This window comes from Sinohyriopsis cumingii, chromosome 2 (assembly GCF_028554795.1).
Source record: "Sinohyriopsis cumingii isolate HCF-2022 chromosome 2, ASM2855479v2, whole genome shotgun sequence".
NCBI lineage: Eukaryota > Metazoa > Mollusca > Bivalvia > Unionida > Unionidae > Sinohyriopsis > Sinohyriopsis cumingii.
The window spans coordinates 123200617-123272705 of NC_142962.1; the positions used below are offsets into that span (position 1 = coordinate 123200617).

The window sequence follows — 72089 nt, forward strand, 5'->3', positions numbered from 1 at the left end:
GATAAATTTGTTCCATAAAACGTAACGAAACAATAAACTCAGAGGTTAAGAAATTGTACGAATGACCTCGTTTCTAGCTGACCTTGTTTCATGCTATAAATCGGAACTTCTTACCATGCATTATTGAAACCTTACAAGCAAATAACACTCTTAAATTCAAAGCCCACACATACTAAGAAAATAACCATGTTGCTAATAATTAAGTTTGTACTTATTCTTAATATGTTATGATGACGCGCACACCAACGGATGGAGCGGTGATATCATTGGCTTAACTGTATTTCCCATCTTAGTGAAATATATATATATATATATATATATATATATATATATATATATATATATATATATATATATATATATATATATATATATTATATTTAGTATCAGTTTATATATATATATATATATATATATATATATATATATATTAACTAATACTAAATATAGAATATTTTTTACTTTTTATCAACCTCTGTGGCCACTGCTTACTTAGCATATTCACACGCATTTTGGTACCATTGTTTTGTTTGCACTTTGCATGTACGTATTTATCACATGATTTGCATTCTTTGACAAATGGTCAAAAGATAACCCCACGACATGTTTTTTTTCTCTGAAAGGTAAAATGATATCGACCCATTATTGTATTTAATTTTTAATCTAAAGTATATATTATATGTTACACCTTATAAAAAAATAAAGGTATGCAGATTATACAGTGTATCATTAGTTTCAATCATAAGGTCAATAAGTACACGAACAAAGTCCAGAATTAAAAAGCTTGTGTGAAATTTCATAGTTATATAAATATCGTCTAATACAGTCAGGCTCGTTTAATGCAGTGAATCCATTTTCCTTTATAATCTACAAACATAGTATGTATATGTCACAAAGTTGTACCAGGATCTTGGCTTCTCCAGACGGTGTACCTTGCAATAATGCTTAGTGGACAGACTCTTTATGTCAAAACGATTCATTGTGTACGAGGATATATTAGACTTGTAATAGTCAAGAGATCACTCAAAACTTAAAAGGGATAAACGGTTGATATTCTAAAGATGATAAACATAACACAAAAAGCTCACATATTGTTTATTCTTTTTAAATAAATGGAATTAAAGTAAACATGAGAAATACGAAAATCTCACTCTTGCTGCACTGCACCTTTAAACAGGAATTTAAAGTTTTTGACAGAATATGTTTCTCAAACTAACCCGAAAGATTTCAAACTAGAGCAACTTACTGCTCTTAAAGTACGTGTTTCTTGCATCTTTGGAAACCTCGGCCAAACATCACGTCACTTCTCTAGTAAATAACACAGCTAGCATGCTAAATTACACAATAGAGCTCACTATTGAGACGTTATGTGTTTAAATCTGCGATGTCTATAGTTGTGTAGATCGTTGTATTACCCTTCAAAAGTGAATATAAATAAATGTTCCTCAGTACTGTGAAAGCTGGCATGGCGGCAGAATTCAGGCGTAAGACCCATCTGCATGTTTAGTAAAACTTGTCTTTTCTAAACCATGTTCATGAAATTTGGGACGCATATGTAACTTCACTCTCACACTCTTTGTTCTCTACATTGAAACCGTCTATCAAAGTCTGGAGAATGAACTTGATTGTTTTCTTGTATATGTGTTCCATATTTGCTGTGTATCGATCCCCCAAAGTATCTTTCACAGCCAGAAGGAAGGGTTCTTCTATTTTCTGAAAGACAGATGCATTCAAAATTAGCCATAAGGGGATAGTTTGCTACCTGTCTCGCCAGGTATATGTTGTCCATATTACCTATCTTACCTATCTTTCTACTCAAGTATATGACATTGCATACTTTTGCATTTCTTTACTTAATACATATACTTCCGGAATTGTTTGTACTGTGTACTTCGATGTTGACCACTGTGCGTGTTCTTCAGAAAATAAATAAAAGAACGTGTCAACTACTTTTTCTAGTTCACGTCCATCCTGATCTATGCTAGCGATAGCAATAGCCGGAGTAGCTAATGGCTATACAAGGTAATTAGGATAGTATTATCCTTTTAAAACAGCGGAATATTATGAGGCTAAGGGATGATAAAAAGAGTAAATATAACATCAATATCATAAAATTTTTCATAGAGATAAATGTGACAAGATGCTTACTTATTAATAGCGCTTTCATCCTCAAGAGGATGATGTCCTCAGAACAGTCCTCAGTAGCAGCATTCGTTTATATTTCACATATAACTTTCTTTTTGCCAAGGACATTATAGTTTAGAAAACGCATGACATCTCTGAATATTTGACTGGAAATTACATTATTTTGCATTTCTGTTGAAATTGGAAGTAGTACGAGATTTGTGAAACAGACATTTATGAATTTTCTTAAACAATATTTAAGTTCTCATTTGGTATTCTTCATTCATATCACAAGGAAAGTTATTGTTTCATTAAAGTGTTCGCATTTTTAATTTAATGGTATTATATATGTATGCTCTGACTTTAGAAGCGATATGGTCGGTTTTACATGACTCAAGTCACATATCCATAGAATTTGTTTGCCACAAAGCGGATTCTTTTTGCAGTTTTTTCTTGATATATCTGTATGTTCAGGTATGTGCATTCGGTTACGTTTTGGTGACGGTTGGTATCAAAGAACGCCAAGTACTTAGGGATAGGCAGAATATTGTAAATTGTTGTAATTGTAAAATTATAGGATTATATATTTTATCAAGGGCACTAGGGCTAATACAAACTGTGCAGAATAGGTTAATAACATATAGGGTTAAATAGGTGAGTGCGAAAGGTGATACATATGTGAATAAAAAGTGCGATAAATAGATGAATAAGAAATCAGGATGATTTTGCCTTGGTGCTTACGACACAACAAAAAAATTTCGTTATTTAGTGCCATTGCAATTGGACAAAAGTACCTTGCCCAAGAATGCATCACTTTAAGCTACAAAGATTGATCCGGACTAATCGCATGTCCAGCATGGAAACCACTGAGCCCTAAAAGCCTCTGTGAATAATGCAAGGCGAAGAATAGGCGAATGGACGTTTCAAAGTAGACCAAACTGTCATATCAAATTTTAGTATCATTTTAGTTGCTAGTTTTCGGCAAAATGACTGTCGAAAAAAACTTCTCAAAGGGTGAAAATTCATTTAGTTAAAAATCAGGGACCTAAACGTTGGGTGATTAGTTCGTTACCCATGCCAAAGTCTAATTTTGCACACACTTTACATAGGTTGAACTGGGGGATTAAGACTTGAGTATCAAAAAGCTGTTTTGAATTATGCTATCAATTTCAGCTAGACATCGTAATCTGTCGCATTCAAATATATAAAGGAATGCATGTAGACATATTATCTGTATTGTCATGGTTGTTCATGAACATTGAACAAGGAAACTCAGCGGACAAAATGAAAAATACCCGTCACAGCTTTGTCTCGCGATTGTTTTCGGTTAGTCTGCATTTATCGTACTTTATGATATTTTAACTAATACCCCTTTGCCTACCTATCTTTTTGGAGAAGACATCTTGTTTTGATACATTGCAGAGTCATTTCATTTTGTGTCCGTGCCCTTTATATACTATGTCATCCAAACAATTAAATTGCTGGGTTTATGAATCAATCACCAGGTACAAAACTAAGTAAGGGCTATCATATTCATCGAGGTCCAGGTAAGTCACATATATTCAATATTCAATACACCCAGACCAGAAAGTAGAATTAGTCTTGTGAATATGTTCTATCTGTCTCATGTATATATATATATATATATATATATATATATATATATATATATATATATATATATGCAATTAGAATTGTTAAAACACATCACGTGATGCAGAAAACTAGCAGGTAATGGTTCAAAACACCATAGGTATAAAACGAATGAATTCATGCGCACTTATTTTGTGTTTCGACTACTTGTAAACACAGCTGGCCCGGCCATATAGGCAGACTAGGCAGGCACCTAGGGAACCAGGCTTCAATCGTTGCCAAATTAGATAGAAGTGATTTTTTTCTCTGGGGTGTAGGTGGGGGTTGGTGTTGGGTAAAGTCAAATTTCGCCAAGGGTGCCCAAAAAACCCCCAGACCGGTTCTGCTTGTAATGTAAATATTTTTACAAATATACAGATATATTACTAGTTTATGGCATTCATCATCGTTTGTATAATTTATTTGTAGTTATAATAACTGAACTTCATATTTTGCAGGGTTCGTTCGTCACGATGCTTGAAAATCGAGTATAATTTGAATAAAGGGCTTCTTTTCGCTACGACAGCGAGAGTAGTAAAGTGGGCCACCCTAGGGACAATGGGAATTAGCATTACAGACCCCCCTGGGCCACTCTAGGGACAATGGAAATTTAACATGGAGAAAAACGCTGGGCCACTCTAGGGACAATGGGAATTTAACATAGAGTTTGGGCTTGTCTAGGGACAAGGGAAATTAACATGAGGAATAGAGTTTGGGCTTGTCTAGGGACAAGGGGAATTGAACATGGGATTTTTTTTTTTTTTTAAAAAATTGAAAAAAGGGGTAGGCAATTGAAAAGTCATTCTCTTTTCGAGAAATATGGCTGGCCCTGAAAAGGGCCTTTGGGTTTATGTTAATGTATTCATTAACATAAAGGGCACCGCATTGGTCTTCTTCTTATCCTTAGGCTGCGTCTCACTGTTGGCCCGTAAATCAGCACTCTTTTCAGGCATCCTTGTCTTTCAACGTAGATCCTACGTATCCACAGACTGGTGTTTGTCCTGTGGACAACGGTCCACTTGGATCGGACATACATGAGCATGTCCGTCCTAAACATCATGGAAGACACAAGGGTGGATGACTCAACTGTGGTCCACATCTTGAAGCGATGAGAACAGGTGAATCAATGCAGTGAACTGCGCTTATTTATAGGTAGAGGTAGGATTGAAACGGATTGAGTTCATTCACCAATCCAAACACGCGTTACAAAATTCAGTCAGCTCGCATCCAATCCGAAGAGAACAGTTTGTGACGTCACGTGGTCTATATAGATTCGTTAGCGCTTGTGTGCAGTCAATCTATGCGACAGTGATTCAACATGACTGAAACTCAGAAAACGATCCATTGGGGTGCACCAGCAGGGGAGACTGCCCAAGGGAACCCGGACTTACTTTCAGAAGAGGTGAATTGGGATTTTGTGGATTTTCTCTCCTCGCAAGAATTTGTTTCGGAACCTTCGTTACCTTCTTCATTACCGCAAGTGGAGAATTTTAGACAGAGACAGAAAGAAGAATTGGAGAAATTTATACAACGACAAAAGGAAGCGGAACAAACTTTTCTCCTACAGCAACAGCAGCAAGAAGAAGAGGTAAGAAAAAAACAACAGCAACAACAGCAAGAAGAAGTAGCAGCAAAGAAACAAGAGGGTGAAAATCAAACGGTCACGGTATTGTTGGACATTTTAGCGGAGTTAAGAAGTCTGAAACAAATGTATCAGACTTCTTTATTACGACCGAAGAGAATACGACCTTCCCGAGCTAAACACGTCAACCCTGTGACTAAGCCTACCGTACCACCCTTAGTGATTTCAGCCCAATCATCATCAACATTACGCAGTCCAGAAGTAGGCCTTGGCCGTGGCAAAGGCTTAAGGCAGTTAAAGTTGATTGGTTAAACTCACCCCTACACCAAAATAAAAAGGCCCTTTTCAGGGCCCCCACATTTCTCGAAAAGAAATACAATTTCAATTTGCCAATAACTCAAAAAAACCCCCACTCATTTTACCCTTATAGTACGTGTCTGTGTATGAGTGCGTGAGTGTAGCTTCTTATTTTAAAATCAAAACTCAAAGACACTTACCTTGTATCATTAATTTATTCTTTTCTCCATTTTTTTACAATCCAATTCACAATTCACAACAGAACACTTTAATTAAAAGTTCATTGACTTCTTCTTTCTCCTTGTTTAGTCTCTCTGTATTTTACATTTCTTCACAGTCTTTTCCTCATTTTCTTCCCTTCTTCTTTTCTTCTCCTGTTTCTTTGCCTCTTGTAAATAGAATTGTCTTCTTTCTTCCTCTTCTTCCTCTGAAGAATCCCTCTCTTCTTCCGAAGAATCCCTCTCTTCTTCTGAAGAATCCTTCTTTTCTTCTGACCCCTCTTGTTTCTTTTTTGGGCAATCTGGAGACCAATGTTCTTTTTCTTTACAATAATAACAGGTATCTTGACTTTTGTCTTTTTTAGCCCCTGTTTTTTTTTTCTTTTTTAACGGTCTGGACACTCTGAAGACCAATGCCCTTTCTTCTGACAGATATAGCAAGTATCCTGACTTTTATCTCGAAAGGAATGAGAGTAGTCCGTAGGCTGGTCTGAAGAGAATTTTCTAATGACCCCTCGCAAAGCTCTGACGAAACGTTCGATTTGGTTAGTCTCTTCCATCGTTGTGCTCGGCTTGAGAGTGAAATGAATAGTGAAAGGACAAGACACACACTCTTTTATATACGCTGGTCTGCCATGACTATAAATTAGTCTATGGTGTTTAAACTTGAGTCATTTGACGTTTTGCACTCAAGATGAAACGATCCTATTCATTCGAGAAGAAAGAAGAAGAAGAAGAAAGTAAGAGGCAGAAACGTGATCTATCGCCTCGTACCAGGGCTGAAATCTTGGCACAAATTCATGCCAGTGATTTTGAAGAGGACATGAGTGAACCAGAATTTGAAACCTCTAAACCAAGTTCACCACCCTTAGTCAACCCTGAAAAATACTATTCCATTCGAGAGACGAAAAAGCGCTCCTCTAGAAAATTTAGAACCACGGCTTACACCTACACGGTGAAGTTTAAAGATTTCAAGGCCGACGTACCATTGGAGAAAGCAGAAGGGTTTATCACCGAGATGTGGGATTCTTTGCTCACCGCACTCAAGCGACAATGTCAACCCAAAGAAGACGATCGCTTGACACTATCCATAGATCACGACGGTTTGAAATCCCCTGTTTGGATCGAGTTTTGCAGACCCGCAGAACTAACCCCTTCCAAAGTCATGGACAAGATTCAACACGTACAACAATCTAATGACCAGTTTGACATCACCGATGGTAAAGCCACACTAAAAATGGCCCACGTCTCTCCTCCTCAAGGGACTGGACGCAAAAAGATGTTATTGGTGGACGACCTTCGCAACACCAAAACAAGTCTCGTCCGAATTAACAACCCTCAAGACCAGATGTGTTTAGCCGAGCCATCGTGGTGGGACGAACCTATGCCAACAAGAACGACACGGTAGAATGGAAAAGAACCTGGGAGAACATTCGAAAATCGAACCGAACGAAACAACGAAACGAAGCAGAACTCCTGTTGCAACAAGCTGGCCTGTCCAAAGACACACCCTGTGGCATTCCTGAGATGCAAAAATTGCAAGATGCCCTAGCTCCACGCTACACCTTGAAAGTTCACCCTCAAGAAGTGCGTGGGCCTCTGTTGTTTCGAGGCCAAGATTTTAAGGATGGAAAATACATTCATGTCTATTATCACGATGACCATTTCGATACCATTACCAGTATCACCGGATTCCTGGGATACAGATATTACTGTGAGAAATGTGATCGTGGTTATAATAATCGAGAGCAACACAAGCATTGTGGAATGAAATGCCCAGGATGTTTGGCCTCTCCACCCTGTCTGAGCGAAGGACCAGTGCCTTGTTCAACTTGTCTGCGCACGTTTGTGAGTCCTACCTGTTACCAACAGCATTTGAAAACACAAGGTTCACAGAAGAAATGTGCTTGTCAACTCCTGAGGTTGTGCCCTACGTGTGGACAAGGCATACTTACCAATAATGCCAAGGCACACGTATGTCGAGGAAAGAAAAAATGTCACATTTGTCACCACATCGTGGACTTGGAACACCAATGCTACGTGCAAAAATACCAACCCCCACCAGAGAAAGAGGACGGTCACAAGAAGAAAGACAATTTCATCTTTTTCGATTTCGAATGCATGCAAGAGACCGGCATTCACATTCCTAATTTTTGCGTGGCTCATCGAGCGTACGAGAAGTGCATTCAAGAACCTATCTTCAGTCATTGTCCTCACTGCAGCAAGATTCCGGGAGGGCTTGAAAAAATCTTTCGGGGACCGAACACGTTAGCCGATTTTGCCCAATGGGTCTTAGACCCCATCGACAAGACGTGGAGCCAAGAGGACATCGAACTTTACGGAGATTGTCATTGTCATGCCACGGTGATGGCTCACAATTTCTCCGGATACGATGGACAGTTTCCTCTCAGATACTATACGGAACAAGGCACCGAGCGTCCTAAAGTGACTTTGAACGGAGCCAAAATCATTTTCATGCAAGTGGGACAAGTGCAGTTTAAAGATTCGATGAGCTATTTGGCCATGCCTTTGAGTCGAATGCCTAAAACGTTTGGAATGACAGAAATGGCTAAAGGGTACTTTCCACACTTTTTCAATACGGAAGCCAATCAACACGCCGTTCTACCCCATTTGCCTGAGGCTCACTATTACGTCCCCGACAACATGCGTACCGAACAACGAGAAGCTTTCTACGCTTGGTACCAGGCTCACGCCTCGGACCCTTTCGACTTTCAGGAAGAAATGCTAAAGTATTGTCGTTCCGACGTGGACATTTTACGACGTTGCTGTGGAAAATTTCGAGAACTGTTCATGGAACACAGAGGGGTCGATCCTTTGAAAGAAGCTTGCACCATTGCCAAAGCGTGTTCCTTAGTGTACCGCCAACGATTCATGCCTGAAAACACCGTGGCTGTCATCAGCCCTCAAACGACCCACTATGTCAAACGTCAATACTCGGTCAAAGCCCTACGCTGGTTACATTACTTGTGCGACAAGGAAGACAAATGGATTCAGCATGACCGCAACGGAGGGGGTGAAAAGACCATCGGAACGTATTCGGTCGATGGCTGGGACTTAGAAAACCCCAAGATCGTGTACGAGTTTAACGGCTGCTTATTTCACGGATGTCCCGTCTGTTACCCTGACCATAGCACTAAAAATCAGCTTTTACAATGAACCATGGAAGACTTGTACCAGGACACTTGTCAGCGGCGCCTAAAGTTAGAAAAGATAGGATACCAAGTGGTGGAAATGTGGGAACACGAGTACGATCACCGTATGAAAACCGATCCCGAGTTTAAACGCCTCGTGGAAAGTTACCAGTTCATGGACCCGCTGAACCCGAGGGATAGTTTGTACGGAGGAAGGACCAATGCCACCTGTTTGCTGTACCAAGCCGACGAAGAGAAAGGAGAAGAAATCAAATACTTGGACGTGTGTTCGCTGTATCCCTACGTGTGCAAATATTGTCGCTTTCCTGTAGGGCACCCGCAATTGCTGACGGAACACATCGACCTGGTCAACATTCGACAATACGAAGGCTTGATCAAGTGCAAAGTTTTGCCTCCCACGAACCTATACCATCCCGTCTTACCTCACCATTGTCAAGGCAAACTGATGTTTCCCTTGTGCCGTACTTGTGCCGAAACGTGCAACCAAGATCAGCCTTGTCAGCACACCCAGGAAGAACGTGCCTTGACGGGAACCTGGGTCAGCGTAGAATTGTTCAAAGCTATGGACATGGGATACCAACTGTTAGAAGTGTACGAAATTTGCCACTTTCCCAAGACACAACAATACCACAAGGGTGACCCTACTCAGAAAGACATTTTCGCAGACTACGTGGATGCCTTTTTGAAACTGAAGCAAGAAGCCAGCGGCTATCCTTCCTGGTGTCACACTCCCGAAGACCAAATAAAATTCAAAGAGAAATACTATGAACAAGAAGGCATCACTTTAGACCACATCGAGAAAAACGAAGGCAGGAGATCGTTTGCCAAAGTGATGTTAAATTGCTTGTGGGGTAAAATGGCACAACGAACGTGTTTACCCAAGACGGAATATTTGACAGAACCTTCCCGCTACTTTCAGATGATTCACGACAAAACCAAATACATGAAACACGTGGACGTATTTCGAGAGGATTTGATCTTGGTCAATTAGGAAGAAGATCTGGACTTTGTACAAGACGACCCTTTTGGAAATGTCATCATTGCGGCTTACGTGACAGCCCATGCTCGCTTAAAATTGTACGAAGCTTTAGAACTGTTAGAAGAACGCGTCCTGTACTTTGACACGGACAGTTGCATTTACATCCATCACCCGATTCAACATCACCCTAACATCGAAGGAGACCGTTTAGGACCCTGGACAGACGAGCATCCCGACGACAAGATTCTAAGTTTCGTCAGTGGCGGTCCCAAAAATTATGGCTACGAATACCGGGACAAACAAGGAGAAGTGCACACGGAGTGCAAAGTGAAAGGACTGACTCTGAATCATCGTACCAGTCGTTTAGTCAACTTTGGGGTATTGAAAGAAGCCTTACAATCGGGAGAGGATGGAAACTTTAAAGTGACCATTCACCAACCGAACAAGATTGTACGTTTACCCACTCACCACATCGTCAGTCGGCCCTTGGAAAAAGTCTATCAAATCGTGTACCAGAAGCGAGTGCGACTTCCCAATCATTTCACCTTACCGTATGGACACGTCGGTATTGGTCTGTATATAAAAAGGAACCCTAGGCAAGATCGATAGTTCATTGTGACTACCAAGACCAAGCGAACAAGATGAATACTTTCAGAGAAACACAGAACAAGTTGTTTAGGAAGGCACAATTCAAGTGTGAGGCTTCGGAAGTGGAATGCTATTGTGAGCCTTGCGATTGGTACGATGCTGTACGTTGTGACCTTAGTGATGCCGTAAAGCATCATGGGAACTTTAGTGTCCCTACCCCTATCATGGAAAGTGATGCTGTGCGTGTCAAACCTGAGGGATGCGAAAGTGATGCCGCTCGTCCTCTTGGACATTTTACTGGGTTTCGTTTTAAAGGGGAATGTTCACCTTCACGTCTACCCCCCTACGGATGTCATCCAGCCCTGAGCAAACTCCTACCCATGTCACTCAACCCTCATCGAAACGAACCTGTGAAAGACGAATATTCGTTCCCTGTGCGTTTGTCGGAATACTGCGACTTTGAAAATCGGCTTCAATCGTTCAAAGGAAAATGGCCTAAGTATCTGGGAGGACCGACCCCCGAAGAATTAGCCAGAGCCGGATTTTTCTACTTGGGCGAAGGAGATAAAGTCAAGTGCTTCAGTTGCGGTGTGTCACTTCACCACTGGGAACCGCAAGATTCGGCCTACGTAGAACATGCTCGATGGTCACCGAATTGTCATTACTTACCCTTAGTGGGACCGAGACATTGAAGTAACTTACCAAGTCGTTGACGAAGAAGAAACCAGATTGGTTAGGAGTCAAATGTTGGACATCACCGAGACCAGTATTTAAACTTCATTTCAAAAACGATATTGAATCATTACCTAAAGAACTGCAAGAGAAGATTTACAAGGAAGTTTGGCAGGGACTTGCCAGAGTGAAATCTCAGTGGGTCACTGTAGAACTTTTGTGTCGAGAAATTCATAAGAGGAAAGTGAAAAAAGTCAACCAGTGTGTTAGATTTCTTTGGGTCAAGGGTGCATTCATCCTATTATATCGCTTTAGACCGTTTACACCAAAAGAGTTCAGTGACATTCTTGGACGTTACCCTGCATGGCAGTGGTCAGAAATTACTCACTATGTGGATTACTTTTGCTCTAGGAGAAGATTGTGAATTGTACGGACTGACCTATTCATGAATACTTTACAAGAGAACATTCGTGCTTTGCCTGTGGAATTGAGAGAATGCATTTACCGAGAGCTGGTCAAAATACAAGTGAAACGTAAAGAACAGTTGCATCCATTACGTCACCAGATCTTTAACCACTGGTACCTGAATGGTATAAGAGGACTGATTCGTCAGAAATTTTTTCAGTGGCCAGACCTTGTTGAACACTTTCAGTTTGTGAATGATGATGAACCAGACGTTCGTAATTTTGGATACTTCGAGATTCACTTACTGCAACGTATTGAGGAAGACGAGTTAAAGGATTACCAACATTTGTTACATGGAATCTGCTTAGAAAAAGACGAAACATCTAGACAAACTCTGACGTTTCAGTTACAGTATGTAACATTTAAATTCCCTACTGGAGAACGAACATGTCTAGTTAGAAATTACCTTTATTGCTTCCGAAACAAAGAGACTATAAAATCAAGTTGCCATGCCACGGATTATGTCACATATTATTGAACAGATTCCGTGGAAGGAACTCAATGACCATATTCAAACAGTGGATCATTACCATCGATTATTACAAGAACTGTATCCATTCAATTTGGGACGACAAGTGGTGTGTGTCTTAGTGACTTGTTTTCTGGGATTTCGTTTACCAGCCGATTCTTTGTGGACTCTTTACGATCAGTACTTACCACCTCAATGGCCTTAAATGGTCACGAAAAACTCCTTTTGCTCAAAGCCTTGCGTTTTCATCTGGATACTTCTCGACCTCAACAGGAAACAAAGATTCGTCAACTTTTCGCTACCCAAGACGTGTATGACGATGTGTGTGTAGCTTGTGACTTACATCCCCATTGGACAGATGTCCGTGCCTGGAAAGAATGGGGTTTTGAGGCTTGGACCCAAGAAGTGGCCCAGTATGCACGAGAGTTGTTCAAGGAAAAAAGTTACTTTTCAACCCGTGTTAGTGACGGTGCCAAAAGAACCCGTCACCCAGGACGGGACTGTCGTGGACAGGCCTGAAAGACCCTTTTGGGAGGACACTTGTGTGACCTTACCCCCTACTATAGAACTGGTTAGAACATTACCCAAAACATGTTGTTGTACAGACACTTGTTTTTATTCCACGTTAATGGTTATCATGTGCCTTTTATTCTTGTACTTAAGCCTTTGGCTTTTATGTATTTTTGTCTTTCGTATTCATGTTTGAAAAAAAAAATTCAATAAACGTGTTCTGAAAAAGTATATAAACTCTTGTCTTGTTTGTTTTTCGTGTCACAAGTGACATTTCTCACACAATGGCTACCTCTGCTGTCTCTGCTCCCTCTTCCTCTACTGTCAAAGTCATCGACGAACACTCGTGCCAGTTGGGAGGCTTTGTATCTTCGCCATCCCTTTAACATGCTCATTGCTGGACCTAGCGGTTCAGGCAAAACCGAATTCGTCAAACGTTTGATCGAACATAAACATCATTTGATCGATCGGCCACCTCAACGGATCGTGTGGTGTTACAAAGAGTGGCAATCGGCGTACAACCTCTTGCGAGAAAGTCAAGGCGATTCCATCGTGTTTGTGGAAGGCATTCCTAAAGAAGACGACAGCATCGTCTCTGACTCCCGTCAAATCCATTTGGTCATTTTCGACGACATGTTAGGAGAAGACGAAGAAGAAATTAAACTGTGGTTCACGCGCAAAGGGCATCACCGTAATGCCAGTGTCGTTTACATCACCCAAAATTTGTTTCAACAAAGTAAAGCCCATCGCACCATCAGTCTCAATGCGCATTACGTGGTCTTGTTTAAAAGCCCTCGAGATAAATCGCAAGTGCAAGTCTTAGCCAAACAGTTAGGAACGCCTTGGCTGACTCAGGCGTACGACGATGCCACTCAAACGCCACACGCCTATTTACTCGTCGATTTGAAACCTACGACTCTCGAGGATTTGCGATTTCGTACCCACTTGTTTCACCACTGGTGCCAAGACGGAGGGCCTGTCCTGTACACGTCTCCGTCCTCGACTTCATTTCACTCCCCATAAAAAAAATCTATATAAACCTCAGACCCTTTTTCGTCTGTCTCACACAGTGTGAACATGACGTCCCTTCAGTCGCATCTTCCCGTCAAATTGATTCGTACCTTGTATGGCATCAGTCGAGAAAAAAATCCACAAACACGAGCTCGTGTCTTAGAAGCTAGTCTCAAAGAAGTCTTACGATGGTTCACGGTGACGGCACGTCAATTACTCCAAGGAATCATTCAGATTCCTCATCAAACCAAACGCTTTTTCGATCGAAACAAAGTCGCTTTGGTCCAACTGGCCGATCCCCGCATCGACACTCAAACCAAAAAACAAATCATTTTGAAACCTGGAGGGAGCGGTACTCTAGGAGGGGTCATCATTCGCTCTCTCTTGAGATGGGATCCTAATGCCCCCAAAGTTATACCCAAGAAAAAAGTCCAACGAAGCCCCAAGAAGAAAAAGAAACAGACCAGGTCCCCAAGGAGAACTTCTCCAGTGGCAGGACCCTCCTCTGACCAGACACCACCCCGGAAAAAGAATAGAAGCCCCCAGAAAAAGAAACAGAGAAAAAGTCCCCAGAAAAAGAAAAGTACACAGAAGAAAACTAATCGCAAGAGAGGCACTTCGGCCAGGACGCAACCTTACACTCGCAAACCACTATCTGCCACGGCAGTGACTGCGTCTCCGGCTGACTCACGTTTGTCCACTTCTCCGTTGATGACACCAGGAACTGAAGAGTACTTGGAGACGTTGATCACACCAAGAACTTCTCCGTTGATGACCCCCAAAAGAACTTCCCCAGTGGCAGGACCCTCCAATTTAGTGGCAGTGGCTGCTGCTCACAAAGTACCTTCTCCCAAAATCAAAGTCCATGAAAGATCGGGCATGTTACAAAGTTTACTAGATTTGTCCAAGCAAGAACTGGCTCGATTTAGTCCGTTGCGTACCCCTGCACGACGTGTCATGCCTGTCCTCAAACTGATACGACGTAAAGACAATCAGTGGCGACGCGTTCCAGTATAAAAAAGGCCTGTGACCAAGTAGGGTATCAGTGTTTTTTGGTGCTCCTGAAGACTCAAAGATGTCACCCTCCAGAAAACCCCAAGGAAAGAAAAGGAAAGGACTACCACCACGTTTAGCCAAACATGGGGACATGTTATCTGTCCTGTCCAAAGCTTCTCCACCCCTACGAAAAAAACTCATTCAAACGGCCTCCAAAGAGGTCATCGATACCGTGTGCGAATGTTGTTTGAACGTTTTGAAAGGCACGATCCCTTTGTCCAAACACCAGAAACAATGCTTAGGCAAACATCATCACGTTCTTCGCCAAATGGTTCAAAAGAAAATTCCCATTCGTCAAAAGAAGAAGATGTTGGTCCAACGTGGAGGCATTTTACCCCTCTTGTTAGGTCCCTTACTGAAAGGAGTCTTGGGAACCATGTTGGGAGGACTGGTGGGAGCAAGATAAAAAGGCCCTCGGAAGTCCCAAGATCTCAGAATCGACCGCTGACAACCCCATGGAAGGACGAAAACTAGCTTTAGTGCCTTACAAACGATGGATGGAATACCATCGGTGGCAAGAACAACGCACCCCGCATTTACCTGCCAATCCCAATTTGAGCGAGATGTCCCAGTTACAACACGAATTGCAGTCCTTGATGGATCGCCAAGATTTGTCCGAAACAGAAAAATCACAAAAGTACGGTCAACTCTTGCAACGACTGCAACTCTTTCACCAGAAAGCTTTAGACGAAACATCTCTACCCACTCTGAAAGATTTTAAGACCTTGATGAAAAGTCCAGCACCATCACCAGTACCAGTACCAGTACCAGTACCACCAGTACCAGTGACCAAGACAGAAAAAGGAGAAGAAGAAGAAGGGTTTCAAACTCCACCAGAAAAAGTACGCAAGTTAACAACACCACCTACCTCCAGAATTGGATGGATTAAAAAGATGATGGCCACCCCTTCTTCATCACAAGAGAAAAAGAAAGTGAAGAAAGAAGTGAAACAAGAACCGATATCCCCCGCTCAGACATCCTCCTCTTCAACACCTATTGCCGGTCGCACACGCAAAGCATTGCAATCCAAGAAAATACCCCAAGAGAAAAAGAGTAGCATCCTCCAAGAGTGGGTGCCTTATTAACACACCAACCAACACAAAAAAAATGGAAAAAGTCTTAGCCAGCATTTACTACGATCCCTCGCATCCTGCAGGTTACGCAGGAGTTCAAAAATTGTATCGTGCTGCCAAAACGCGACTGAAAAGTCTCCGTTTACCTCAAGTGCAACGATGGTTACAAGAATAAGCTACCTACACTTTACACAAACCCATTCGACGCAAGTTTGCCAGAAGTCGCACCCGAGTGGAAGGCATCGATCATCAATGGCAAGCCGATTTAGCCGATGTCTCTCATTTGGCCAGCTACAATCGTGGCTACAAATATTTGTTTTGTGTCATCGACGTCTTTTCCAAATTTGCCTGGGTCGTGCCCTTGACTTCCAAATCCAGCAGCGAGTTAGTGCGAGCCCTGCAACGAGTGTTGAAACAAAGCGGTCGTCACCCTCTTCGATGGCAAACGGACAAAGGCACCGAATTTCTGAACCAAGCTTTGCAAAAAGAATTAAAGAAACGTGACATTCATTTTTTTACCACCGAGAATCCCGAAACCAAAGCCAGCATCGTGGAACGTTTTCAACGCACTTTGAAAGAACGCATGTGGAAATATTTTACGCATCACCACACTCTGAAGTACATCGACATCTTACCGCACCTGGTGCAAGCGTACAACCAATCTTACCATCGAAGCATCGGACGTGCCCCGCAAGACGTGACTCCCGACAACGAAGTGCTGGTGTTTGAGCGTCTGTTTGGTACGTCCCCGACGAGGGCTGTCCCCAAGAAAAGTGGAATGTTGGCCGTAGGAGATTGGGTGCGCATTGGCAAAACCAAACGCACTTTCGACAAAGGTTACTTACCAAACTGGACGACCGAATTGTTTCGCGTCACTGGACGAGTGCATGGCCGTCATCCTGCCGTCTATAAATTGGAAGACATGAACGGAGAAGTGCTCAAAGGAACGTTTTATTTGCCCGAGTTACAACGTGTCACCAAACAAGAAGACGACGTGTACGACATCGAAAGCATTCTCGAACGCAGAACCCGTAAAGTGGGCAAACGACGTGTCAAAGAAGTCAAAGTACGTTGGAAAGGATATCCACCCAGTTTCGATTCTTGGATCGACGCTTCGCAAGTCATCGACTATAAAAAGAAGTGACCATCATGCCCTTTCACACAGCAGACGCAGCTACGTCGACCACTCCTTCTTCACCCAGTTCTTCTGTGCAAGATTTACAAAAACAACCCTTGTGGGTGTGGTGTGGAGAACGTGTGCCTAAAACGCAAATCGTCTTTTTCTGCCAAATCTTCGTGGTGTATTGTGTCATCGGGGCAGCCATTGCGAATTTGAGTTTGCAACAAGGAGACAAACAATTGTGGACCATTTTATTGAGCAGTTGCATCGGTTACCTGCTTCCTAATCCCTCCCTGATATTCTCTTCCAACGGGAACCTTGTGTCCAGTGCCAGTGCCAGTCACCACTCCAACCACAATCAGAACCCCATTTTAGACGGAGACACACCTCTGACGTCCAGTAACCCCTCGGACAGCCACAGAACTCTGGAATTATGAGTCACCAAAACCAATTTTACTTAACCTTACCCAGTGACAGTTCCATGGAGGTGTTTCCCAACAACACGTTGTGCTGTTACACGGCCAAATTACCTCAGGCCATCCCCTTAGATCACGAAGCCCATTGGGAAGTGGCTTTAGTAGAAATCATTCACCCGACCCAAGTCCTCAATATCCTTCCCTATCAAAATTTTTTTGATGTGGAAGTTCATGACGAACAATTGCAACAGTGGATGGATAGCAATGTCAAATATGACAAGAAAACCCGTACGCAAAAGTACACCACCTATCACTTGTTCATTCCCCCAGGCTATTATTTTAGTGGTCAACATTTGGTCAGCACCATAGCCTCCAGGTTTAATGTCGTGTTTCTGAAAGCTTTGGAGCATGTCAACAAAAGTGTCAGCATGGAGTACCACAAAGTAGCTCGTCGCTTCTCGATGAAATTTGAACGGAGTAAAATCATGTCCATTTTGTTTTGTCCTGAATTGTTTGACATGTTGGGCGGAGACATGGACATGAGAATGGCCATGATGAAGAAAAACGAATTACCCATCGTTTACGACAACGAGTCTTTTAGCAAGTTACTTCGTACCCCGGTAGAACTGAACCAAGGACTGAATTTGATGTTTGTGTACTCCGATGTGGTGGAGTACAACGTGGTGGGACACACCTCCGTGCCGTTACTGCGTGTCATTCCTTTCAAAGTGGATTCTGCCACGAACGCTGACGAGGAAGGTGGAAACACTTACCACGTTCACCGCGAATTTGTCCATCCTCACTGTTTGCCTGTCAGTAAGTCTTATTTGGACACGGTCAACATTGCTATAAAAGGAGATCTGGGACAAAATATTCCATTCACCAAAGGAAAAGTCACGGTGAAACTCCATTTTCGAAAACGGTTCTCTCACGATTCGTAAGTCATGTATCCAGTGTACCGAGGGGTTGCTCGACAGCGAGGACACGGTTTAGGAGACATGTTAAAATCGGCCTTTCGTTCGGTGGCCCCGGTGTTGAAACCGATGGTGACACGCGGATTGCACGCCTTGAAAGATGCGGCACAGACGCAAGGCAAAGAATTTCTCCAAAATGTCATCATCGACAAACAAAACGCTAAAGAAGCCTTCATGAGGGCAGGCAAAAATGTCTTGCTGCAAACGGGCAAAGACATTTTGGGTCGCCGAGAAACACCTATAAATGCCCTGCACGCTACCGAGTCAGGTATTCAGCAAGGACAAGGCAGAAAGAGACGACGAAGAAAACACCCTTTCACCAGACTTCAAGCTAGAAAGGCCAAGAAAAGAAGAACCGTTCGAGACTTAGACGTTTTCGATTATTGAGAAAGAACAAAAAAAAATGATGCACAGAGAGTCTTGCGCTTGTTCCAAGTCGGAACTGGATGTGTTTGCCATGCCCCCCACCATGATGACCATGCAAGAATCCCAGTGGGTGGAATTTCACCCCGTCTCCTCTTTGACGGATTCCGCTCCCATCGAGGTTGAAATCAAAGGACAGCCCGAAGATTACATCGATCTGAATAGCAGTTACTTGTACCTGAAAGTCAAAATTCTAGATAAGACTGGAGGTGCTATAGACGATGAAGAAGTAGCTCCCGTCAACAATTTCATGCATTCCTTGTTCAGTGGAGTGGACTTGTACTTGAATAACAAACTGGTCAGTAGCAGCATGGATACTTACCCTTATCGTGCCTACCTGGAAAATCTCTTGACGTACGGAATAGATGCCAAGAACACTCATCTCAATGCCTGTGTGGTATGGGAAGCTGACGAACCTACCAAGTTTGAAATATTGGAAACTGATGAAAAGAAAGACAACAATGATGGATTTGTAGAACGAAGAAAGAGAATCACTGGAGTCGACACAAGTTTAGAACTGATGGATCGTTTGCATTTGGACATGTGGTTGCAAGAAAAGTATTTGCTGAACGGGGTGGATGTCCGCCTGAGACTGAATCGTAGCAGTACCGCTTTCCATTTATTGGCTGATAGTGACGGTTACAAAACCAAAATCCAAGAAGCCGGACTCTACGTACGCCGTGTGGAAGTGTTACCTAAAGTGGGAAACGACATCAGTCAGACGTTGAGCAGAACGACCGCCAAGTATCCTATACGACGCGTGGAAGTGAAAACCTTCACCATTCCCAAGGGACAGCGATCCATGATCGAAGATCATCTGTTCCAAGGACAGTTACCAAAACGTTTGATCGTTGGTATCGTCGAGAATACAGCCTTCAACGGAGCTGCCGAAAAAAATCCTTTCTACTTTCAACACTTTGGCGTGTCCAAAATCGAAGTCAGTCGCGATGGCAAAACCTTGTGTACCCGACCTTTTGAACCTGACTTTACCAAGAAGAATTACTTGACATCGTACTTGTCCTTGTACGAAGCCACCGGACAGTTAGGAACCAATACCAGTCACGGTATTACGTACGAGGATTATGCAGGAAGCTACGCTTTGTGGGCTTTTGATATCACTCCAGACCAAGGCAGCGACGAGGGACATTTCCACCCTATAAAATCCGGCCAGATTCGTGTGGAAATTCAGTTTAAAGACCGAGACCCTGATGAAACGGTGAACGTCATCCTGTATGCAGAATTCGATAATACCATAGAAATCAACAGTTTGAGAGAAGTTATTCTAGATTACTAGAAGCCATGGAAGACTGTTATCCCTCTTTACCTAGTGGAGAAACTTTGGACATGAAATGTGAGGAGACCGTGGAAAAAGAAGAAGTGTTCATGATGAAGTCAAGATGGCCAGAACAAGAAGCCCATTTAGTCTCCTGTTTTGCCAAACACTTGGTGGAAAATATGACGGAATTGATCAAGAAAAATTGTTATGGATGTCAAAACGATCATCCCAGTCAAATTCAACACGATAAATGCCTGATGCTGAGTCAAGAAGAAAAATTGGACGACTATCTGGACGAAGCTTGGAGTCTCATCTCGGACAAAGACGTGTTGCACCAGTGGTATAAAGACTTGCGTGAACATTCTTGTCCACCATTAACCACTCAAGAGATCCATCGTATCGAAGCTCTCCTGAATCAGAGTGAGGAAACAGAACGAATAACCGTTTATTCGTCAGACATTTTCAAGCAAAAAGTCAGGATCGAATTGACGACTTATTATTACCTGTGAAGAAGAAAACAACACAAAACAATGGATACCTGGGAACTTTATTACCTTTTGAACTACAGTTCGTATACGGCTTCTTGGAATCCTGTCGTCTGTGCTAAAGATGAACTCCCTCGTCGCGAACCTAAAGACCATCAAGCTTACGTGATCAACACGGACGACTGTCATCTCCCAGGAACCCACTGTGTAACCGTCTACTTTCCTCAAGAAGGATGTGTGCAAAATTTCGATTCCTACGGATTGCCCCCTTTGGAAGACGATATCGTTGACTTTATGAGAAGAAATGCTCAAACCACCCGATTCAATAACGTGAAATTACAAGGCACAGATTCCTTGGTGTGTGGACAATATTGTGTGTATTTTCTGCATCATCGCAGCCTGGGCTATTCCTTAGAACATTTAGTAACTCATTTTGATCCTCGTTCTTCTGCTAGAAACGATGTGAAAGTAGATCGATGGTTTTGTGACCATTATGCTTATCTTTTGTCTCAAGCTAGGAAACGTAGTGTCCATCAATGGCCTAATGATTTCCAACAGTGGAAATCACAATTTCATTCACAACGTTGTCAGCCCTGTTTAAAGTAGATTGTCAATTGAGAAAAAAAATGTTTGTGATTTGAAACAATTGTTTGATGTTATATTGTTGGATTATTGTTAAAAATGTTAGAGTTGTTGTTTAGTGTTAAGTGATTTTTGAATAAAAAATGTTGTGTTTTGAAAAAAATGCCTTTGTCTTTTGTTTAGCTAGAAGAATGTTGGATTGATGCTCTTTGACTTCTCTCTATCCCTCCCATAACACTATTTGAACGTTGCGGCTCGAAAACCGTGTGGGGATGTTTTCCTTCCCGTCCGCGCTTTGACTTTAAGAACCGGGGTTGTTTCCAGTCTAACCATCCATTGTCGACTCATTCTCCTAAGAAGATGTGTTCCAAACTAGCTAAGCTCAACGAAGCCTACGTGAATTTGCATAGGGTCAGACACAGTCTGATACCGAAGCCAGAAGAAATAGAGAATGTGAGAATGTTAAAAATCACTGAAGACCTGATAGAAGAACTCTTCAGAGAAGAAATGAACAGGGAAAAAGAAGAATGGACAGAGAATGCAGACTTCAGAGACAGCAGCAACAACAACAACAACAACAACAGCAGCAACCTGAAGCTGACAGAGGCTTTGTCGATTGTCGTATCGACACCAAAGAGTTCTTCTTCTCTTTCCGAAGAAGCAGACCTATCGCCAGAAAGTCTATCTTCAGAGGACATCGCATTCTTAGAAACTAAAAAAGAATGCCATAGCAAACACAAAAAAACAGCCCTTTTCAGCGCTACCCAATACTCTAGAAAAGAAATAACGATCGATTTGCCAATGTGTGTAGGTAGAGTAGTGTGAAAATAAACACTAACTCTTTTTAAAAAATGTGAGGGTATGTGTTTGTGTGTTTGTGTTTGTAAGTGGTTAAGTAAGTTGGTATGGATAGTAGATTAAAATGATGTCTTTTTTGGTGTTTGAGGTGTATATTTGGAGTTAGATTGGATTGCTTTGCGTATGTGGATAGTCTATTGAAGTGATTTATAAAAAATTTTAAAATAGTGATGGGTAGCATAAAAAAGTGAGTGAGTGTTTCTTTTAGGTCCGCGCGTTGTTTTTTTTTGGACATGATCTAGGTAAGATCAATTTTATGTTTTCTAGGGGATGTTTTCCTTCACGTCCGCGCTTTCACTATAAATTGAAACTCGTTCGGCAGTCTAGCTACCCTTGTTGATTGATCAACACCAAAAATGAACACGAGACTGTCTAAACTGTTGGAACTTCATGTGCATCTGGAATATGCCAGGCGCATATTAAATGAACTGGCCGCGGAAGCCATTGTGGAAGAGGGAAGGATAAAAGAGGAGGGGGAAAGAAGAAACAAAGAAGAGGAGGAGAGAAGATATAAAGAAGAAGAGGAAAGAAGATACAAAGAGGAGGAGAGAAGATACAAAGAAGAGGAGGAAGAAAAGGAGAGAAGAAGAAAAAATTTCAGAATCCCAGAAACCGAAAATTGGGATTCTGAAGCCACATATCCTGCCTCTGCTCTCTCCCCCCAAAAGGTAAAAAGTAACTGGGGGACAAGATGTGTATGTGGCGCCAGGCCTGGAAGGTGTCACCATTAACCAGGTGTCCATGAAGTTCCAAAAAACAGCCCTTTTCAGGGCTACCCAATACTCTAGAAAAGAAATAACGATCCATTTGCCAATGTGTGTAGGTAGAGTAGTGTGAATATAAACACTAACTCTTTTTTCATTGTGTGAGGGTATGTGTTTGTGTGTTAGTGTTTGTAAGAGCTCAGGTATGTTTGTGTGAATAGTAGATTATGGGTTTATTTATTGTTTCTTAGCGTATGTGGAGAGTATAGTTTCGGTTTTATTATATGAAATGAGAAAGTAGGGGATGTTTTCCTTCACGTCCGCGCGTTGTTGGGTCATGATCTAGGTAAGATCAATTTTATGTTTTAGGGGGATGTTTTCCTTCACGTACGCGCTTTCACTATAAGAACCCACAGTATTCGTCGTTCAAACCATTCTACAAAGAAGATGGCTTCTAACCAAATTGACAAAATGCAAACATTGCAAGACGTTTTGGACAATTTAGGAATGATGGAGCAGATGTTAATAAGACTCGTTGAAGACCACTCTTCCTATAGTCCCCATCGTGTAATGATGGAAATTAATAACTTAAGAAAGGTAAAGGATATGATAAGTGGTGTCATGAAAGAAATAAAGGAGGAGAAGGAGGATGAAGAGGAAAGGATAAGAATACGCAAATGGAACGAAAAAATTGAAGAAGAAGAAGAAAATGAGAAGAGGAAGAAAGAAGAGGAGGAAGAGAAGAAAGAAGAGGAGAAAAAAAAAAAGAAGAGAAAGAGTGTAGGAGAGAAAATAAGAAGTTGGTTGAGAAAAAGAAGAAATTAGAAGCAGAAGAAGAAGAAGAAAAACCAAAGGCCCTTTTCAGGGCCAGCCATATTTCTCGAAAAGAGAATGACTTTTCAATTGCCTCCCCCTTTTTTCAAATTTTTTTTAAAAAAAAGAAAAAATCCCATGTTCAATTCCCTTTGTCCCTAGACAAGCCCAAACTCTATTCCTCATGTTAATTTCCCTTGTCCCTAGACAAGCCCAAACTCTGTGTTAAATTCCCATTGTCCCTAGAGTGGTCCAGCGTTTTTCTCCATGTTAAATTTCCATTGTCCCTAGAGTGGCCCGGGGCGGGGGGTTTGTAATGCTAATTCCCATTGTCCCTAGGGTGGCCCACTTAACTACTAGCGAGTGTAGTAAATGATTTATCTGCAGGCTCCACTACTTCCTGAATCCTGAAATATATTGAGTTCAAATCCTAAATAAATATATTGAAAAATGAGCGTGTCTGTTCTTATACCGATTTTGTTCCCATTCAAAAAGAAATCAGTAATATGTCTAGGTCTTTCACATCTTCATTTGCATCATAATTGATAGGGCGATGCATGCAATTTCATTACATCTATATTCAATACATATCACATAAATATATTTGCAGGACTGACAAAATTCGTTGATATGGCAATATATAAACAAACCATTTATATCAATACATAATACCTATAAAGAAAACAACGCTTGTCCTGCTCAGGTACAAATTTTAGCACAATGTTTCTGAATCACGTTAGTTACGCGGTTGAATTTAAACATATGTTGAAATGGCACAGCTATTATTTGCAAAACGAAACAAAATAGGAGTTCCGGAAGTCTTGTAATTTTTAGACATAGAGAAACCTTTCAAGTCATTTATGTTCTACCAATGCTTTACATGCCCTACAGTAAAGGTAATGTCAACTCATCCACCTCCACCAATTTCATCTCATGTTCCTCAGACTCAATCCATTCAGCCCAAATACACTGTCACACTTGACGACAGTATGAAGAGAGAGAGAGAGAGAGAGAGAGAGAGAGAGAGAGAGAGAGAGAGAGCATGTGTGCTTAGTTTAGATAGGACAAAATTAACAACTGTCGATATACTCAGTATAATTATATCAACGTGGAATGTCAATACCCTCGCTAAAGTCAATGTGTAACACAGCTGATTAACTTAATCAAATATGGTAATTTTGCAGTGCCATGACTGTATAATTTATTATCTCCGTGTATTTAATGAAGATTTCAATTAGCACGACAGAAGGACCATACTGTATAAAACTGAATTTTGTGACCTAGTTTTGCTCTGCTGGTAAATACTGCCCCTGTATTTTAGTGTTGTCTTTCTAGTATAAGAGTGTATTATTTTTGTGCCAAATTATTGACACTGACATCAAGTCAGTTCAACGTAAAGAGGTCATCGAGAATACATATGGTATGTGTCTGCAGAAATAAGACACAATATCCCCACACTTTATGCGGCAACTGAACGAATATTTAAAATCTACTTGCAATGCAAGAGTAGTTTTTATAGTCAATGATTTTTTTTTGTTTCGGCGAACACAACAAACACATAATCAGTATCGTACGTTGATCGGGGAAAATTGTATCATCACTTTTGCGCACGTGACATCTGTATATCGCATTTGAATTTTCGAATTTCTTGAGATCCGTTGATTTTAAGTATACATTTGAGGAGATGAAACAATGTTCCGGATATACGTTCTACACTAACTAATGTTTGAGCGAGGGGTGGGGGGTGGGGGGTGCGGGGTAGGAGTGTAAATACGAGATTCAAACATTAACTTTAACATTAGTAAAAATACATTTTTTTAAAAAAAATTTACCATTTCCATGATAGTAGATTATTAAGTTATTTTTAAATGAAATCATCAAAACATCAACCAGTTGCAACTTGTCAGTCATTGTATCCACCCCTAACCCGTGTCAGCTAATGTTCAAGTCTCGCCTGCAAAACGTGGGTATGTGAGAAAACTTACCGGTATCTTTCTGTGGATCAGTGGATCTTCCTGAAGTTTTCTTGGGCTCATCACCAAATATACTGGCCGGAATATATAATGTGCACGAAAACGGATAAAAACCCCACACAAAGGAACCAATGCTAGTTTCAGAGCCATCCCTACATTTACTTTTTCTTTGTATCCATGCAAAGCATTGATCTCTACTCTTTTCTTTTGCTTTTATTGACGCAATTTACTTTGAGGTTTTCTTGTTTAGCTATATTAATGCTAATTCCATATTTTAGTCTATATTATTTTACAATAAATGAACGAGTCTTTCAATGCCGTCAGAACTTCTGGTAATATTCCAATGCCCGAACATTCGACCGTTTTATTCTGATTTGAAGTCCGTGCAAAGGTAGTTCGCGTGACTAAGACGAGTTACTGACTACCTCTAATGTTCAGCTCATTTGGATATTCTCTTCACCATACACAAGTCTGCTATTCTGCTTTTAATGCTGTCTAAACCGTTATTGCATATCGGCCCTCCGGTCTTTTGAAAACAACTAGGTATGCAAAGCTGATTATAATCAGAGGCATACACATTGACGATGAGCATCCTGACAGTTTCTGCTAAACGCGACCACCCAAACTGTCATTTGGAACAAGGCACACTGAGACAAAATCAACTTGTAAATTACAAATATACATACTAACAGAAATCGTGATTTGCATTCTGCTTAAGAGTATATGTTTTGGAACAATTTCTTGAGATTCAATGGGTCAACTTCTAAACACCATATACAATCAAACGTACATCTGCCAGTATGCCCAAATATGGATGCTTAAGACGTCATTCGGATTCTATGTATTCAATTGATGGACTTTTGCCTTAAAATATATCATGAAATATTTCACTCGTGACAATACATTGTTTCCACTTTACCCGTGAAATAATTCCATACATCTACTCGAAAGACGTAGATATTCCTAGTCTGTCTATATATATATATATATATATATATATATATATATATATATATATATATATATATATATATATATATATATATATATATACTGTAATTTAAAAGTGAACATTATGAATCATAATTACTTCATATGCTGACAAATACGAAAACTTTTGATTCTTGAATTCATGTCATTTACTATAAAAGAACTAACACGCAATCTGAAGAAGGCGAGTACATTCATATAAAGGGATAGACGAAGTATTATACATGGTATAATTATCGAGTATATTATCAACAGCTGGAGCTGCTGTAGTTATCACCTAGTTTAGCAGCTGATTATGCCATTTTAGAACGTGTACATTATGCTGAATATTTAATAATTCTTTGAAACGTTATGGTGCAGACCTCAATATTTTATTCAGAAGTTTAAAATTTTAAAATTCAAATTGCTTGAATTTCGCATGACCTTTGGACTATTTCTTGACCGTAAGGTCATATATGGATGCCTCCAATACAGTTTCGATATGTACTTGGTTCTATAACTCACGTAACACTGACATTCTAATTCAAGATATATTTCCTTCTTTATCCAGTAATAAAAACTACATAACATGCAGATTCGTTCATCTTCCTGTTTGAACATCGTGTCCATTAGATGAATTTTGCTATTTCGTTAACACAGTTCTATAATTCTTAAGAGCAATGCATACGTGACATCCTTCAGATACTAATGATTTGCAGGATGAATATGTATCCTTCCTCTACTGGAATACTTTACCAAGAAATATAATTTTAAGCACAATTATCTTTCAAGCGTTGTATTACTTTGTAGGAACACGTCAACTAAACGTACACTTTGTTGCAAACGTTGGTGTACGAAAACGTTGGTGTACGAAAACGTTGGTGTACGAAAATGAAAAATATTTGAATTCGATGAGAATTTAAACGATACTTACCCAAAATATTTGAGGATCAAAAACTTTCAGTCGGCGATGGGAGCGCCCGACTGACCGTAACAGGTGGATAACAGCATCCGTGTCATCTAGTGAAGATATTGCCTCATCCAGTGTGAACATAACTTGAGCCACGTGACCTTCCAAGTTTTTATTTGACCTGAGTTCCAATACATCGTACTGCCCACCAATCATTTTCAAGAACATCTGATGAATTTCATTGTTTGTTTCGAACAATCTAAAACAGAAAAAGATTTGATAAAATTTACATCTTTTAACCATTTCAAGTAGATAGATTGAATGTTTTGACTGCCCACTTCCACACTAGTTTCACACTAATTAAATCAGCTCTTCTAAGTATACATTATTAACTCTTCATTCGCCTTTATGTAGCAAAATGTATTATTTGATCGGGAAGAATGAGGTAAATATCCTGCAAATGGAACTTACAATGTACGCATGTGAGAGAAATATCATCAGTTTCACACGTCATGTATTTGTCACCCCTTTATCTTCGAAAATACGGAAGACATAACGATCTCGTTTCTGTCCAACCGTCATTTTGTCCGTCCATCAGTCAAAGTTTCGTTTCCGTTTTATAACTTCAAATACGTTTCTCGAGCAAGGGATGACATTACCTCTTAATGGTGTGTAGTATGATGGCCGAGAAATCTTATTATGTACACATTTTGCTCAGATGTGTACATAACGATTCTACATTTTAAAGTGTGCAGGTACAAATTTCGCGTACTTTAATATGTAGATCTGTCACGTACACATTTGAGCAAAATGTGTACATGTAAAGTTTTCTCCTGCTTTAATATGTAGAGCCGTCAAGTACAATGTGTACATATAGAAATTCATGCTAGTTTGATTTTGTATTCTGTATGCCGCTATCGTCCATCTTAGTGTCGAGTACTTCGCTGTTGGGCCTATCTTCAAGTATAAAGTCAGTATGTTTAGCTGACACTTTCCATTCCTCTCGATAATTGTTAAGCCCTTTAAAATTAAGGGATAAATCTTTGAATACTTTTACATGCACCCTAGAAATAGTGTTTGATATCGTATTGTGCATCCTATCTTCAAGGTAAATGACACAATTCGATATTTCATACTTCATTACATTTTCCCTTCCGTTCTATAACCATAAAGCCATTTCAGATCACATAACGATTCCTGGTAATATTTATAGTTGGTCGCTGACAGGTGTGTCGCATGACACATTGGAGTTGTATTTTCTAGATCAAGGTCACGGTCCAAAATTTTACATTTTCCATCACACTTTCCACTCCACTATATACGATTTAGAAGCAGATTGAATTTAATGTTTCACAAGTCATAGCGAAAGTTAATTATTATGAACTTGTTTTACCTGAACACCATAGTAATGGGACGGAATCTCAACAAATCTGAGTGTTCTCTCGTTTTTTCGTGCTTAAATATTTTGAGAGTAAACGAAATTAATTGAATGTGATCAATGCTGGTAACATACCAGAACTAAATCGGAACAAGCCGACTTTCGTACATTTAATTCGAGACTTGGACTCAAGTCTCAATAATGAAAATCTAGAAATCAGTTTTATGTAAACCAAAGTTCTGAAACTTGTGACAAAACAAAGTTTGAAAATTGCTCAGAGGACAAAATTTGGAAATTGTCAAGCTATGTTTAAGAATGAGAAACTGGGAATATCCTACTATGACCATGCAACCTTGGCCATAACACTGGAAAGTTTCAAATCTTTTATGTACATCTATAAATTTTAAATTCTGCTTTAATTAATCTGAACGTTACCTGAACGTTATGTGTATATTTCAATGGTTTGTATCCTTTTTTATCATGGAGAATCAAACACACGCGGCTAACGTGAACAATCTGCAGCCTGTTGTATTATCCTTGGCCTCTTTCTTGACAAATAGTGTAGGCTGCTTCCGATTGCATAGATACAGCAAACTATATTTTTCACTTGTTACTTCACTGAATGACTCCCCTCATTGACTTGTCTACCATTTGTAGCCATAGCAAGCGACGTATATTGATAAACATTAAACATACTCAATTGATGCTAAGATTAGAAGTTTGTAATAATTAAATGAGCGGATTATTAAACTCTGGAAAATACTAGCACGAGGTACGTTGTTAAGATTGATTTATTCCGCTTCAGCATACACAATGTTTTGCCAAGAAGATATTAAGAGTCTTCATTGATCGTGCGATACATTTAATTTATAAGTATCGCAGTCATTGCATCTTTGAAAACTCATCACAATACCAATTATTCTTGTGCTACGGTTCTATGTTGAAAACTACTGTCAGCCTTTGCGTTCTACTCTTTTATCTCTTTAACCTGCTGCCAACTCTTGAGTTCTACTTGTTTTATCTCTTTAACCTACTGCCAACTCTTGAAATCTGCTGTTTCAGCTGTTTAACCACTGCTAAATGATTTGCTCATATGAAACAATGTATCTATATCTTCAACATATTCGCATAGATTTGTACACTACAAATATCGTAATTTCTATGTCTGCTTCAAATATCAAATAAAACGCTTCAGCCTTTTAAATTTTGGATTGATCCCTACAATATTTCGGCGAATTTAGAGAAAGAATCTATATAAACTTTTTCAAGAAGCATTCTACTTTCTATATAAGAACATGGTCTTTCATTTTCTGAATCTCATCCTATTTTAAATATTGAAAACTTTAGTTACATTGACGAAATGTAACGGCAAATATATTTTCCAACTATCAGAATATGATAAATTCAAGGACTAGTGCCTTCATATGCACGTGTTAATGAATGCATTACTGTCGATCTGTCTTCATGTATGTATTATGTATGCACGTATAATAAGACTTGACTTCAATTAGACGAAAGGTCTATGAGGATACGGTCTGTACATAAGTAGTACGATGCATGAACATGGCAACAATTGAAATCAATGAAAACATAGGCACATATGAATGGACAATCATACGTTTTCAATCAAGAGAGTGACGTCATGAGCATTATTACCTTCCCATACATTCATATATACATACAGACAAATAAACACACAGCACATATTTATCTACTAAATCCTCAAACAAAAGGAAGCTATGGTATAGATGGATAATATTGTATGAAAAGGTATTTTTGAAGATAAAGACGATGATAATCTAATTATAATAAATAGACGATGATAATCTAATTATAATAAATAGGGATGGATGGGTAAGAAGATTTGCGGGGTATCCCGCAGAGTAGCTTTTTTACCGTTTGGGGTTCACCACTCCCATTGTGTTCGAGTTACCCTCCCTCCCTCGCTCCCTCCACCCTCTCTCTGTCTCTCTCTCATGCTCATCTTTCAACGATAAAATAACCTTTTTTATTTTCTTATCGACCCCAGAACGATTGCGGTGGTGAACTCGACCCGGCAAGACAAATTTCCCAGTACCCATTCATCCTCAATATCAATAAACTATCTTTCCTCACCTTAAGAACATCAAAATTCCGGTTTGTTCCATGTTCCGAGCTATTCCCTTCCAGGATTTTGTGATATTAAAACGCTGACGTGCAGTCAAAGGAATCATTGAGTCCGACTTATGCAGTTCTTTGATATTAAATGATGAATCGTTTGGAAGTTTCGTCTTTTCCTTGGAACTTGTATATTCATCCCCTTTGGAGAGAAAAACATTCGGGGCGGAAATTGTACAACCCATCTAAAAGAACCGAAATGGAAGTATCTCACAAAATATTTGGAAGTGTGTAGTGCTTAATCTACACTGAGCGCCATCAAGAGTAATCGTATCAAGTCCACTTGCAAACTAAGCCAACAGAGCACACGAGTTCCCTTTATATTACGTGTCAAGATATTATTCGTTGCCGTGGTAACTGCGCGATACTTCGTAGATTTAATACAATGTTTGGGCAATAATTCTTGAGCGATTTTGAAGCGACAAAGGCACAGCGAAATTAGTACAAAAGATACATGCTTGTACACAATAAACACTTAAAAGTAATTTAAAATTAAATTAAAGCTTAGAGTACAATCGATTTTATAGTACAATCGATTTTATAGTACAATCGATTTTTGTTATTACGCAGCTTTTGGAAATCGACTACACTCAAATGGATTTAGTAGTATAATATTTCAGAGCTCTGGGACACTTCATGTTTTGAAACATTTTGGTTCAATTTTAAACCCTTTATGAGGAACAAGAATATACAAAGGCCACTAGACATAAATATTGCATAGAACCCTCTACGAACCGCATTATATTCTCCATAGTTGTATTGTAAACCATAGGCTACATAAGTCATAGGCTTTCGAAATTTTACGACTCACGGGACACTTAACCTTTGTCGGTTCTGGGCTACTTAACATTTTGACTCTCCGTCTGGGTAAAGCTTTCTTATTATTTTACCTTTTGCCAAAGTCATGGACCAGCTAAGTCAAGGGTCTTCACAAAACTGTGATATTGGTCATTCAAACCGTACGAGTCCTTAGGCACACTCGACCTCTGGTTCAGGGTTCTGGGTCACTGGTCTTGAAATAACCTTCACCAGCAACCGAATTTTAAATGATTCATTTGTATAACATACTTATTCCAACAATTTTATTAGCAACAAAACTTTTTTCTCTTTTTTTTTCAAAATGCCTACATTAACGTCTACATAATCTATTCCAGGGATAGAAAGAGTTAAAGGACGGGTTTCCTACAGACGAGATACCGCATTTCGTTGCAGAACGTTTATCTTTCCGCTATCGAACTGTTGTGTTCCATGCTTTGCATACACGATATAACGTGCCATGCTCATCACGCTTAAGCAGTGTAGGATTTTGCCTGTTTTGTATTTTTACATATATGAGACTGTCAGTCATGGAGCTGTTTCCATTTCTGCGGAGGTATTATTACCTGTATTTATAAGGAAAGCTTTAGGCAGTAATGCAATACTTAATTATATATGCCAAACATATAGACGAATACAGGTTCAAGCCATCAACTTTTGTTGCATAAAAGAGTGATTGACCAATCTCAATCAGATATACTTTCTAAAATTTCTAGCTTGTATGAGGATCGAAGACACATTTCGTCTTAGATAAATAAGTATGTTCTTTATTAATAATAATATCTACGTCACATCCCCCGTAAAATAGTTGTATACGATTTATTTTCTGAGGTTTACAAACACGTGTACTACCAATGTACTTATTACATGAGAGCATTATAGTTGAAAAACTATAGAATTTGTTTTTCTAGACTTGAACATATCCCCAATATTCCATGTACAGAGTTCAAGGTGAAACAATATTGTGTCTAGAAAAAATATCAATTAGTACGTTGCATATTACGATATTCACTCGCTGGAATTCTTCTGTACGGCAGGAGTAGAGCTTCTTAGTTATAATACTTATATAAGTACATGTCATAAGCTAACAAAAACAGCATTAATGTAGTATGTTTAGTGTACAAAAGGGGTGTTTACTTGCATAGTAAATAACTCAAGGTTAATAGTGGAGAGTTGTGTATACACCGATCAATAAACTGCAACCACAATAGTGTACATTTTGGGTCATACGCGAAATGACTCTTTTACTATAATTTTGTGTATGGTAGTTTTTCGTTGTCAGAACAGCAAATTTGAACGCCAAACAAATTAAATCCATTCATTATGTGCACTAAGAAAGAACAGTATTGAAGGAAAATCCACCGAATATTAATCAATTGTTGCGCGAAATCAAAATTGATACGATTTAGATAGCCAAATTAGGCGATTACAATCATTCAACTGGAAAAGGTCCAGAACTTCTACAGTGTAATGTAATGCATAAATAGCCAAACTATATTCCTCTAATTATTTATAATTTATCTGAATACGATTCCAATCTGATTATCAAAACCCTAATAATAAAATGATCCCAATCAAAAAGTATCAATAGTATCAAATAATAATGCCAAATATATATCGTGTTAAATATATTTTGTACTTGATAGATATAAGAATGAATGCCTATATGAGGTATTTGTAAAAGATAATGTCCGATTTCTAGACTGGTACTGGTTTGTCGGTAAATTGCTAAAATCTAAATGATTATAGAATCACAGGCACAGTAAACGACAAAGTAGATTTAGAAGCACCAACATATTTTTACAACTGTTTTGGCATCATAAATAATTGTAATGTTTGATGGTTAATGTTCAATACAAAAGAACTTGATAGAATAATTAATAGCTAAAATCTTCAGTATTTTAATTAATAATTATTGAAAAGTAAATGTATATTATTCAAATATCGTAATTCTAAGTTGTATCTTCATTGACATAAATACTTTTGTAAAAAAAGTGCAAGCAAAACTAGAACAAATGTCTTGAGAAAATAGTGTGCCAATAATTTTAGACCTCAGTGTATTCTACACATTAGTATCACTGTTCCAGATGGATATGTTTTCAATTGATTTATGACTTTTTATCCTAAGGTAATTTGATTAGCCGTGTCAATCCGGCTTCCATCAAAATCATTCATACGTGACATCACTAGTTAAAATACACGGATGACGGATAACAACTGAAAGTTTATTCTTAGATTTACGTCAAACTTTTGATACTGTTAACTATACAGTAGCAGCATAGAGTGGTATTTGATGGTTTACATCCTCTCTCAATAGTAGATAACAAACATTGCAGTAACACAGGGGTCAATTATATGCCCTCTCTTTTTCATATTATATATGAAACATTTTCGAAAGAGTCTGAGATATATTCAATGTCGGTGTATGCAGATGATACTTCGCAATATATTATAGAAACATTGATTATCTTTGCTGGGACCAAATTAAAGGAGGATTAGCAATGTGGTATGAAACGGATGTATCACTATAAATGTAGCTTTACTATGCAGGAAACACAGTTAGTGATAATCTGTTCAGCACAACAAACATCCTAACATAGAAAATGTACTGAGAAGTAAATGGTACAACAATTGAAACTGCTAAATGAGCCAAACGCGCAGGTATCTAGATTCATGACATTTTATCCAAGTATATAAAATATAGGAATTTTAGAAAGTGTTGGATCATTTGATTCAACAATTGTGGAACACAGCTGGTTTCTATATTTTATCTACTGCTGTCTGCTACAGAAAAGATCATATGTTATTAACACTCTGAGATGGATGCCAATGAAAGATTGCATTATTGTTAGAAATTCTCTTCTTACTTATATGGTCTTAAATTCTTTAGTGCCAGAGTATCATAATGATTTTAGGTTTCTAATTAACATTAACACTGGAAGTACACGCCCGAGTGAAAACGGTAATTTAGTTCTGAGAAAGTATTTTAGAAAATTCCTAGCTTACGCTGGCACAGTTTTATAGAATAGTTTGCACCATGTTATTAAACCAAAGCACCCAATTGTTTTCAATCCTGATTTATAACCGCGCAATATTTGTATGTGTTAGCTGAGATTCATGTATGGGATCAAATATTTTAACCTTGTATGCTTTGTAGTAGCTCCTATTATATTTATTTGATGCAGAAGCTGGGCATATTACAGGTTATATACTACTTTCATGCATATGTGACATATAATTGTGTTAATTGCAGGGCAGTTGTGAAAAGTAGTTGTTAGCTAATTATGTCAACAAAGTATCTTCTTATTTATTTATTTATTTATTCATTTATTATTATTATTAGTTGTAGTAGTAGTAGTAGTAGCGTAAACAGCAGCAATAGTAGAGGTAGATATGAATAGACCTAAAAGCCATACACTTAACCTAACATATGTTTAAGACCAAACACAACTATTGAAAAGACTTTCACATGAAAATAAATATTTTAATCTTCAAAAAGGATATTTCCTTTGAAAGCGGTACAATCATAGATTGAGATGTATTATTAGTTTAAAGAACTCAAAACTATAATCAGCTAAACTACAAAAAGAGAAAGAAAAATATAGTGATAAATGAAAGTTGTGATGACCAATGCAGATTTTCTGTGTATGCGAGTTGAAACTAAAAATATCAATTAAGTATATGAAACAATAGCAAAAGTGTTACGTTACAGACAAGTACAAATTGATAACATATATGGAATACCGTTAAATTGCATGAACTTTGTAAGATTTTTAAAAAAAGAGATGAATGGCGTACAAATACAGCATTTGTCTAGCCTTATCAGAACGTAATTTGCTTTTCGAACTTGTAAAGCAATAAAACATTTACAAAGTTATTAAAAATGCATCACAAAAAACATCTAATGTAAGATATTCATGAAAAGTTCTTATTTAACCAGACATTCATAAAAAATGATCATATCGTCACTCGATATGTACTGACACGATAAATAAAATCTCTATTTAATCATATGATTATAAACGTCATTTATTTCATAGCAGAAGTATTTAACCGTATGGTTATTATTCTCTTGATATTTGAACGAGCTAATGTAATAACATTCTACCTTGGTAAAATCAATTGGATATTCCAGGTTCATTGACTGTATATTTCTTTCCTTTTCTTTTAACCTTTTGGCAATCGTATCTCAAAAAAGTTAGGTTCTACATCATTTTCATTTTCCATTTTTAATAGACTCGGCATGCTTTGGCTTATTCTTTATGTCATCTCTCTGTCTATTGATTTGTGAAAGACTATTATTGACAGACATCAGCTTATGCCGCACCAACTTTAAAGTCCTCAGCTAATTTTCTAATATCTTCATAATTATGTTTCTTCTCCTAGTCCATTTGTTTTAAGTTTCAGAATATTGAACTTGTGATTGTAATACATTATTAGCTTCAAGAGACTTCTATATTTTCTCAACTTCGAGTGAAACTTAAGCATGTACTCTTTGTTTAATTTTTTGCAAGTATTACTGTACGTTTCCGTTTAGTCTTGTGTATGATTCTGTTCTAACAGTTTGTAAATCTTTTCAAGCGGTTGATTTAGTAATTAGTCTCTTGGTAGCAAATCAATATAACCTGAAATAATGTTCTTGTTATGATCGACTTCGTTTTTTGGTTCTGATAGTTAAGTTGATTTTTATGTGGTACTTTGATAAACAGACATTATTTATTAACGTCTTCCCTCATTGATTTAATATCTTTAAACAATTATTATTCTCCAAAGTCTTCATCAGACAGTTCCTTTGAATCTGCAAAATTTGTAATACAAACGTTGTAAATCTTTGCTATGGAATTGACATACTGGGTCATCATTAATCTCCGAAATTCCATCTTAAATCGTTTGGTAATCTAAACGCCATTTAATACATTTATTAGTCGTTAAAATGAAAATAATTTGCCAGATATTTTCTGAATATATACTTAATGTCGATTTCAAAGATATTAATTTCATGTTTTCGTCTTTAATGTTGGTATTTATTCAGTTTATAAAATGTTTTTATCAAACATTAACGTATTATGAGATTAAACATTCGTGTAATACATTCATTTTTTTAGCGAGGGACTCTAACAGTTAGAATAGAGTATAAGCCGTTACAAGAACGCCTTTTAGTGCTTTGTTGAATAACGACAACATGTTAGGTTTTCCGTTTCAAAACCCACAAAATGTATCGTATTCGGTGATGTATTTATGGAGCTCATGCTGCTAAATTATAGTACCAGTCCTGCATTTCCTTACAAGATAAACCACAGCAAACAACATATTGATAAAAAAGTGCTTTTGCAGGGTCTTTGTTGGGTAGCAGGAATATACTCGTACCTGATGTAGTCCAGGTACGCTAACACCAAAGGTTACCTTGTTTAAATGGAGATAGTGCTGCTTCCCTGTTAAGTATTTGATCTTTCACCCAATGAATAGTTCACGTTTGTATATTTTCCTCTACACCAATTCTAATTTAGGCCAATAAATATTTCGTTAATAAGGACAGTGTACGGTCTCTACCCTGAACATCCCTTTCATCATGAAAATCAGTAAAGACAATATCCCTGTAAACTAAAGGACGGACTATTCAGGGTTTACTTTGCTTTAATGTTGCTCCTCTTTTACTATGCGTAGTCTATTTTCGAATCTTCCATTTATATTGCATGTTCATCACTGCGTGAATTTCATTCTGATGTGCTATCTTTGCTGAGTAATTCATCTGTTCATCCAGTGGTCTATCCAGACCATCATCCGCAATTTTCTCTTATTGCCAATGTAAACTTCACAAACTTAATTCTGACTTGGGCTATATGTTTAGTCATTTCACCGAATGGAATCCATTCTTTTCCATAATGGCATATCAATTCACCAAGGACTCTTAATCGGAGATCGCATTGGTCAGATGTATAACTTTGAGAGCCCTAGAAAATAATTCTGACATTTGATGAGTCATGATAGGTCATCTGTATCAGCATTTGACTTACCACAATGGTAATAATAAGTTAAGGAAGCTATCCATTGCCGACTTGTGACAACTAATTCTTCTGTGCTTAGGACGGATATTGGTCTATTAAACTAAAATCCTCCGGTACTAGTCACATTAAATTTCATTGTATACGTAGTATATAGTACTGCACCCAAACATGAAACTTCAAAATGAATGAAATGGCATAATTTGTAAGATTATGTGGACCATATCGACTGTTTTATGAAGTCTATCTCCATGGAATGCTAGCGTCCATTGACTTGACCCCATCTGTGGTGCTTTATTTAAAACTGTCAAATAGGAGTCAAAACTATATTTCAAAAACTTTATGAAAAATCCTGCGAACCTTACAATTGACCTAATTTCCTTGCAATTCTTCAGGAGTGGCCATTTTCTTAGGGCTGCAGTCTTCTCGTGATCGGTAATCAGTTCCTGTTCCATTGCTTGATACAATATGACCGAGCTACTGCACACAAGAGCAGAACAATATGCATATGCAAATCATGAGATTTAGACTATACTGTTTAGCTCGTTATATACAACTTATAAACCTTTACTATAATATCATCAAGATAGATGGAACAGTCTGATGCAATGCTGAGATCTCTGGTACGGCGTTCAATCAGTCTTTGAAAAGTACATAGCACATTAGTGAGTACAAATGTCATGCGATCGCAACATTAAAATCCCATGTTCTTATATTTATCGTCCTCTTTAACTAAGACTTGCCAGTAACCAGATCTAATTTAGTGAAGTAACTTAATTCAGACAGTGTGTCCATCGTTTCCGTAGTTCTCGGTAGGATGACGTGTCTGTCATGGTTCTTGCATTCAGTTTTCGGATATATATGCAAATCTTTAGGCTGCCATATTAGTTCCACACTCAAACAATGTTGGATGAGAACAGATATTATGACTTCCTTATGGCTCATGCTTTCAGTGTTTCCTGGAGATGATTCGTGACATTTTCAGAGGTCAAAGGTATTAGTTTATTTGATTTCTTACTCTACTAAAGTATTTCATCTCAGATACGTTTTGCCTTTGGAAAATAACGATTCCCATTTTCGAGCTTGTGGTTGTTTTAGCATCCCGATGTTACTGAAGTAGTAAGGAAGCTACTATCAACAGCTATACCTAACTGTTTCAACAGTCTTTCTGTTTCTTCTCTCTACAGCTTTTTGATGGCCGATGTTGCCTAACTTGTTTTGCTTTTGGTTGAATGGGTTTCGCTTTTTTATTTTAATGATTACCTGAGCAACAGACCATAAATAAATAATTGGAGGCGAATGTTTTTAAGTTCATTGTTGACATTCAACCGTCCATTATTTGCAAGTTTTGTGATCTTCACCAGATCTGTATAGCATTTTACCATTACCTCCAATGTTAAATCACATAACTGGTAAATTAATATACTATGGCTTAGCTCAACATTCATCTCGGTATCGTATTTTGAATGTTGCTAGGTGTCTATCTGATTGAATAACGTGTTCGAGTGAGGTACTCGCCAGCTTATGGTAACGTTTCCTGCATGTGGATGTATTGTCTATAACTTCAGCTTTCATATGTCACACTGTGGACACGGGTGGCCGATTGGATTAAAAAGCGCTTGCCTTTACCGTTCACTGCTCTATAAATTTCGTCTATGTGGATATATGAGAAAGCTTGCCAGCAGATTTCTGTGGTTCTTCTTGGGGTTTTCCGAGCTGTTCCTCCACCAGTTATACTGGCTCCCATAAATGGCTTATCATGTGCTGAAAATTGGAGTCCACAACAATAGCAATACATTCCACAAGGATGACCATGCATACTATATTTAGTTTAATTAAGCCTCCGGTGCTGTCAATCCGATTGAACTCTCCAGCTTTCATTGATAAAGATAAGAAAACACAAATTTCTCGTTAATAGATAAGTCCTACAAACAAATAATATGGCCAAAATCTCATGAACAGATGTCGTGTATATGTGGAAAACAGAGGGTAATTGATGATATTTAGAGACCAATACCACACAGAAACAAATTAAACATACTTCACTGTTGAAAAGCGCATTTTACACAAAAATTAAATTATACCCATTTGAAATGATCTCCAAAAGGGATGAACTTTTAAACAGCAGCCAGAAGATAAAGTAGGTGGCATGGTTAAAGCCATAGCACGTTTGTCCTTGTATATAGAGGCAAGATGGCTTATGAATAAAAATCACTCAAGCAAATATTTTATTGTCGGTTTAATACTTATAGTACCGTTTACCTTCTTTCAAAAAGATTATTTACAATATTAAGGAATATATCATATTTTGCTCGCAAGATGTATTTCGTGTTTGAAGTGGGAACAAATGCATGGAAGAAAGAAATTTAAAGGGAAGTACTAAACATTAACACCCATTGATGGAAAATATTTACGTATCCCTGTATATTTTTTGTATGACACAAAATCAGGTATCGTTTTTGTCCATAGGTCATCAGGTTATATTTACGTAGATGAAATAAACTTTATTATCGGAGCTGTAAGGTGTAGATTATGTTTTTGTTTTATGTGTGAGGTGGAAGGGTGTTGTTGGTTGTACTGCTAAGAGCAGACCTTTTGGACATTAACTGTTGCATGAATGAAGTGAAAGAAATTATTAACTGTCATCCAATGTCATTGAAACAAAAACATAGTGAAGAATACATATCGTATTTCTAAATAAATAACTTATCATTAAACGAAAAATGAACCGGACAATAACATAATAATGGGCGATGCGCGGATATCGTGTACGTCATTAATGATAAAATGTCCGGACTTGAGGTTTCTATTTTCATGCTTCGTACTAAAACATTTACTTGCATCAACATTATTTGAATTGTTTAGATCGGTTACAATAGCGTATCTTGTTGATGTGCATCAGAGATACAGTATTTGAATTGGTCGCGCCAAGTCCCTGAATGTTTATATTATGTGCACTTTTGGACTGTTGAATTTTCTTGCAGGACTCTAAAAATTGTTTTGTTATTACTTCCGTAAACAACATTCCTATTGCGGATCTCTGTAACTGTTTCATATTCTGCTTTCTCTACAAATTAATGGACGTTTATTCAGAAATATCACATGTACTTTTGACAAGTAAATGGTGCAAAGATTGATTAAAAAATGTGCACATGCTGCAATTAATATATGATAAGTCTTTCGGCCCAGAATTCATTAAAGCTTCGAAGCTGACAATATGTAATACATTGTTATCAAAATACTGCTTTTTACAGCATGCATGAATTAAAAGGTTTGCGAACAGGCAATTTATGATTCACGAACATCGTGAGTTACTTTCAATCAATATTGAAAAAGTTTATATAATTTCCAGACGTGTTACTGTCATTGCAGTATGAAATTTGATTTGCCAGTTCGAATGCGAGGAATTCATATGAATTTTAAAATGAAGATTCTTTAATCATCAGTGCTGTTCACCAGACTATATTGCAGTAAGATTTACAAAGACAATATTGATTAACTGAATAACACGTATGCTTTCCATTAATTCATTTTCTTTCTGAATTTTATTTTCAGACATCAGTGCCAGCCTTCATTTTTGTTTGCCCACTCGAATCGTCTGGGGCCCAGGATTAAGCTCCACTGTACCATTCACAAAAAGTCAAAGTGACAAGGCGAAGAAAATTCTCATCGTCAGCGCAAAATACAAACTTACCAATTATCAACGTCAGCATCTTATCTTTCTCTGTCATACATTATGCACATACACCAATTCTTATTCTCCAAAGAGAAAGTCTTTGCAAATTTTTGTATTCACGTCAATCTAACCAAACGTGAATTTCAAATTTTCAAGATGAAGAAGTGAAAAATAAAATCCAAATTTACCGAAATGTGATCTGAGCGTTGTAGATGCATAACATTCATGTAATTTTTGAAGTTATGAAATTAATATCTTTCAGCAAATAAAAAACCAGTTAACACAAATTGGGAATTCTGCATGTAATAAATGATACAGAAATGGGGTACAGCATGTGTACTATATACACCAACCAGAAAACTACAGTTTCTTAGTTTCCTTCAATTTCCGAACCCATCGAGTTGGATTACAACTTTCAAGCACAAATTGTGATATTTTATTTGACGACTTAGGAACTGCAGCATACAAACTCATTGTGATTTCAATATTAAAAGATAGATATGTAACAGTGTGGGATTTGAAGGTGGTTTTTGTAATGCATAACAATTTTATAATTGATGCATGTGATTTTGCACGGAATTACATCAGTGTCCAGTTTGGGTATGCTAGTACTTAAATCCATCTGTTATGGACTTGAGTTGTTCTTATTAACGTCCCGTTAGATAAATATGTCAGGTTTAACAGGACAAGCGTGATTAATGGATTTGTTTATTGAAATGCTAAGTATTGAGATGAGGTAATTGCAGGGTATTTTTCTTGCTGAAACATTTGTGATAAGTTGAAACTTTGCAGAGATCTGAATATTAAGGGAAGCGGAAATATACGTGAACCTTTCCAACCCTGGACGGGTGTGTGTTAATAATGTCGGTTAGATAAACCTGAAATCTGTTTGGGTACGTTAATGGTTTGGGGAGTGCTTCCCAGACCACGTATCGCGTTTTATATATGTCTTATATGTCTTACACCGCAAAATGAGGCAATCTAAGTTTTTATACCAGCCAGCGAAATATCTTCACTGTAGGAGAAAGCGAAAACAATCGCAAAGATTGCACAAGGGATGGACACAAGGGGGTGTAAGGGGACATTCTACTGACGGTAAATGAGGAGCGAACCCAAACGTTAAGGTACTGTGTCATACTTTCATCTATAATTGTTCTTGATATGAGTCTTAGGATAAGCACTTGAAATGATTTGTCTTAAATGATGTATGAAGCATGTATGTTAAGAATGATTATTATTAGGTTTGTGTGATGTTTTATGCGGAGGTATCATTAGTTAGCAATTGTTTAATTAAACTAAGACGTGAGTTGTGTTTGATCTATTTATTAACTTAAATGTGATTTCTTTTAATTAATGAATGGGTTGTAATACCATTTGAGTAGCAATATGGACTAGACGATTACTTATTGACCAGCCATATGTGTGGAAGTGTCAAACATTAGTTAAGATGTGATTCATAGTTCACTCTATCAGGCTTAAGTGTCATTAAGCGAGTGCAGGTCACGATATCGATCAGTTACTAATGCTAACTAGCTCTGTTGGGGAAATACATTAAAATGTTTGTATACTATTTTAATTCTTTATGGAAAGAGAGACAATTGAGTGTATGCAGTGAATATTAACAAATACGGCACTGTTATATTCAACGCAAGGTTATGAACTAAAACCACTAAGAAGTAGGGCTCTGTTGTGAAATGTGTTACTGGCTTTCGGAAGTGTAACGGAGAGTGCAATGTATATTTAGTTCAGGATGTGAGAGAAAAAATGAAAGTATTCATCCGCATTTATTCCCTTTTATAAGGAAAATAGCTTCCACGACTGATATAACAGTGAACGACGGAACGTAAGAGCGGACGACCAGGATAATAGACTGGACGACCAAGAGAGAGGCCACTTAAGAAGTGACCCAAGAGTAAACCAAAGGGAACTGGAGTGTCCTTGTGCTAGTCAACTCCAACCGTCAAATTAGGTTGATTCAGGAGAGTGACCAGCAGCCATTTATGAGCTTATGCAGACATGCAGGACGTCTAAAGGTCGAATCACGCACTCAATTTAGTTACGACATTCGCGGTACCTATGTAAAGGAAACTTGTAACTCCATTTTAGAACTCTGATTTAATTTAAGTTCTGATAAAGGTGCGTCCAACAATTGGGCTTTTACAATTTTATTATTTTATCTAATTATATAAATTGTTGTGTTCTGTATACGGTGGCTCGTATCGTTCTATTATATATCTATGTTCAGATCTCAATTTATTGCATTCAATAATTTCACATTTTAATGTTCACTTAATCCGTAGTAAATCATCTTCTGGACATTCATGACCACTAAAAATAAATAATCCACCACAATATATTGTTTGGCTTGCAAGACGTGTTTGGTGTTTTGACCATGATGGAAACGTCATGTAAGGATGAGGAAAGCAGGAGAACAAGTTGCGTGGAAGAAGGAATGCCAGACTGAAGAATAAAGATGGAGTCATTGAGGGAAAATGTTTATATCTATGTTTAATGAACTTAGTTTGCTTTTGCTGCGATAGGGTGTCGAGGTTTTTGATGTGCTGTTAAAGAACAGACTTTCTCGGTAATAACTATGAATAAATCAAATCGAAGACATATATACAAACATGATCACGACTTTCATGATAGTGCCTTCGCGTAAGCTATTCATTAACCAAAAGAATCTGTTCATAATATGAGTTGTGAAGATATTGAAAACAATGTTTTCATTCTTATAATTCTCATTCAAAGAATTAAATCAAACAAAATTATTGTATATGTTTATGTTGGTAATGAGTGTGTAACTTGTCACATTTATTATTCTCATGGTCCACAATGACAGAACTTAAAATATGTTAGCTGTAATTTTCATCCGTAATTGAGTTTCCGATTGTCACTCTGAAAACATTTTGTATCCTACATTCTCTAATTGTGTCGTAAAACAAGTTGCTTCACTTCCTCTGCTGCAATGTGAAATGTTTGATTTGTTGATTCAATTATTAACTTCTATGATCATTCTGGAAGTAAGACCATTTGACGGTTGTGGAGAAACATTTAAGTTATAACAATTGTTTGCAGAGCTTTAAGGAAATACTCGAAAGAGTAATGAAACAATGACTCTTGTCTCCATATAACTTCAACGACTACTACTAAGTTGTTATTGTTGTTTTATTATTATTATTTATTATTACTATTATTATTATTATTATCATTATTATTATCATTATTATTATTATTAATATTTATTGTTATTATTATTATTTTTTATTTTTATTATTATTATTATTATTTTATTATTATTATTATTATCATTATTGTATTTGCATTGCAAATCTGGATATCTTTTATATTTAGAGGATAATGCGAATTTACAATCTGAAACCTCTGAGCATACAATTCTTTACAAGTTTCCGGTATATTGTTTTATATTTTAAAATATAACTCCTTTGCTTTTGTAACGATAATTTTCGACAGTGTTGTACATATCATTCTGCCATAGGAACTGAGAAATCATGAGAATATTCCGTAGATGCGATAAGATCTGAGAAATTAAAAGAAATCCGAATATTGCAATTAGATCTGAGAATTCATTAGAAAATTCCACTATTTCATTTGAACTGAAAATTCATGAGAAAATTCAACTATTACCATTAGAACTGAGCATTCATGAGAAATTTAAATTATTTTCATTTGAAACGATAATTCATGGGAAAATGCCACGATTGCCATTACAACTGACAATTCATGAGAAACTTCCACTATTGCCAACATAAGTGACACTTCACGAGAAAATTCCATTATTGTTATTGGAACTGAGAATTCATAAGAAAATTGGACTATTGTCATTGGAACTGAGAATTCATGAGAAGATTCCCCTATTGCCATTAGAACTGAGAATTGATGAGAAATTTCCATTATTGTTATTGTAACTAACAATTCATAAGAAAATTCAATTATTGGCATTGGAACCGAGAATTCATGAAAAGATTTCACTATTGCCATTGGACCTGAGAATCCAGGAGAAGATTCCACTATTGTCATTAGAGCTGACAATTTAGGAAAAGATTCCATTATTGTCATTGGAACTGAGAATTCATGAGAAAATTCCATTATTGTCATTGGAGCTGTCAATTGATATGAAAATTCAACGATATTCATTGGAACTGAGAATTCATGAGAATATTCCATTATTGTCATTAGAACTGAGAATTCACGTGAAATGTCCAATATTGTCATTGGAAGTTACTATTCACGCGAAAATTCGAATATTGCAAATAGAACTGAGAATTCACGAAAAAATTCCATTATTGTCATTGAAATCGAGAATTCATGAGAATGTTCCACTATTGATATTGGAGCTGAGAATTCATGAGAAGATTCCACTATTGCCATTACAAGAGGGAATTTATGAAAACATTCCACTATCTCATTTAAAGTGAGATTCACGAGAACATTCCACTATTGTTATTAGAACTGAGAATTCATGAGAAAAGTTTACTATTACCATTACAACTGATAATTCATTAGAAAATTCCATTATTGCCATTGGAACTGAGAATTCATATGAAAATTTGACCATTGCTATTGGAACTGAGCATTCATCAGAAAATGTCACTATTGACATTGGAACTGACAATTCATAAGAAGATTCAACTATTGATATTAGAACGGAGAATTCATGACGAAAGAATCCACTATTGCCAATAGAACTGAGAATTCACGAGAAATTTCCATTATTGTGATTGCAACTGAGAATTCATGAGAAAATTCCATTATTGTCATAGGAAGTGAGAATTCATAAACAAATCGACCATTGTCATTGGAACTGAGAATTCATGAGAAAATTCCACTATTGTTATTAGAACTGAGAATTCAAGAGAAAATTCGATTAATGTCATTGGAACTGAGAATTCATAAACAAAATTCCACTATTGTCATTGGAACTGAGAATTCATCAGAAAATTCTATTTCATTTGAAGTGAGAATTCATGAGAACATTCCACTATTGTTATTAGAACTGTGAATTCATCATACAATTTAATTAATGACATTACAGCTGATAATTCATGATAAACTTCCATTATGGCCATTGGAACTGAGAATGCATTTGAATTCATATGGAAATTCGACTATTATCATTGGAACTGAAAATTCATGAGACAATTCCCCTATTGACATTAGAACTGAGAATGCATGAGAAGATTCCCCTATTGACATTAAAAATGAGAATCCGTGAGAAACTTATACTATTTCATTTGAAGTGAGAATTCATGAGAACATTCCATTATTGTTATTAGAACTGAGAATTCATCATACAATTCAATTATTGACATTACACCTGTTAATTCATGAGAAACTTCCCCTACTGACATTGAAACTGAGAATTCATGAGAAGATTCCACTATTGCCATTAGAACTGAGAATTCATGAGAACTTTTAATTATTGACATTACAACGGATAATTCATGAGAAACTTCCATTATTGCCATGGAACTGAGAATGCATTAGAATTCATATGAAACGTCGACTATTGTCATTAGAACTGAAAATTCATGAGAAAATTACCCTATTTACATTAAAACTGAGAATGTATGAGAACTCATTGGGACTTAACATTCATGAGAAAATTCGATTATTGTCATTGGAACTGAGAATTCATCAGAAAATTCCACTACTGACATTGGAACTGAAACTTCATGAGAAGATTCCACTATTACCATTACAACTGAGAATTCATGAGAAAATTGCACTATTTCATTTGAACTCAGACTTCATGAGAACATTCTACTATTGTCATTAGAACTGAAAATTCATGAGAAATTTCTACTATTACCATTACAAATGAGAATTCATGAGAAAATTCCATTATTGACATTGGAAATAATAATTCATAAGAAAATTCGAATATTGTCATTGAAACTGAGAATTCATGAGAAGATTCCACTATTGCCATTAGAGCTGAGAATTCATGAGGAAAATCCAACATTGCCATTAAAACTGAGAATTCATGAGAAAATTCGACTACTGTCATTGGAACTGAGAATTCATGAGAACTTTCCACTATTGACATTACAACTGAGAATTCATGAGAAGATTCCACTATTGACATTGCAACTGAGAATTCATGAGAAGATTCCGCTTTTGCAATTATAGCTGAGGAATCATGAGAAAATTCTACAATTTAATTGGAACTGAGAAGTCATGAGAAACATCCACTACTATAATTGGAACTGAGCGATCGTAAGAACATTCTGATATTGCCATTATATACATGTCTCTACCGCTTGCTATATTACCTTTGCGTTTATTTGTCTTGAACGCCGTAGGGATTTACAAAGCTTGTCCTTATTTCTAACTTCGAATAAAAATGTTTTTGTACCTATAAGTATGCCACTCGTGTCACATTTGTTTGCCTGATGGTATTAGGAGCAAAAGAATTTTCTTTCAAACAGTTTTGCTTCTGCCGTATCCCCTTTTATTTTCTTTCTAGTTGTTTCAACACTATCAATTTCCTGTACCATTTCGTGAAATCTATTCAAAGATATATACAAAAATGTATATCTTTTTTTAAATTTATGCTGAAGAATATAAATTTAATAAAGCAACTTGCACTTCAGAAGAACTTGACTAACCTCCACTGTATGCCGATCAGACATAAAAGTACAATTTCAACTTGTATAGTGTGTCAGCAAAAATCTTCTAAAACTAAATCATCCTCGATCGAGAACAGACATGTGTGCTCAGGTTTGATAATATTAACTTTTCAACCTACTTTACTCGTCCTTCCTTCCTCTGACAGTAAAAGATAAGCAAACATGGAACTTTCCTTCCTAAAGAATGGGGTTTATAAGTAGGAGTGTTTATATTTTCATTTAGAATTAGTTTTTTAAGTTTCCAGGCATATTGACGAGGATAGAGTTTAAAAATGCGATGTGATGTCTCGTCTATGAAGTGAGAAAATCTAATTTAATGTAAAGTTTCAAATATGAAGCCCCTAAACCAAATTAATGAACACACACGCAGATCCAAGCTGACTGAAATATTTGAACTTGCCCTTGGAACATAAACATTTTGACACAACTAAGCATGACATTTAAACTTCTAAGCCAATCCATCATTCCTTGTCAACATTGATTGTCTGAATGGCCAAGTTCTTGTAGTTAATTTTTACGAGCACATTTACGCTTAATACTTGTGTTCAAGGATACCTTCAGACATAATGTCACACACAATCACAGTCCGTGAGAATATACTATTCAATATCACTTATCCATAAATGCGTGGATGTTGACCATTTAATCCCAGAATTCTTGTGGTGCTACATTGCGAGCAAGCTAGTTTTTCATAAGAACATGTTCGAAACAACGAGTGAAACAAAAGAGCAGAAGGGGAGAAACTATCAACAAGAAACTTTGATTCGACACTGAGAATGCTTCTAGCCATATAAAGTACATTGTCTCACTTTCCTATAACGTCTCCAAACAAACCAAAACGTCTACTATCCACAGTATTTCGTTTCTACATTCTGTGAAGTTTTATCGCTGAATCCGTTTTTCTTCCACCAATCCCTGGCCTAATGAGCTGATGTCTTGCTATTTCCATGGTATTTGGACTGGACCTGATGACAGCTGCACAACTTGGATGCAGATGTTCAATCTTCCATCTGACTTAATTTGGGTAAAATGGGCATTTACAAAACAAGTGATTAGGATAATTGCAGATAAAGCACGACCTGATTTAAAGATGACGATTTTCTGTCTTCATTTTACATATGAAATCATTGTTCTTTTTTAATTTGATCCAGCTTTCCATAATTGGTTTCTAAGTATTTTCGATAGAAGGGTACGCAAGTCCATTTTTGTTTCAATGTAAAATTTATTTTATTACAGTTTTGTGGGAGAGATAAGTGGCATTTATAAAGAATTATTATACAATGATTATAAGCACCATACGTTCAATAGCAATCATGTCATACATCTACTTAAAATAACTCTAGACTAATATCTTGATCTACTTTTTTTCTAGTGTAAAGAGTAATATTGGTTAGATGATGAAGAATGTACGATTTGGAATTAATTTGGAATATAAACAGCGACAAGTTTTCTACTTTGAAATTTCTAGTGTTAAATTTAATATTGGTTAGATGATAATGTTTGGTTTGACTAGATTTTGACTATAAGGGCAAACTTTATCTACCTGGATGTTTATACATTGTAGCTCTGAAAGCTCTCTGCATCCGTATTTATAGACTCATGTTTACATTCCATAATCTCAGCTAGCCAATCTATGCTTGTTCCTCTTAGGGTTAGCTACGGCGACAACCAAGTCAACATTTTAAACCACTCAGAAAAATGCATTTGAAAGCAAAATGAATGCTGAATTAAGTTTCCATGCCATATTTCCTGGTGTGTGTATTTAGTCCTAATCCCATGTTTCATTCATACTTGTGGTTTATACAAATGAACAAAACGGACAAGTGAATTAAGGGCATAAATAGTCTCTAAATAGTCATATATACTATATTGGACATTAAAATAAAATAACAAATTGTGTACAGTAATGATCAGTAACATCAGTTCTATAATAAAACTCCCACAAAAATGTGATTCGTCCGCTGAGTACACTCATTCTATCACAATCGTGCGTCATTTAGCTTCTGAAACAAATCTCCACCGAATTGTTGAAATCACTAATGTATAGCCTAAAGACGTATTTCTCGTTTTGATCTACCATTTTTCATAAATGTAAAAGAATCCATTTAGTGATGACCTTCCGGGTCTTGAAGACTTCATGCCATTAATCGAATTTCTCAATACTGATCACAATGGTATGGAAATAAGAAATCAGGAATAAGTTCTTATATTTATACTTAGTATAAGCACCGAGAACTCATCCATAGAAAATACAGACGGCAATCTAAGCAATGGATCGGGTTGGGGTTGGGGAAGTAATAAGTTCATGAATGAAAAATTCAATTCAAACCTTGTAGGCATTATCAGTTACTAATATGAACGAGATGATCAAAGCATTATTATCTTAGATGAAGCATTTCTTCACTCAACCCCAACATTTAGCGTACATCAATATTGATACACTGAATGGATAATGATTATTTTACCCGTAATGCTATGCAAATACTGCAAAATATTTCACCGCCATGGCTGGAAATATTATATGTAAAACAAGCACTCATATGCAATCTTAAGTTATTGTCTCATTATTTAGCTTCTCTTAAACAACGCTGTGTCTATCGAATGAATGAAGAAAAGGTGGAAGGTAGCTGTGAAGAAAGTTATAGAAACAAGGACGACAGAAAGATCAAATAAGGACAGAAACTTCTGGAAAATAAATATTGACGGCAGTAAATAGAGCGAAGAAGATAGCAGGATACCAAGAATAATGAAACGTAATAAAACTAATGCCACATCAATTGACAAGGAGTGGAACCTGGATAATTAAGAAAAGTCAATCGGAATTATATCTACCCATAATCATCTTTAGATACATGCGATAAGAAAAGCTGTAATGTACGTAAGTCCAAGCTACACGTGTCCACACACTTCTTAATGTTAAATCGTCATTGTTGTTATATTTGATCGATTGAGAAAACATCCATACTTAATTAGTTATCGATAATGACTAGTTCGTTTCTGTGATCCAGAACAAAAATTACAGAACAGCATAAACTGATCCATGTAATTTTACTTAAGAACTTAGACAATCTTCCAGTTAATTAACATGTATTTGTACAATGATATGATACAGGAGCTAAATTTGATACTACAATGTCGGAGTTATGGAATGTCGTTTCCGTGTGGTAATCGCTCTTTATATATTTTTACACGTGACATGGTTAGCTGGACATTTTAACATTTTGTATTTATCATAATGGCAAATGATCAAAATCACAATCTGCATTTTAAGAACTTTCAGTGAAAGAACTTGTTATTTGTTTTGAAAATTTCGAATATTGAATTTCATATTTATATTGTTGTACAGATACATAAACACACACGGATATGTATGCTACTTCTGACAGAGAGAACTAATCAAATAAATATATTCTCAACTGACTATTGTTAGTGTTGACGTTTTCAAATGACCCTTTAATATTAAAAGATTTATTGTTTATGCAGAATTCATCTCTTCAAAGAGGGTCAATTCACACTTGTAGCTAGAGGTTTGATTTATAGCGAAAACCTCCTGCTGAGCAAGATGACCATTGTTCTATGTTTTAGATCGGTTAGGCCAGTTCCGTGTTCTGCAATTTTTGATCAACTTTGAAACAACCTGGTTACGCTCCGTTGACTGGTCGCTTTCTCAGCAGGGAGAGTTTACAATGATTGCTATGAATCTTGTTTAAAATAGACATACTTTTGTTGATGGCAGAAGATATAAAACACTTATGAAATATATGCAAACAAATCGGTCACATGCATTAACTAGCAATATCTGTATAAAGTTTACGTTCAATGTTTATATTATTTACAGAATAAAATAACCCAATAAGTATCATTGCAGAAGACTCATTGTTTCAGTCTAAAAGCGTCAATTTGAGAAAATGGAAAATATAGTTAAACTTCGAGTGGTATTAAAATAGTTTAAAAATGAAAGGCTTTATTCCCTGACCCTTTTAAGTAATTCAGCTATCGAATCATCTCTCTTGAACGTTTTTAAAAACTAATTTCCCAGGTGAATCCTATCGTTGTAATCGAATAAACAGTTACCTTTTGGAATCAACTACATAAACATGTTCGTGCAGAGATGTTTCCGTTTGAGATTGACATCAAAAACTCTTTAAGATATCTTAAAGATTTTATTGTTGATATTTTACCAGAACTTCTTTTTTTGAAGTCATTTATTTTCATGATGTGAATCACTCAAATGCATCTAGCTGGGCATTAATATATACCTGATGGGCAAAGTAAACAAGGAAACAAATCAATTAAAATATAAATTTGAGGGTTTTCTGAATCAAGCAGAATGACAACTTGTTTGCAAGTTTCCTTTTGCAGCAAGCTAATTTATTTTTGACATACATAAATGTGTTATTGGAACAAAAAAGTCATAACCATGCCTACAAATTATGCAATTTAAATAAAAGGAAATTTAAAAAAAGAATTTTTGTCATTTTCTTTCCTTCCTTTCATTCTTCAATTTACGGTTCAATTGGATGATTTTAATTTGTTTATTTTTGAATGCTTACTTGGTTAATGCATAATGTTTTCGTACTTAAGACGATAATTTTTTTAAATCTGAGATCAAGCTTGTATTTAGTTTTCTTCTTATCATATGTCTTTTAAGAGAAATGAAGTGTTTGCAGGCAGTTTGTCATTCATTGTTAACGTCTATTATTATCCGAGCGATCATGATGAAGCACGAGTCAGACATGTGTTGCACCTAAGTATTTCACTTCAAATGACATATGTATTTGTACCATCATTCCTAGACTTTAAAGGTCAAAGTAAACATAAAAATTTCATCAACACAGTTTCTCGCGCAGCTATGTCTGTAAGAGTGACAAATGCAAGTAAAATTTTAAGTTCCGTATTTTGAAATAGGAAAAAGAAATCGTATTTCCAGAAAATTGATGTAGGTTCTGTCACGTTGTGGGAGAATTTGCTGTTGCTCAGGTTCATGTATACACATATTTTCTTACAGGTCATGAAATCACCTAGATTTGTTAATACGTATTACTTAAGGTTTCGACTATAGACACGATTTGGACTCTGCCTCTTAGTTGTGTAGCCGTTACGCAACTTGTTTGTAGCTAAATTTAAAAGAAAGTCTACGTCCGAGACAGGACGCATTTATTTGCTTTGCACTCAGTCAGCGATGTCCCGACCAGGAATTCAGAGCGGCAGCTATGTGAGAAATTATCCCAGGACAGTTTTCAAGGAGATCGGGCCGTAGCCAATCTGAACCAAGAGATTCAAATTTATAGCGTAGTTTCCCGCGCAATTTAGACGTAATTTAGGCTACATCCATTTTGAAAAATTAGCATAGATGTGAATCTAGTAAGAAAAATATCGCAATGAATTAAAGAGCCGTTAGATGTACTCTGAGAGCATTAGTTGTGTAATCGTAAAAGGGCGTGATGGAATTCTTGTAAAATTCTTATTTGGATTTTGAAAAAAAGGCTTCGGAGGTAGCAATCTTCGCTCGAATTCACCTCACTGTCCTAACTAGGGTTGTAGGATTGGTGCATTATTACGTACTTTTTACGCTAGAAATGAAATCTTCAGTGCTTAGCAAATTATTAACATGCAAGATTAACTTATATAGATTGTTGGATTGTGTAATTTATTATGTTGCATCGTAATGCATGAATTAATTCATTTATAGTTGTGTTAGAATTTGTACTTGCTATGCTAGTGTATATACATATATAATGACCGTTCATTGGTTTGATCGTTGGTCGTTGGTTTGAACCTGACCGAGTCATGCCAAAGACTTATAAAAATGATATTAACAGCTGTCTCGCTTGGCGCTCAGCATTAAGAGGTCAGCGTTAGGATTGGTCGGCCAGGTGTCAGGATAATATGACTGGGTGGAATGTCACGCTACATGTCTGCGTCATGATGCCCCGGTGTTAGACATCACTATAAACTGCCTCACTGCAGACGTCGTAACGATATTAATGAAACTGATAAAGCTACTTTAATAAAATTCAGAATCCAAATATACTATGAATTATGCAGAGTTAGTCATTGCTGGTCTTGTGCACATGTAATTAGGTATTTATCGTCATTATTCGTAGTGTAAGAAATGGCATATAATTGTTTTCGATGATGAGAGTTTACTAAACTCGAGAAGCTAACAATTAGGGATGTGTATATATGTATCGAAAGTCGTTGATAATATTGCTTCTGTTATAGCACAATTATTGTAGTGCCAAGCATGCATGAAATGTTAAGATGTGAGTGTGAGTTGACCTGATAACCCTAGTAGAGTTAACAAAATAAAGCTATGTACATCTGATCCAATTAGGAAGGGTCGCCCAGTTCCATTTAATGCGCGAGACACAGTGAATGACTATTTTAGAAAAATACTCGACTTGGTGATGGTTGAACCGTCTAACTCAGTCTCGATATTCATTTCAGAAATAGACGGTTCTAATTTGACTTTCGTCAATTAAACAAGGTGAAAGGATTTGATTCCGAACCGATGCCGGACATTGAGAATCTTCTTCCGAAATTCTCAGGTCACTGATATATGTCGAAATGTGATTTGTTAGAAAGGTACGGGCAGGTACCGACTGTCGAAATGTCCCGCAAATTGACGGCATTTGCTACACAGAAAAGGCTGTACCAATTCAAGGTGATGTCATTCGGATTGGTAGGAGCCAGCGCCACATGTTGTCGCTTGATGTGCAGATTGTTAAAGGGATTGGTATGCGTTGATAGCTTTGTGGATGACATTTTTGTGTACACAGATACTTGTGAGGGACATCAATCCGTTTTGGCTGAAGGTTTTATAAGACTCCGTGAAGCAAACCTCAGCCAGGTATTTACAATCTCACCCCAGATAAGTAAAAGCGGTTATGAAATCACCTCAACCAAATAACAAATCACAAGAAGTTGTTTTCTAGGGAACAGAAGTACTCAGTGATTGAGATAGAATGATTAGATGTAGCATGGGTGATTGCTAAGTGTCATGCATAACTTTTCGGTTGAGATTTTTGTTGAATTTAAAGAAAGCTAAAGTCACTAATGCTCGGTGGATGCTTTCGCTAACAATTCAACCCGATCTTTTTCGAGCTAAGGCAATTAGCAGGGTCGAAAACGTAGGTGCTGATTATTTGAGTAGGATGTAAAAAGAACATCCAGATTACTGTATAACCAGTTTAGATATTGTAAAGCAACATCATTAGCTATTTTGTTTTATTATGTAAAACCTAGAAACAATTGTGTACATTTGTATCTTAGGACGGAGGTATTGTAACATAATAAGGTAAGAAAAAACTTGGTTTAACCTTAGAACGATTTGACCATTTTCGTGGCATATTCATACAGCCTTACCTAGGGTGGATAATTGTGTTTTTTTTTCTAGTTAAGCGAGGCACAAAGAGCACGACATGCGCGGTATGTTGTTCTTACTAATATTCATCCTACTGTAGATGTAAGGCAAGTTCTTTTCTAACTGACATATTGTTCTTTTGGGATCATGTCAATGCGTGTACATTCTCCATTTTGCTCTACAGCCATTTGGGTACTTGTTACAAGTTTATGTGGTTAGATATGTGAAGCATATTCAGATTTAGTGTCGTAGCGTGCAATGTTCCCTTTCCCACTACGCGGATTTGGAACTTTAGAAATGTCACAAGTTGCTATTAAGAGTTTACTTTTGTAGCAGGCGTCTATAGATTTTAATTCCTTACCGGGTATGACCAATTTGGTTTTATTTTAGTTTTGTGTGGGTGTATCAGGTTGTCGGTCTGGCTGTGTCTATGTCTGTATGGGGATTGAAGCAAGTGCGACCATCAAAGCAATAGAAGGACAGAAGTACTAATTTGTAAACTTATGCGCATGGTTGATCCATGAAGTGTTGTGTGGCTAATACAGGTGTCTAGGTTCAAATGCGTGGTTTTGGGAGACGTTTAAACAGACTCAGAGATGCAAAACCATGGTAAGCAACCTAATTAAGTTAGCATCTAGTGGCAGACGTTACACTATATATGTGTAATTGATAATGCATATATAAAATTTTGTCATAAAAGACATGCGTAGATTTATTGTATTATTTTACTCCTAGTGCGTCTGAGACACCAACAACTAGCTGAAAAAGTTAAAAGTAACATTTCCTCACAACATTCTAATTACAATGCAATGTTTTCTCTTTAAACTAATAGCATACGCTAGTCCATGTCAAGTGAAATATTGCGCTGGTTGTCTTATAATAATTAATCATACATTCCTGAATTCTTCAAAGATGTCATAAAATATTAAATTATCTCTTCTTGCCTAGTTGCCATGGAAGACACCAATAGATTTCATTTTGATATGCTTTACATCTTCAACATATTGGTAATTATTATCTCTGATGCCTGATCTTCAGAAACGTGAATGCAATTTCTCAGCTGGTAGTTATGTAGTTCCCTTCAACCGTGAAAAGCCACCCATGTACTTGTAGGTATAAACGTATGTTGGTTCTATGTAACTAAAACAGAAAATATATCTACGGTATATTTGTCGCTTTGATTATTTACATATATAAATCTGACAGGTATCCTTGTCGGAACATCCAAATCATCCTTGTCAAATCTATTAAATATAAAGTCCTTACTAATCCAAATGCATGATATTTTCATAACCTTTTCATAGGGTGTTCCAAAAAGGTCTTGATAGTTTAAATGAGATACAGTGCCAGACAAATTATGGAAACATAATGGCATGTATGTTGCATATCCGCAATTTAAATTACACTCATTATGTGTAGGACGTCTTCATTCACTATTGAAATCCTGTCAATCTCTTACCTTGTTGGTGGTGGAGATAATGTCCTGCATAACTTTTGTGTTCATTCTTGCTTCACGTATATGCGTTTCACATATATGACACATTTTTGTACATATCATATGCATCTTAGCTTCTTTAATGAATAAAAGTAAGCACATTTCCTGCTGATTAAATGTCTTTGATGTGGTTCTGCATCCTCCAAGAGTAAATGCAAATCCCATTTTTCCTTGAAAAATCTGGGGCTTTCTGTCATAAACGAATTCTTTCATATCTTTCTGCTTAATTACAATTTTACAAGAGGAGAATCGTTCAAAACTTTCTTTCTCCTAATGTTCGTTAACTTTATGAGTAGTGAATGGGGTGAGATTAGCGTCAATGGGAATTAGCATTAAAAACACCCCTGGGTCAGATTAGCGTTAAGGGAAATTTAACATGGAGAAAAATCGTGGGTCAGATTAGCGTCAAGGGAAATTAACATGGAGAAAAATCGTGGGACGGTTTAGCGTCATGGGAATTTAAACAGGGTGGGACTTTATAGCGTCAAGGGAAATTGAACATGGGATTTTTTTTTTAAAATTTTTTTTAAAAAAAAGGGGTAGGCAACTGAAAGGCTATCTCTTTTCGAGAAATATGGCTGGCCCTGAAAAGGGCCTTTGGTTTTCTTCTTCTTCTTCTTCTTCTGCTTCTAATTTCTTCTTTTTCTCAACCAACTTCTTATTTTCTCTCCTACACTCTTTTTCTTCTTTTTTTCTTCTCCTCCTCTTCTTTCTTCTCTTCCTCCTCCTCTTCTTTCTTCCTCTTTTCATTTTCTACTTCTTTTTCAATTTTTTCGTTCCATTTGCGTATTCTTATCCTTTCCTCTTCATCCTCCTTCTCCTCCTTTATTTCCTTCATCACACTACTTATCATATCCTTTGCTTTTCTTAAATTGTTAATTTCCATTTTTACTCTATGCGGACTATAAGAATAGTGGTCTTCATTGAGTCGTACTAGCATTTGTTCTATCATTCCCAAATTGTCAAGGACGTCTTGCAATGTTTGGAATTTATCTAGGTGGTTCGAAGCCATCTTCTTTGTAGAATGGTTTGAACGACGAATACTGTGGGTTCTTATAGTGAAAGCGCGGACGTGAAGGAAACATCCCCCTAAAACAAAATTGATCTTACCTATATCATGACCTAACAACGCGCGGACGTGAAGGAAAACATCCCCACACTTTTCTCATTTCATATAATAAAACCCAAACTATACTCTCCACATACTCTAAGAAACCCATAATCTACTATTCACACAAACATACCTGAGCTCTTACAAACACAAACACACAAACACACAAACACATACCCTCACATTTTTTTCAAAAAGAGTTAGTGTTTATAATCACACTACTCTACCTACACACATTGGCAAATTGATTGTTATTTCTTTTCTAGAGTATTGGGGTAGCCCTGAAAAGGACTGTTTTTGGAACTTCAGAGGCACCTGGCTAATGGTGGCACCTTCCGGGTCTGGCACCACAGACACAACGCCTACTCCAATCATTGGTCCAATTGACTGAAGTTGTTGTTGGAAGAGCTGACGGGGGGGGGGGGGTGAGTGGCTTCACTATCCCACTCCTCCGTTTGCGGAATAGTGAACACTTCTTCTTCTTCCCTTTGTCTTCTTTCTCTTCTATTCCTCATTCGAGGATGAACAATTGGTCTCTTTACCTCTAATTGTGGTTGTAACTGTGGTGCAGTCATTGCCTGTGGAGGTTCCATCACCCAGGGCTTCACCTCACATTTCTCTATCATGAACACGTGAGACCTTATCCCTCTCTTTTTTTCTTCCTCTTCTTTCAGTTTTCTTTCTTCTTCCTCTTGTTCTATCCTGGCTTCTTCCACAAGGGCCTCTGCAGCCAGCTCATTCAGGAGGCATCTGGCATACTCCAGATGCATCTGAAGTTCCATCAATTTACTCAGTCTGCTGCTCATTTTTCTAGTGTTGAGCAATCAACAAGGGTAGCTAGACTGTCCAGTGAGTTTCAATTTATACTGAAAGCGCGGACGTGAAGGAAAACATCCCCCCTGAAAAACATAAAAATGATCTTACCTAGATCATGCCCAAAAGAAACAACGCGCGGACCTAAAAGAAACACTCACTCACGTTTTTATGCTACCCATCACTATTTTAAAATTTTTTATAAATCACTTCAATAGACTATCCAAATATGCAAAGCAATCCAATCTATCTTCAAATATACACCTCAAACACCAAAAAAAGACAATAATGTCTTTTTTTGGTGTTTGAGGTGTAAAATAATTTAATCTACTATCCATACCAACTTACGTAAACTCTTACAAACACAAACACACAAACACTTACCCTCACATTTTAAAAAAAAGAGTTAGTGTTTATTTTCACACTACTCTACCTACACACATTGGCAAATCGATCGTTATTTCTTTTCTAGAGTATTGGGGTAGCCCTGAAAAGGGCTGGTTTTTTTTGTTTGCTATGGCATTCTTTTTTTTAGTTTCTAAGAATGCGATGTCCTCTGATTATAGACTTTCTGGCAATAGGTCTGCTTCTTCGGAAAGAGAAGAAGAACTCTTTGGTGTCGATACGGCAATCGACAAAGCCTCTGTCACCTTCAGGTTGCTGCTGCTGCTGTTGTTGTTGTTGCTGCTGCTGCTGTCTCTGAAGTCTGTACTTCTCTGTCCATTCTTCTTTTTCCCTGTTCATTTCTTCTCTGAAGAGTTCTTCTATCAGGTCTTCAGTGATTTTTAACATTCTCACATTCTCTATCTCTTCTGGCTTCGGTATCAGACTGTGTCTGACCCTATGCAAATTCACGTAGGCTTCGTTGAGCTTAGCTAGTCTGGAGCACATCTTCTTAGAAGGATGAGTCGACAATGGATGGTTAGACTGGAAACAACCCCGGTTCTTAAAGTCAAAGCGCGGACGTGATTGAAAACATCCCCCACACGGTTTTCGAGCCGCAACGTTCAGTGAGTGTCATGAGAGGGATAGTAAGAAATGAAAGAGCATCAATCCAACATTCTTTATAGCTAAACAAAAGACAAAGGCATTTTTTTTTCAAAACACAACATTTTTTATTCAAAAATCACTTAACACTAAACAACAACTCTAACATTTTTAACAATAATCCAACACTATAACATCAAACAATTTTTTCAAAACATCAAACATTTTTCTTCAAATACAATCTACTTTAAACAGGGCTGACAACGCTGTGAGTTAAATTGTGATTTCCACTGTTGGAAATCATTAGGCCATTGATGGACACTACGTTTCCTAGCTTGAGACAAAAGATAAGCATAATGGTCACAAAACCATTGATCTACTTTCACATCATTTCTAGAAGAAGAACGAGGATCAAAATGAGTTACTAAATGTTCTAAGGAATAGCCCAGACTGCGATGATGCAGAAAATACACACAGTACTGTCCACACACCAAGAAATCTGTGCCTTGTAATTTCACATTATTGAATCGGGTGGTCTGAGCATTTCTTCTCATAAAGTCAATGATATCGTCTTCCAAAGGGGGCAATCCATACGAATCGAAATATTCCACACATCCTTCTTGAGGAAAGTAGACGGCTACCCAGTGGGTTCCTGGGAGATGACTGTCGTCCGTGTTGATCACGTAAGCTTGATGGTCTTGAGGTTTGCGATGAGGGAGTTCATCTTTAGCACAGACGACAGGATTCCAAGAAGCCGTATACGAACTGTGGTTCAAAAGGTAATAAAGTTCCCAGGTATCCATTGATTTGTGTGTGTTTTTTTCTTCTTTACAGGTAATAATACGTCGTCAATTCGATTCTGACTTTTTGCTTGAAAATGTCTGACGAATAAACGGTTATTCCTTCTGTTTCTTCACTCTGATTCAGGAGAGTTTCGATACGATGGATCTCTTGTGTGGTTAATGGTGGACAAGAATGTTCACGCAAGTCTTTATACCACTGGTGCAACACGTCTTTGTCCGAGATGAGACTCCAAGCTTCGTCCAGATATTCGTCCAATTTTTCTTCTTGAATTTGACTGGGATGATCGTTTTGACATCCATAGCAATTTTTCTTGACCAATTCTGTTATTTTTTCAGCCAAGTGTTTGGCAAAACAGGAGACTAAATGGACTTCTTGTTCTGGTAATCTTGACTTCATCATGATCACTTCTTCTTCTTCCACAGTCTCCTCACATTCCATGTCCAAAGTTTCTCCACTAGGTAAAGATAGATAACAGTCTTCCATGGCTTCTAATAGTCTAGAATGACTTCTCTCAAACTGTTGATTTCTATCGTATTGTCAAATTCTGCATACAGGATGACGTTCAACGTTGGATCAGCAGGGTCTCGGTTTGCAAACTGAATTTCCACACGAATCTGGCCTGATTTTACAGGGTGGAAATGTTCCTCGTCGCTGCCTTGTTCTGGAGTGAAATCGAAAGCCCACAAAGCATAGCCTCCTGCATAATCGTCGTACGTAATCCCGTGACTGGTGCTGGTCCCTAACTGTCCCGTGGCTTCGTACAGGGACAAGTACGATCTCAAGTAATTGTTCTGGGCAAAGTTAGGCTCAAAGGGTCGGGTACACAAGGTCTTGCCGTCGCGACTGACTTCGATCTTGGACACGCTAGAGTGTCGAAACTCAAAAGGATTTTCGTTGTGAAGTCCATTGAAAGCTGAATTCCTGACGATACCAACGATCAAACGCTTGGGTAACTGTCCTTGGAACAGATGATCTTCGATCATGGATCGCTGTCCAACAGGAATGGTGAACGTTTCCACTACCACGCGTCGTATGGGATACTTGGCGGTCGTTCTGCTCAACGTCTGACTGATGTCGTTTCCCACTTTAGGTAACACTTCCACACGACGCACGTAAAGTCGGGCTTCTTGGATAACAGTTTTGTATTCGTTGGCATGGGCCATCAAATGGAAAGCGGCAGTGCTACGATTCAGTCTCAGGCGGATATCCACGCCGTTCAGCAAATACTTTTCTTGTAACCACATGTCCAAATGCAAACGATCCATCAGTTCTAAACTTCGCCCTTGCAGAATTTTAGTTCTACGTGTGTTAAACCCCACATTGTGATCATTGTCATCTTCTGTCAGGGCTGTGTCGTTAAACGTGTTTGCACCGGCCGTGTCAGGTTTCCATACTACGCAAGCATCCAGATGAGTATTCTTGGCTTCTTTTCCGTACGTCAAGAGATTTTGCAGGTAGGCACGATACGGGTAAGTATCCATGCTGCTGCTGACCAGTTTGTTATTCAAGTACAAGTCCACTTCACTGAACAAGTAATGCATGAAATTGTTAACAGGAGCTACCCTATCATTGGCTCCGGGATTGCTGTTGTCCGTTTTGCTCACTTTGACTGTCAAGTACAGGTAACTGCTATTCAGATCGATGTAATCTTCGGGTTGTCCTTTGATTTCAAACTCGATGGGAGCGGAATCCGTCAAAGAGGAGACGGGGTGAAATTCCACCCATTGGGATTCTTGCATCGTCATCATGGTGGGGGGCATGGCAAACAGATCCAGTTCCGACTTGGAACAAGCGCAAGACTCTCGGTGCATCATTTTTTTTGTTCTTTCTCAATAATCGAAAACGTCTAAGTCTCGAACGGTTCTTCTTTTTTTGGCCTTTCTCGCTTGAAGTCTGGTGAAAGGGTGTTTTCTTCGTCGTCTCTTTCTGCCTTGTCCTTGCTGAATGCCTGATTCGGTAGCGTGCAGGGCATTTATAGGTGTGTCTCGTCGACCCAAAATGTCTTTGCCCGTTTGCAGCAAGACATTTTTGCCTGCCCTCATGAAGGCTTCTTTAGGGTTTTGTTTGTCGATGATGACATTTTGGAGAAATTCTTTGCCTTGTGTCAGTGCCGCATCTTTCAAGGCGTGCAATCTGCGTGTCACCCTCGGTTTCAATACCGGAGCCACCGAACGAAAGGCCGATTTTAACATGTCTCCTAAACCGTGTCCTCGCTGTCGTGCAACCCCTCGGTACACTGGATACATGACTTACGAGTCGTGAGAGAACCGTTTTCGAAAATGGAGTTTCACCGTGACTTTTCCTTTGGTGAATGGAATATTTTGTCCCGAATCTCCTTTTATAGCAATGTTGACCGTGTCCAAATACGACTTGCTGACAGGCAAATAGTGAGGATGGACAAATTCGCGGTGAACGTGGTAAGTGTTTCCACCTTCCTCGTCATCGGACGTGGCAGAGTCCACTTTGAAAGGAATGACACGCAGTAACGGCACGCAGGTGTGTCCCACTACGTTGTACTCCACCACATCAGAGTACACAAAGATCAAATTCAGTCCTTGGTTCAGTTCTACCGGGGTACGAAAATACATAGCAAAAGTCTCGTTGTCGTAAATGCCTGATGATTCGGGTTGTCCTTTTCGTTCTACTTTCTTCCTCAGCTCCATGTCACCGCCCAACATGTCAAACAATTCAGGACAAAATACAATGGACAGGATTTTACTCCGCTCAAATTTCATCAAGAAGCGACGAGCTACTTTGTGGTACTCCATGGTGACACTTTTGTTCCTGACAATCTCAAAAGCTTTCCCAAACACTCCATTAAACCTGGAGGCTATGGCGCTGACCAAATGATGACCACTAAAATAATAGCCTGGGAGAATGGACAAGTGGTAGGTCGTGGTTTTCGTTTTGTCATCATAGGTTTTAATGTCAGATATGGTGGCTCTCTTATCCAACTCCTGTTGCAATGGCTCGTCAAGAACTTCCACCGTAAAAAAATTCTGATTGGAAAGGACATTGAGGACTTGGGTCGGGTGAATAATTTCTGCTAAAGCCACTTCCCAGTGGGCTTCATGATCTAAGGGGATGGCCTGAGGTAATTTGGCCGTGTAACAGCACAACGTGTTGTGGGGAAACACCTCCATGGAACTGTCACTGGGTAAGGTTAAGTAAAATTGGTTTTGGTGACTCATAATTCCAGAGTTCTGTGGCTGTCCGAGGGGTTATTAATGGACGTCAGAGGCGTGTCTCCGCTCAAAATGGGGTTCTGGTTGTGGTTGGAGTGGTGACTGGCACTGGCACTGGACACAAGGTTCCCGATGGAAGAGAATTTTAGGGAGGAATTGGGAAGCAGGTAACCGATGCAACTGCTCAATAAAATGGTCCACAATTGTTTGTCTCCTTGTTGCAAACTCAAATTTGCAATGGCTGCCCCGATGACACAATACACCACGAAGATTTGGCAGAAAAAGACGATTTGCGTTTTAGGCACACGTTCTCCACACCACACCCACAAGGGTTGTTTTTGTAAATCTTGCACAGAAGAACTAGGTGAAGGAGGAGTGGTCGACGTAGTAGCTGCGTCTGCTGTGTGAAAGGGCATGATGGTCACTTCTTCTTTTTATAGTCGATGACTTGCGAAGCGTCGATCCAAGAATCAAAACTGGGTGGATATCCTTTCCAACGTACTTTGACTTCTTTGACACGTCGTTTGCCCACTTTACGGGTTCTGCGTTCGAGAATGCTTTCGATGTCGTACACGTCGTCTTCTTTTTTGGTGACACGTTGTAACTCGGGCAAATAAAACGTTCCTTTGAGCACTTCTCCGTTCATGTCTTCCAATTTATAGACGGCAGGATGACGGCCATTCACTCGTCCAGTGACGCGAAACAATTCGGTCGTCCAGTTAGGTAAGTAACCTTTCTCGAAAGTGCGTTTGGTTTTGCCAATGCGCACCCAATCTCCTACGGCCAACTCTCCACTTTTCTTGGGGACAGCCCTCGTCGGGGACGTACCAAACAGACGCTCAAACACCAACACTTCGTTGTCGGGAGTCACGTCTTGCGGGGCACGTCCGATGCTTCGATGGTAAGATTGGTTGTACGCTTGCACCAGGTGCGGTAAGATGTCGATGTACTTCAGAGTGTGGTGATGTGTAAAATATTTCCACATGCGTTCTTTCAAAGTGCGTTGAAAACGTTCCACGATGCTGGCTTTGGTTTCGGGATTCTCGGTGGTAAAAAAATGAATGTCACGTTTCTTTAATTCTTTCTGGAAAGCTTGGTTCAGAAATTCGGTGCCTTTGTCCGTTTGCCATCGAAGAGGGTGACGACCGCTTTGTTTCAGCACCCGTTGCAGGGCTCGCACTAACTCGCTGCTGGATTTGGAAGTCAAGGGCACGACCCAGGCAAATTTGGAAAAGACGTCGATGACACAAAACAAATATTTGTAGCCACGATTGTAGCTGGCCAAATGAGAGACATCGGCTAAATCGGCTTGCCATTGATGATCGATGCCTTCCACTCGGGTGCAACTTCTGGCAAACTTGCGTCGAATGGGTTTGTGTAAGGTGTAGGTAGCTTGTTCTTGTAACCATCGTTGCACTTGAGGTAAACGGAGACTTTTCAGTCCCGTTTTGGCAGCACGACACAATTTTTGAACTCCTGCGTAACCTGCAGGATGGGAGGGATCGTAGCAAATGCTGGCTAAGACTTTTTCCATTTTTTGTGTGTTAATAAGTCACCCACTCTTCGGTGATGCTACTTTGGGTGGGACGGAAGGGTGGTTTGGAAACGGATTTACGTGTCCGATGGGCTACGGGAGTAGAAGTCGAAGATAGTGGTGGAGGTGGCAATGGAATGGCTTTGGTTTTCTTTTCTTTTTTCGCTTCTGGTTTCCCTTCTTTCTTTTTCACTTCTGTCGAAGGAGGAGTGGACATCATCTTTTTAACCCAAGCTTTCATTTCTTCTCGATGGGGTGTGGGGGACGGTGTCAACAAGGATGCTGCAATCTTACTCGAAATGGGAGCCGCTGACGGTGTTTGAAACACTTCTCGCATCTCTTCTTCCTCAGGTCTTCGTGACGTAGCATCTCTGGTGACCCCTGGGGATGGTAGTAGTGGTGGTGGTGGTGGTGGTAATGATGGTGCTGGACTTTTCATCAAGGTCTTAAAATCTTTCAAAGTGGGTAGAGCTGTTTCGTCTAAAGCTTTCTGGTGAAGGAGTTGCAGTCGTTGCAAGAGTTGACCGTACTTTTGCGATTTTTCTGTTTCGGACAAATCTTGGCGATCCATCAGAGACTGTAATTCGTGTTGTAACTGGGACATCTCGCTCAAATTGGGATTGGGAGGTAAATGCGGGGTGCGTTGTTCTTGCCACCGATGGTATTCCATCCATCGTTTGTAAGGCACTAAAGCTAGTTTTCGTCCTTCCATGGGGTTGTCAGTGGTCGATTCTGAGATCTTGGGACTTCCGAGGGCCATTTTATCTTGCTCCCACCAGACCTCCCAACATGGTTCCCAAGACTCCTTTCAGTATGGGGCCTAACAAGAGAGGCAAAATGCCTCCACGTTGCACTAACATCTTCTTTTTTTGACGAATGGGAATTTTCTTTCCAACCATTTGGCGAAGAACGTGACGATGTTTGCTTAAGCATTGTTTCTGGTGTTTTGACAAAGGGATCGTGCCTTTCAAAACATTCAAACAACATTCGCACACGGTATCGATGACCTCTTTGGAGGCTGTTTGAATGAGTTTTTTCGTAGGGGTGGAGAAGCTTTGGACAGGACAGATAACATGTCCCCATGTTTGGCTAAACGTGGTGGTAGTCCTTTCCTTTTCTTTTCTGGAGGGTGACATCTTTGAGTCTTCAGGAGCACCAAAAAAAACACTGATACCCTACTTGGTCACAGGCCTTTTTTATACTGGAACGCGTCGCCACTGATTGTCTTTACGGCGTATCAGTTTGAGGACAGGCATGACACGTCGTGCAGGGGTACGTAACGGACTAAATCGAGCCAGTTCTTGCTTGGACAAATCCAGAATACTTTGTAACATGCCCGAACTTTCATGGAGTTTGATTTTGGGAGAAGGTACTTTGTGAGCAGCAGCCACTGCCACTAAATTGGAGGGTCCTGCCACTGGGGAAGTTCTTTTGGGGGTCATCAACGGAGAAGTTCTTGGTGTGATCAACGTCTCCAAGTACTCTTCAGTTCCTGGTGTCATCAACGGAGAAGTGGATAAAGGTGAGGCTGCCGGAGACAGAGTCGCCGACGTGGCAGGTCGTGGTTTGCGAGTGTAAGGTTGCGTCCTGGCCGAAGTGCCTCTCTTGCGACTAGTTTTCTTCTGTGGACTTTTCTTTCTCTGGGGACTTTTTCTCTGTTTCTTTTTCTGGGGGCTTCTTTTCTTTTTCCGGGGTGGTGTCTGGTAAGAGGAGGGTCCCGCCACTGGAGAAGTTCTCCTTGGGGACTTGGTCTTTTTCTTTTTGGGGCTTCGTTGGACTTTTTTCTTTGGGATAACTTTGGGGGCATTAGGATCCCATCTTAAGAGTGAGCGAATGATGACGCCTCCTAGAGTACCGCTCCCTCCAGGTTTCAAAATGATTTGTTTTTTGGTTTGAGTGTCGATGCGGGGATCGGCCAGTTGGACCAAAGCGACTTTGTTTCTATCGAAAAAGCGTTTGGTTTGATGAGGAATCTGAGTGATTCCTTGGAGTATTTGACGTGCAGTCACCGTGAACCATCGTAAGACTTCTTTGAGACTAGCTTCTAAGACACGAGCTCGTGTTTGTGGATTTTTTTCTCGACTGATGCCATAGAAGGCACGAATCAATTTGACGGGAAGATGCGACTGAAGGGACGTCATGTTCACACTGTGTGAGACAGACGAAAAAGGGTCTGAGGTTTTTATAGATTTTTTGATGGGGAGTGAAATGAAGTCGAGGACGGAGACGTGTACAGGACAGGCCCTCCGTCTTGGCACCAATGGTGAAACAAGTGGGTACGAAATCGCAAATCCTCGGGGGTGGTAGGTTTCAAATCGACGAGTAAATAGGCGTGTGGCATTTGAGTGGCATCGTCGTAGGCCTGAGTCAGCCAAGGTGTTCCTAACTGTTTGGCTAAGACTTGCACTTGCGATTTATCTCGAGGGCTTTTAAACAAGACCACGTAATGCGCGTTGAGACTGATGGTGCGATGGGCTTTACTTTGTTGAAACAAATTTTGGGTGATGTAAACGACACTGGCATTACGGTGATGCCCTTTGCGCGTGAACCACAATTTAATTTCTTCTTCGTCTTCTCCTAACATGTCGCCGAAAATGACCAAATGGGTTTGACGGGAGTCAGAGACGATGCTGTCGTCTTCTTTAGGAATGCCTTCCACAAACACGATGGAATCACTTTGACTTTCTCGCAAGAGGTTGTACGCCGATTGCCACTCTTTGTAATACCACACGATCCGTTGAGGTGGCCGATCGATCAAATGATGTTTATGTTCGATCAAACGTTTGACGAATTCGGTTTTGCCTGAACCGCTAGGTCCAGCAATGAGCATGTTAAAGGGATGGCGAAGATACAAAGCCTCCCAACTGGCACGATCTAAGTGTTCGTCGATGACTTTGACAGTAAAGAAAGATTGAGCAGAGACAGCAGAGGTAGCCATTGTGTCAGAAATGTCACTTGTGACACGAAAACAAACAAGACAAGAGTTTATATACTTTTTTCAGAACACGTTTATTGAATGTTTTTTTTTTCAAACATGAATACGAAAGACAAAAATACATAAAAGCCAAAGGCTTAAGTACAAGAATAAAAGGCACATAATAACCATGAACGTGGAATAAAAACAAGTGTCTGTACAACATGTTTTGGGTAATTTTCTAACCAGTTCTATAGTAGGGGGTAAGGTCACACAAGTGTCCTCCCGAAAGGGTCTTTCAGGTCTGTCCACGACAGTCCTGTCCTGGGTGACGGGTTCTTCTGGCACCGTCACTAACACGGGTTGAAAAGTAACTTTTTTCCTTGAACAACTCTCGTGCATACTGAGCCAACTCTTGGGTCCAAGCCTCCAAACCCCATTCTTTCCAGGCACGGACATCTGTCCAATGGGGATGTAAGTCACAAGCTACACACACATCGTCATACACGTCTTGGGTAGCTAAAAGTTGACGAATCTTTTTTTCCTGTTGAGGTCGAGAAGTATCCAGATGAAAACGCAAGGCTTTGAGCAAAAGGAGTTTTTCGTGACCATTTAAGGCCATTGAGGTGGTAAGTACTGATCGTAAAGAGTCCACAAAGAATCGGCTGGTAAACGAAATCCCAGAAAACAAGTCACTAAGACACACACCACTTGTCGTCCCAAATTGAATGGATACAGTTCTTGTAATAATCGATGGTAATGATCCACGGTTTGAATATGGTCATTGAGTTCCTTCCACGGAATCTGTTGGATTACATACGACATAAGTCGTGGTATGACAGCCTGTTTTTATAGTCTCTTTGTTTCGGAAGCAATACACGTACTTTCTAGCCAGTGATGTTCGTTCTCGAGATGGGAATGTAAATCTTGCATACTGTAACCTGAACTTCAGATTTCGATTAGAAGTTTCCTCTTCCACTAAGTAGATTCCACGGAAAATATGTTGGTAATCCTTTACCTCGTCTTCCTCAATGCGTTGCTCTAGGTGAATCTCGAAGTAACCAAAATGATCAACACGTGGATCATCGGGGGCCTGGAAGTATTGAACAAGGTCTGACCACTGAAACAATTTCTGACGAATCAGTTCTCTTATACCATTCAGGTACCAGTGCTTAAAGATCTGGTGACGTAACGGATGCAATTGTTCTTTACGTTTGACTTGTATTTTGACCAGCTCTCGGTAAATGCATTCTCTCAATTTCACAGGCAAAGCACGAATGTTCTCTTGTAAAGTATCCATGAATAGGTCAGTCCGTACAATTCACAATCTTTTCATAGAGAACAAAAGTAATCCACATAGTGAGTAATTTCTGACCACTGCTATTCAGTGTAACGTCCAAGAATGTCACTGAACTCTTTTGATGTAAACGGTCTAAAGCGATATAATAGGATGAATGCACCCTTGACCCAAAGAAATCTAACACACTGGTTGACTTTTTTCACTTTCCTCTTATGAATTTCTCGACACAAAAGTTCTACAGTGACCCATTGAGATTTCAATCTGGCAAGTCCCTGCCAAACTTCCTTGTAAATCTTCTCTTGCAGTTCTTTAGGTAATGATTCAATATCGTTTTTGAAATGAAGTTTAAATACTGGTCTCGGTGATGTCCAACATTTGACTCCTAACCAATCTGGTTTCTTCTTCTTCAACGACATGGTAAGTTACTTCAATGTCTCGGTCCCACTAAGGGTAAGTAATGACAATTCGGTGACCATCGAGCATATTCTACGTAGGCCGAATCTTGCGGTTCCCAATGGTGAAGTGACACACCGCAACTGAAGCACTTGACTTTATCTCCTTCGCCCAAGTAAAAAAATCCGGCTCTGGCTAATTCTTCGGGGGTCGGTCCTCCCAGATACTTAGGCCATTTTCCTTTGAACGATTGAAGACGATTTTCAAAGTCGCAGTATTCCGACAAACGCACAGGAAACGAATATTGGTCTTTCACAGGTTCGTTTCGATAAGGGTTGGGTGACAGGAACAGGAGTTTGCTCAAGGCTGGATGACATCCGTAGGGGGGTAGACGTGAAGGTGAACATTCCCCTTTAAAACGAAATCCAGTAAAATGTCCAAGAGGACGAGCGGCATCCTTTTCGCATCCCTCTGGTTTGACACGCACAGCATCACTTTCCATGATAGGGGTAGTGACACTAAAGTTCCCATGATGCTTTACGCCATCGCTCAGGTCACAAGGTACAGCATCGTACCCATCGCAAGGCTCAAAACTGCATTCCACTTCCGATGCCCCACACTTGAATTGTGCCTTTCTAAACAACTTGTTTTGTGTTTCTCTGAAAGTATTCATCTTGTTAGCTCGGTCTTGGTAGTCGATCTTGCCTAGGGTTCCTTTTTATATACAGACCAATACCGACGTGTCCATACGGTAAGGTAAAATGATTGGGAAGTCGCACTCGCTTCTGGTACACGATTTGATAGACTTTTTCCAAGGGCCGACTGACGATGTGGTGAGTGGGTAAACGTACAATCTTGTTGGGTTGGTAAGTGGTCACTTTAAAGTTTGCATCCTCTCCCGATTGCAAGGCTTCTTTCACTACCCCAAAGTTCACCACTCTACTGGTACGATAATTCAGAGTCAGTCCTTTCACTTTGCACGTCGTGTGCACTTCTCCTTGTTTGTCCCGGTATTCGTAGCCGTAATTTTTGGGACCACCACTGACGAAACTTAGAATCTTGTCGTCGGGATGCTCGTCTGTCCAGGCTCCTAAATGGTCTCCTTCGATGTCAGGTGATGTTGAATCGGGTGATGGATGTAAATGCAACTGTCCGTGTCAAAGTACAGGACACGTTCCCCTAACAGTTCTAGAGCTTCGCACAATTTTAAGCGAGCATGGGCTGTCACGTAAGCCGCAATGATGACATTTCCAAAAGGGTCGTCTTGTACAAAGTCCAGATCTTCTTCGTAATTGACGAAGATCAAATTCTCTCGAACGACGTCCAGGTGTTTCATGTATTTGGTTTTGTCGTGAATCATCTGGAAGTAGCGGGAAGGTTCTGTCAAATATTCCGTCTTGGGTAAACACGGTCGTTGTGCCATTTTACCCCACAAGCAATTTAACATCACTTTGGCAAACGATCGCCTGCCTTCGTTTTTCTCTATGTGGTCTAAAGTGATGCCTTCTTGTTCATAGTATTTCTCTTTCAATTGTATTTGGTCTTCCGGAGTGTGACACCAAGAAGGATAGCCGCTGGCTTCTTGCTTCAGTTTCAAAAAGGCATCCACGTAGTCAGCGAAAATACCTTTCTGACTGGAATCACCCTTGTGGTATTGTTGTGTCTTGGGAAAGTGACAAATTTCGTACACTTCTAACAGTTGGTATCCCATGTCCAGAGCTTTGAACAATTCTACGCTGACCCAGGTTCCCTTCAAGGCACGTTCTTCCTGGCTGTGATGACAAGGCTGGTCTTGGTTGCACGTTTCGGCACAAGTACGGCACAAGGGAAACATCAGTTTGCCTTGACAATGGTGAGGTAAGACGGGATGGTATAGGTTCGTGGTAGGCAAAACTTTACACTTGATCAAACCTTCGTATTGTCGAATGTTTTTCAGGTTGATGTGTTCCGTCAGCAATTGTGGGTGCCCTACAGGAAAGCGACAATATTTGCACACGTAGGGATACAGCGAACACACGTCCAAGTATTTGATTTCTTCTCCTTTCTCTTCGTCGGCTTGGTACAGCAAACAGGTGGCATTGGTCCTTCCTCCGTACAAACTATCCCTCGGATTCAGCGGGTCCATGAACTGGTAATTTTCCACGAGGCGTTTA

General features: G+C 38.6%; 1 protein-coding gene across 1 annotated transcript; it reads right to left on the reverse strand.

Annotated features, from left to right (window-relative positions):
* Positions 1-1245: 1245 nt before the first annotated feature.
* Positions 1246-31055, reverse strand: LOC149805738 (neuroglobin-like). Its single transcript, XM_089936811.1, has 3 exons — positions 30846-31055; positions 27377-27611; positions 1246-1713 (listed from the first exon to the last, which is right to left on the reverse strand). Exons 1-3 carry the CDS (start codon positions 30941-30943, stop codon positions 1534-1536), a joined length of 513 nt encoding a protein of 170 aa, XP_089792937.1. The 5' UTR covers positions 30944-31055; the 3' UTR covers positions 1246-1533.
* Positions 31056-72089: the final 41034 nt, after the last annotated feature.

Coding starts and splice junctions, on each gene's coding strand:
- LOC149805738 (XM_089936811.1), bottom strand. CDS start 30,943: ATGATTCCTTTGACTGCACGTCAGCGTTTTAATATCACAAAATCCTGG. Junction 27,612..30,845: donor GGAATTTTGATGTTCTTAAG/GTGAGGAAAGAT, acceptor TTTCTGTTTTAG/ATTGTTCGAAACAAACAATG. Junction 1,714..27,376: donor TTGATCCTCAAATATTTTGG/GTAAGTATCGTT, acceptor TCTGTCTTTCAG/AAAATAGAAGAACCCTTCCT.